Source organism: Rattus rattus, chromosome 15 (assembly GCF_011064425.1).
Source record: "Rattus rattus isolate New Zealand chromosome 15, Rrattus_CSIRO_v1, whole genome shotgun sequence".
Lineage (NCBI taxonomy): Eukaryota > Metazoa > Chordata > Mammalia > Rodentia > Muridae > Rattus > Rattus rattus.
In genome coordinates this window covers 9,956,375-10,019,214 of record NC_046168.1, presented here as the reverse complement: position 1 = coordinate 10,019,214, position 62,840 = coordinate 9,956,375, and the positions used below count along the sequence as shown (strand labels likewise).

The following is a 62,840-nucleotide window of genomic DNA, read 5'->3' as shown; positions in this document are numbered from 1 at the left end:
GGAAGTTCTCAGGAAAACTGGACAGACACCAAATGCAGTGCTGTGAGCAGAGGCGAAGCCCATATAAGCAGCCACGCTTGCCCTGGGCCTTAGCCGGAGCAATGAGAGCCAGCCCTGGCCCCACTGAGCCTAGTGCTGGAGGGGAGATGCCTGGCAGCCCTGTGGCTACACCCCAGGATGAGAGGTTCATGGAGGATGACTGTGAATGGGGGTTAAGGGAGCACCTCCCACCCAGGCGTTTGTGCTCAACATGGTCCCTGAGAAGACAAGTAACACAGTCATGGGAGCTCCTCGTGCTCTGTTGGACCTCAGCTTCCCCTCTTAGCTGCTCGTCCTGAGATCAGCTGCCCTTGCTTGGAATGGTGGGTGGTGAGCCTTTAGGAGCCCTGCCCAGCATCCTCTCCAAGTCTGGCATTAACTTTCATCTGCAGAAAAGGAGAGCTCCATTTTGCTTTCTCTCTTTCCCCTGCCATGAGCTTGTATGCCTGCCATCTTCCTGAGCTACAAATACATTTTTTTTTTTTTTTTTTGGTTCTTTTTTTCGGAGCTGGGGACCGAACCCAGGGCCTTGCGCTTCCTAGGCAAGCGCTCTACCACTGAGCTAAATCCCCAACCCTACAAATACATTTTCTAATTGAACCACTACTTAGAGTTGGTATCGTTCAGTCCATCCCTACCTCAGTCTGGAGGTGCTTCTAAGTGTAGAGTAGGCTTGGGAACGTGGTGTTACAAGGCTCCTGGTCAGATACCAAGGACAGAGAGAGAGAGAGAGAGAGAGAGAGAGAGAGAGAGAGAGAAGAGAGGGGAGGGAGGAGGAGGGAGAGCAGGAAGAAGGGAGGAGGGAGAGACAGAGATATTGAAGATCCATTAGCGCCTCCCTTGGGATATGAAAAACTCAGCAGTGCTGGCCCAGCCTAGAATTCAAATAGATTTAAGAGAATCTCTAGGCAATTCTTGCGTGTATTAAAGCTGGAGACACTGCGAAGTGTGTTGTTGCTGTTTTGATTTATTGCTTTCTTATAATTATGTATTTTGTTATATAACATGGAAACCTGCTGTTTTCTTTGAAATTAAATATTTTGTACTTTTATTTGCTTAGTTTTAAAATGTCATGGGTTCAAATTATCAATTGTCAAAATGTTCTCTCAAGGACAAAGAGAGGACTCAATGGACAAAGCGCTTGCTCTGCAGGCCTGGCAACTCGAGTTTGGTTCCTGGAACCCACCGATTGGGAGGAGAGAGAAAACCGACTCATTTCTGTATCCCTAGACCTCCACACACACGCACCAGTACCTATTCAGGCCGCGTGTGCATACAGACAAGCAAATAAATAACGGAATTTTAAAAGCATACTTCACAGCCAAGAGTAGTGGCTCTCTCATCTGTAATCCCAGCACTAGGGAGGCTGCGGCAGGAGGACCACCATGAGCTCAAAGCCATCTGTGCAACTAGCAAATGCCCTTGGCCCTAGTAACCAAGCACTTGCCCCCCAGGAGACAGTAGTGTGGGCCAGAATGGTACACGAGGAGAGGTGGCCACAGGAGCCTCGGCACCCTGCACTCTCACATCCAGTCCCACACCACACAAGACGCAGGGGCAGGGCTAAGCGGGGACCATGGAGCTGAGCAGCAGAACTCGTGTTTCTCTTCTGCCTCTGGAGTAGTTTATTACCTGGGAGTTGGGCTTCCCTGGGCCAACTTCATCACCAAAGCCCCTAGCTAGGCTAGTACATTCGGAGGCCAGAACACGCCCTAAGGCAGCAATTCCTGTAGTAGGGCACCAGTGGGAAGCATGGTGCTTGCTCTCAGCCTTGCATTAACAGTGCCTAAGCTCAGTGCAATCAGAGGGGCAGCAGGACCACACCTGCCCTAGCTGCATCGAGATTTCAGAGCAAGTTCCTGATCCGGTTCCTGCAGTCACCACCTTCCACATCTGCCAATACCTACCTGTTCCTTGCACTGCAGAACGCCCAGTAGGCTCAGGTCGGCTACTCTGATGACCGAGTTGGATTCAGAAAGCAAATAGACACTCCCCATGTCAGTGCGGTGTAATTAATGCCTGTGGGGTCCCAGTGATGGGGTGTGCGAGGGACTCTGATTCCTACACCCACCTACATTCAAAGTTCTAAACTCTGCCTTTCAAGGTGGCTCCTGGTTCTGGCCCCCTGCATTGCTGGAAGATGACAGTAAATCCTTCTCCAAAGTCAAGCTACTGCACAGCTGGTACCCAAGTGTCCTGCAACCCCAAGGGCAGCACCCGTGTTGGGAAGGTCCTGTCTCCAGAGCTAGGCTGGGTGTTGGGGCATTTCCTATTGTGGCTCCAGAACACTAAATCTAACAAGGTTTCTGTGACTCTCTGGAGTCCAGTGTTCTCCAGTGATCGCCCACTTCACGATGCAGAAACGTACCCGACACTTCTGACTCTGCGGAGGTGAGGGCTGCAAGCCTCTGTCAACCATTTTGCTTTCTGGTCTTTTGCATTGTGAGTGATTAAGGGTTAATATTACAGTTAGAAACCAAACAGTCCCAAAGGTCATTTTCAAATGCATTCACTTGTCCTACAGTACAGAACTATAATGTTAGTTCAGGACCCGAGCTGTGTTTGTCCCACTAAACACTGTGTTTACAGACACACAATAAAAACAGGGTAAGAAAACACTGACCAGAGAGCGTGCTCCAGTATGCGCCTGTTTGGCTTCAGTTCTGGTAGTGAAATGTGGGCTCACACACAACGCTAAGCTCCTACCACGCCACAGAAGTGCTGTTTCAAAGACCAGTCACAGGCTGTGGGGGTTTATTTATTTATTTATTTATTTATTTATTTATTTATTTATTGGTTTTGGTTTTTTCCCCCTTCTTTTTTTTTTTTTTTTTCTTTTCTTTTTTTCGGGGCTGGGGGTTGAACCCAGGACCTTGCGCTTCCTAGGCAAGTGCTCTACCACTGAGCCAAATCCCCAACCCCTTTTTCCCCCTTCTTTTCAGTCTTCATATTAGAATAAAAGTACGGAATTATTTGGAGGTGTTGAGGGCGTCATATGCCTGTGATCCTAGCCCTGGGAAGGCTGGGGAGGGGGGTGGGGAGGCTGGTGACTTCAAGGCCGGCCTGGACTGCACAGTAGACACTAACCATGGTTACTGCACTGCACGTCTGTGAGCAATGCTCTGTGTGGGCAGAAAGCAGAGTTGTGTTCCTCCCAATCCAGGCTAAGCATTGGTAGATGGGATCAATGGGTTTGCTTTCCTTAGGGCGCCTTCCTTTAACAAACCAATCACTAGGGGGAAAGTACAGACCCAGTGTGGAATGGGATTAATAATATCCAATTCTCACTAAACTACCAGATTTCATCTTATTTTGTGGAATTTTCTTTTTCTAACCCAGATCTTTGTAGGGGAATTTTCCCCTAATTAATTGATTGGCTAATAAAGGTGACAAGAAGCCAATCCTTGGGAGAAAAGGAGGCAGCCGCTCTTTTTCTAGCAAGGCAGAGGCAGGACGTAGACCTGGTAGCTGGCTGGTGCCTTCCGCCGCCAGATTCCCAACATAGAGCAGTGGATGAGTTTAGGATGACAGATTCTGTGCCCAGCGGTTGTGTCACCTGTTATGTTAAACTAAGACTGTCTCGGTGACTCCGGCGGGCTGCAGGGAAAGAACATTAATGGGGGGGGGGGTAACTGCAGCAGAGCGCGGGCTGGAGAGCACACAGTCTCAGAGCTCTGGGGAGGCAGAGTCAGCGTTGGTGGGAGAGGCGTTGGCGAGGAGAAACGCAGTTTCAGTCTCTGTGCCAGGCTAGGGACAGAGACCACCGATGTCGATGCATAGCCAGATTTAGTGTGGACTTTTTTGTTAAACTATACGCTATAGATCTTAGCAAAATTTAAAGTAAATATAATAAACAAACGCTGAATATGGCTAGTTACATAAGTCATCCCTATCTGTGGTTTCAGTTTTGAGAGGTCAGCCACTCCGAAACACAGCACAACATGGCAAAACATCCTGAGGCCAGAGAAGGCGCTGTAAGACAAGGCGCTGGCCACCAAGTCTGAGAGAACCGAACTGTCCTCTGACCTCCACTATGATGTGTATGCCCACATATCACTCACACACACTCATACACACACACACGCACGCACAGGAACACACGCACACAAACGAGAACACGCATGCATACTAAATGTTAATAAAACATTTTAAGATATCTTGACAGACCACAAACATAATCTTTATTTGAGTATATGTTGTAATTCTTCTCATTCTCACTTTGTCCAGTCAGTAACTTTTGTCAGAGATACACGCACAGGAAGGAACAGTCCACACAGAGTTCAGTGTTCTCTCCAGGTACGGCAGCCAGGGGAGTCTGGGAACACGTAAGTAAGGACCGGGCACTCCTATTCACATCTGAGGCCAGGCGATATTTTATTTAGGCGGTGACTGTTTTCTGAGATGTGGATGGAGGATTCTTCCCCACAACAGCAGCAATGCAGTCCAAATGACTGACAGGAAAGAATTGCCCTACAACAGCAAGCTTTAAAGTGTAGCAAGAATTCTGGAACTTTGTATGTCTTTGAAATACCACTCAGATACAAATAAACACCTTGTTTCCAGCCAGCTCATTGTCAACACTTGTAGTCATGACACTGTTTTACTTGGGAAGGACGGGCAGGCAGAAGTCAATTCATGATTTCTCCTACTAACAGCTGCTAGAAGTAATGACTTCCCCGCGCCTGCTCTGGTGAAAGTTGTGGGGTTGATAGGGCAAAATTGCTTTTGGGGTTTACTTCACTGCAGCAGTGTTGCCACCAAGATCCTCTAAGTAACTGTGAGTCCCTGCCTGCCCATCCCCTCACATAGAGTATGTTGTATATTAACACTCTGTTCCTATAGGTTACACTGTCACGTTAATTTTCACTCTGCCAACAAGAAAAACGTGCTTTTACTTATAAGGACCTAAATATTTTTAAGACCTAACAATTGGTTTTCTATAAACAACTGTTTTTATTTTCTAAAAAGATCCCCCCACCTTAAGTCAGAAGATGCCTAATGATTACTAGTATTCCCAGGAAAACGAACCCTGTGACCCGTACTATGTTAGGACCAGAGCTTCTTATTTTGTATTGTTAATATTGTATATTACTGTGATCTGAGTCATCTGTAGGAGAATCATTGCCCATTGTCCTGAAGATAACTCCTGCTGTTGGCTTTGGCAGACAGCTCCTGTAGTCAAAGGCTGAAAAGCTGGCCTGAGGTGCAAAGCACAGACTCTTAGATCCAAACCTCTGACCCAGCAAGCCACTCTGACAGGCGGTCACTTAAACGAAACATAGACTGAAGCGTCTGTAAGGGAATGCTAATAATTACAAATTATAAAGTAGGGAGACCTCTTGAGGTTGACCATAAAAACAAAGAGTGAAAAGTTTATCCCAGCCGCCGCTGCCCCTCACTTGTCCAGAACTGCTCTTAGAGCTGGATGCTGTCAGTGTACAATGTGCTGCTTACACAAACAAGACGGCACACGTAAGCCACCATGGGGCACCAGTCTGCAGTGAGCAGAAGCTGGGAGGGGGAAGCAGCAGGAGGATCAGGACTTCAGAGTTGTCCTGGGCTACACGGGACCATGTGTTTAAAACTGAGGTAAGCAATGGGAGGCAGGAAGTCTTGGGAGGTGGGCTGTCTTGGGGGATGGGCTGTCTTGGGGGATGGGCTGTCTTGGGGGATGGGCTGTCTTGGGGGATGGGCTGTCTTGGGGGATGGGCTGTCTTGGGGATGGGCTGTCTTGGGGGATGGGCTGTCTTGGGGGATGGGCTGTCTTGGGGGATGGGCTGTCTTGGGGGATGGGCTGTCTTACTAATCTGTATCACTTTCTGAAATGGTATTTGGAAGCGCACTCATCACGACAGCACTCCGGCCTTGGCAGGGGGGTCTTGCTTCACAGGTCACAGGTGGTGTCTGCAACCTTCCTTGGCCTCTTCTCACAAGCACTACGCATGTTCTAGCCAAACTATAACATTTTCCATATATATGTATATACACAGATACATTAAAACACAGAACTATATAAAATCATACACCGCGTGAAGCACAACACAAAGGTTTCCGAACTGTAAGCACAGGAAGACGCATGCAGGTGAGCCCAGCAGAGCACAGGGCCTACGGACAGAGATTTCCAATCTCGGTTTGTATTTCCTGGAATATAGTGACGTGTCTTCAGACTCATATTTAAAAAATTTAGGTACTGCCCACTCTGTTAGATTTAAATGAAAACGTTCCCTACATATACGACAATAAAAGCAAAACACCTTACAACACACTCCATTTTTAATACATCAGAAAGTTTCCAAGGCAACATTATCCAACGCCTGTGCCACTGTCCCTAGCATAACACGGAGCTCTAAGGGGGCGAGTGGGGGAGGGGCCGCCCAGCCAGGACTCAGGTGCTCTTCTTCTCGTCGCCCAGCAAGTTCACCGTAGCCTTCTTGACTGTTGAGGGAAAAGAAAACTGTATCAAGAGCTTTTATAATGGGAGCTCCATCCTCCCTCCCTGACCACCTCATAATGGGGGTGACTGAGGCGGGTGACTGGTGTGGGGATGAGAACACACCAAGGCTTGTGGTCAAGGCTAAGAGGGCTTCTAGGAAATGGACAAGGCGCCTCCTTAGTTGCAAGCAGAATTCTTGAAGGTCACCCAGCCTCGAGGCTTGTATGACATCCTCGCCAGGACCATCTGTCCTGTCTCCTTCAATCATCAAAGCAGCGACTGTCATGGTGGCCAGAGTTAGGACAGACTAACTCCACACTGCACACACCTAGACTTGCTTGCTGAGCCACTGTCCCCCAAAACAGGAAGTGTCGGTGTCGGTGGAGAGAGGGTGGGGCAGAGTGAGACACCAGATGGCAGCTGGTTCTGATGGAGCCCAGAGTCTCCCAGTGAGAGCCAAGGAACCCCTTTGTCCACAGGCGTCCTACAGCCTCCTCCAAATCACCAGGCAATGCTGACATCAAGGAGGGAACCAGTCTTTCTCAGCCAGCTGTGTGGGAGATCCCCACTGACCCTGAACCATCAGAGAACCACTGACCGTCTCTCCAGCCTTAATTTCTAAATCCTACTGGGGTCTGCTTTCTAGATCCAAAGCTAGACCTGAGCAGTTGAGACAGAGATCTGATGACCCGTGATACCTGAATACTCACGTATACCCCATATGCCAGACCCTCCCCGAACAGCACCCATGCCGCCTCCTGTTCCGTCACCCTCCCGTCCCCGTCCCCTCTTACTGAGCAGTCAAACTCCCAGCTGCACACTGGCCACCAGCGTCTCTAACACCGACCCCACTCCCCTCCTCACAGAAGGTCCCGCCCTGGCCACTCACCCTGTGCTACACTATGCCATCTCTGCTTGAGGACCTGGTTGTGGGTAGTAGCTCCCCTGCCCTTACCCTGTGACCTCTATGACCATTCCTATTCACGTTCAAACCTGCTGTTTCTCCTACCTTACGAAAGGTCCCTGTGTCCTCCCCACAGATATCACCCTGTTCTCCCATGACACTGCTCCTGTCCCTCAAATCTCTCCGATCAGGTGTTTGTTCCCAGTGCCCATAAAGTTGCTTTCTTCAAGTCACTAATCCTTCCTCCCTGCTGAGTCTGACAGCCGTGTCCTGGAGTCATCCTCTTATCTAACCTCACAGCACGTGGCATGAAGGACACTTCACTGGACACTACTCTCTGGCCTTCTTGCTACCCTGATCAACTTCTCCAGGCTGGCGTTCATCTCTCACACCCTCAGTGTAAGCCTGGGGCTCTCAACATCCTATCGAGTGGCTCTCTGACTGCTCCACGCAGGTGTCTACCTAACAGACATGTCCGACATCTGCCCAGGACCGGATGCCGTCTTTCTGCTACCCAGTCTTCCCACTTCAATGTCGAGTCTACCCTTTGACCTGTTCAGGCTATCACTGCTGGCCTTGGCTTCTTTCTCCCTCAAACTCCCAGCCTAATTCATAAGCAAATCCTACCGTCCCCACCTTAACAAGCCATCGAGACTCTCATACTTACTGTAGCTACTTTACTGTCACTGCTACAAATCACAGGGCCACCATCTCTAGCCAGATCGCAACATCCTAGCTAGACTGTATATTTCCTTCTTTCTTTACATCCCCCAACCCCTGAGCTGAGGACCAAACCCACCCAGGGCTTTGCGCTTGCTAGGCAAGTGCTCTACCACTGAGCTAAATCCCCTTAGTCCGCTCCTCATGCAGCGGCCACAGTCACCCTGCTCTGCTCAAACCGCTCCAGCAACACAGTCTGCGCCGCCCACTGGCCGACCCTGCTCCCGCCATCCTCTGTTTCTTTCATGGCTTCTACCTCCAAGTTTTTTGTCCCCACAAGCAGTTCCTGAACAATCTACCCTGAGGTCTCCTCTCTGTTGATTTTTCAAGTCTGAGTCAGGACATTTTCACGACAGCTGATCCTAATTTTCAGCCTGACGCCCCTGAGACAGAGGAGCCTCCATTGTACGGCTGCCTCCAGCAGACTGGCCTCGGGCGAGTCTTTGGGGCGTTTTCTAGATTGCTAACTGCAGGCCAACCTGCAGGGATACATAGCCATCTACCCAGCTCACTCTGAATTCTTGGCCTGTGGTGGAAGTCGCTTTTCTAAAATGATGACTGAAGGCCACACTGAATGTCACTGAGGAGGGAGCAGGGGAACCGGGGGAGGACAGGTGTCCACTGCGCCTGTGGTTTGAGCCGAGGGCATGGCATCCTCCACAGAGCACAAGCTGTCCCTGAGCCTCACCTTCTTTGCTGATGGCGTCTGCAGTCTCTTTGGCTTTGTCCTTCACGTCCTTCACCACACTGTCTACCTGGGACTCGTGCTTCAGGAAGATGGGACGGATGATACGCCGGTACAGCAGTTCAGCCCCGTTGGACGGGCTGGGCGCCATGCACCACAACAGGAAGCCGCACTGCAGGGCACAGAATGCTGGTGAGAGGGAGCAGTGGGCACGCTGGGATTCCATTCATGCCCTCCCCACCCGGGGGAGCAGTGCTCTGGCATCTCCACCTGCGTAACCAGCGTTGCTAAGGGCTAACGGGAGGCTTCGCAACGAGGAACGAAGCAGCCTGAGCCACATGAGGAGACTGTGCTTCAAAAGAAAGAGAGAAGAGAAGACGAGGGGCTGGGGCCACAGCTCCGTTCTCACAGTGCTGGCCTAACACAGTCAAAATCCTGGGCTAAGCCCCACAGAAGCTACGCATGGCAGTACCAGCCCATAACTCCATCGCTGTGTGGAGGTAAAGCGGGACATTCAGGATCACCCTCAGCTACACAGGGAAGAGAAACCAACCTGGGATACGTGAGACCATGTCTAAAATAAATAGATCGATAAATAAGACAAGTACCAATGGGACACAGGGAGAGAGGAAACCCATCATACGTGTGTGTGTGTGTGTGTGTGTGTGTGTGTGTGCGCGCGCGCGTGCGTGCGTGCGTGCTATATATGATTTGAAATATGGGGCATGCGTGTGAGTGCAGGTACACACTTGAAGGTCAAAGGCTAACTTTCAGGAATCACTTCTCTCCCTCAGCTGTACATTCTGGAAATCAAGTTCAGGGTGGGAAGCTTGCACAATTTGTACTCCACCATCTTGTCTGCCTGAAATCCTTCTCCTTAAAATAAGAACCGCTGATAAAATATTAATGAAGGCAGGGCTGGGCAGACGGGGATGTGAGTTTAGATCTAGCACCATGTAAAAGGCTGGTGGGGAGCACACGCAGGTGAGCACACACATACCCTGCACACATGGGATTAAATTAACTATAGCTGAGTACAGCCACTCAGCAGCAGGCTGAGGACCGCTTGAACATACAAGATCAAGGCCAGCATGGGAACACTGCCATGAGCCATTGAGGAGAGGCTAAGGCTGTCAGGTGACTTCCTAGATAGCCCACCATGGCTTACAATGGGTGAGCTCTGAGAGGCAAGGTCCCAAGAGACGCCATCCCAGGACTGCTTCTGCAGCTGATACGCCCTTTCCTGTCACTATTACACAGTCTAATGATGCCTGGGCATCTCTGTTGGGCAGATTTCCTACAGAACAACACAAAGATGAACCTTCGTGAATTAATGCTGTTTAGATGAATTAATGATTTAAAGACTCCCTCACTTGATTCAAATAATTTTAGGAAGAAAGTTTGAAGAGATGGCTTTAGTTGTTTTGCCAGAAAGATATAATAAAGTTAGAATCAAGAATAAAGTGGGGGGCTCCGAGGTCCGAGTCAACTTCCCGCTGGTGTTCGGCCTGCTGGGCTGGCGAGGCTATAGGGGCTCCGGTGGAGATGGCATGCGCTGCCGCGCGGTCCCCGGCCGACCAGGACAGGTTTATTTGCATCTAATAAATAATATTTAAATAGTAAGAAGACCATAGCTGAGGGGAGGCGGATCCCCGTAAGTAAGGCTGTAGAAAACTCCACGGCTACTGAGATTCAGGATGTGTGTTCAGCAGTTGGACTGAATGCGTTTCTGGAGAAAAACAAAATGTACTCCAGAGAATGGAATCGTGATGTTCAGTTAGAGGCAGGGTCCGGGTACAGCTCAAACAGGAAGATGGCAGCCTCTGTCTTGTACAGTTCCCATCACGTAAGTCGGTGATGCTGTACGTAGCAGAAATGATACCCAAGCTAAAAACGAGGACTCAGAAGTCAGGAGGTGCTGACCCAAGTCTTCAGCAGGGAGAGGGGAGTAAGAAAGGGAAAGGAAAGAAGAAGAAATGATGTGGCGTGAACGTACAGTGTGCAGTTCTGCTGGGAGGGACGTGGCACCTTTGTGTGTGAGGGAACGGCTTTTTGTTCTGTTGTTTAACTGAGCTGTGAACGTGTGTCTCCCATCTTCAACAGTTAACAATGAAGTCAGTTTACATCACAAGTTTGCATCCAGCTTTTGGATGTAAAAAGAAAAATTGTGTGTGTGGAAGAAAGAATATTTTTAACAGATAATGACTGTCCCATAAGTTACTTGAAATACTCTGTTTGTCCTCCGTATAAACATGTTTCAGATATATATGTTTAATAAGGTTTGGAATACACATTTTGTTCACCTTTAAGTTAATGAAATAAAAGATTTAAACTGAAGAAAGAAGAATAAAGTGGGGGGGCTGGAAGGATGGCTCAGTGGTTAAGGGCACTGACTGCTCTTCCTGAAACAACCACATGGTGGCTCACAACCATCTGTAATGGGGTCTGACGCCCTCTTCTGGTGTGTCTGAGGACAGCTACAGTGTACTTATATAATAAAATAACTGATATATATATATATATATAAAAGAGGCTGGACCCTCTCCCCCAGTGTAGGGGAATGTGGGGAGGGGTGAGAAGGGGGAGTTGGGGAGGGGAACACCCATATAGAAGAAGGGGGGTGGGATAGGGGGCTTATGTCTGGGAAACGGGGAAGGGAATGACATTTGAAACGTAAATAAAATATCCAATAAAAAAAAGAATAAAGTGTGCTCGCCTCAAAATAGTACGTGAAGGCTGCATATAGTGAATGAATGAGCTTTCACAGTTACACTAAAGAGAGAAACAGGCTTGGGACACGCTTGTGATCAGGGCAAAACATTCATTCTAGGTCAGATCCAGGATGAAGCCACAGGGGTGCACCATGATCAAGTGAGGCCACCTGAGACTGTTGCTTTGACCTTAATGTAAACACTGTTCTTCTGCGACTCCCCCTTTGTGTAACATTTTATCTATAAGGTAATTTTCTAAAGAAATTTGTCTCAGAAACTATAAGAAGGCCAGAGAGAAGTAAAGTGTGGCACCTGGGGCTCTGTACCAACCACCAACTGTATATATGTATACGTCTGTCTGCATGTACGCACGTGTGTAGGTATGTGTGTATGCACGTAAGTATGCAAGAACACTTGTGGAGTTGATGAGCTAGGTCCAACCAGAGTGTGAATGTGAGTGTGTGTGTGTGTGTGTGTGTGTGTGTGTGTGTGTGTGTGTGTGTACACTGCCTATGTAAAATATTTTCTTTCTTTTCCCCTCTTTCCTTCCTGGTTCACAACAAGATAATGAGTGCAAGGCTCTTGTCTGGTCCTTGAGCCTGAGAGAAGGGAGCCCTAAGAATTCTGCTTTCCTTTCTTTCTAATCCCCTGATGCTAACAGAAAGAGTCTATTACAGAAGCCAATGGCATTTGGCCTTTATTAGCAAACGGTTATAGACAGAAGAATTGACAAAGATAAATAAACTTTGTCTCACCGCCGACTCCTCGCCCCATCACTGCCTTTCCTGGGGACCCTTTCATGCCTTGCTGGACTCCAGCACAGAATTCTGAAACCTCAGAGAAAGGAGAGGGGTGTGTTTCTGGCTAGTCTCTTTTTCTGTTAACAAAGGATGTCTCATTATCAGGAATAAATTATTCACAGAGATATATATTCACATCAAAAGAAGGCACCAAGGTTAAACACTAATGGCTGACCAAAGTAATAATCAAAAGGACCTGTTTCAGAGCTTAAGCACGTCTGAGTCCTTTTCTGTTTTGAAGGGTTTTAGGAAAATCGTTTCTTTTTATTTTTTACATTTAGCTACTTTACCTGCACAAATGTTTTGCCCCCAAATATATGTATATATCGTATGTGCACGCAGTGCCCACAGAGGTCAGAAGAGGGCATTGGATTCCTCTGGATGGAGTTATGGATGGCTGTGAGCCACCGTGTGGGTGCTGGGAACTGCTCTTACATGCTGAGCCATCTCTGTAGCCCTGTGATGGTTTTTATCCGCTGTCAGGAGGACGACCATATCATCTAAAGACGCACTCGATGGAGCCCTCTGAAATGCCATCCACCTACAGAGACACCAGCTCTGAGAAATCCAGTCAGGCCGATTCTCTTTTCTGGATGAACTAGGATAAGACTGACAATGGGAGCAGCTCGAACAGCTCGGCTCTGTCTTCGGTGCGATTACTCTGTAGATCATGCCACCAGCTCTCCACGTGGTACTTCCTGGTTCCCTAGCTGTCTTGGGACAGTAAAATAATTACAGCTCTCTGCCTCCGTCCTCAGCATTCTCCAGTTCTCACGTTAAAAATAAGGTTAATTACTGTTCAACTCTCCAGGCAGTATCTAGCTACCAGCTATGGAACTCCATCTATGGAACCATTCTTCACACAGATGCAACCATGCTTTTATCAAGCTCGTCTTCAGGTGACATGAGCCCACTCCACTTCAGTCCAGGCGGAGGACACCAACCGCTCTAACGAGGCTGCGGTGGCACCAGCACAGACACAATGAATCCAAGCCCGACAACTCTGTCTGTGGCTCCAACGCTATTCACCATCCAAGAGTAGGGATAGGGGGCTGGAGAGATGGCTCAGTGGTTAGGAGCACCAACTGCTCTTCCAGAGGTCCTGAGTTCAAATCCCAGCAACCACATGGTGGCTCACAACCATCTGTAATGGGATGCTCTCTTCTGAAGTATCTGAAGAGAACCACAGTGTACTAACATATAAATAAATAAATCTTAAAAAAAAGAAAAAAGAGGGGTTGGTGATTTAGCTCAGTGGTAGAGCGCTTGCCTAGCAAGCACAAGGCCCTGGGTTCCGTCCCCAGCTCCGAAAAAAAAAAAAAGAAAAAAGAAAAAAGAAAAAAGAGTAGGGATAGAACTGACAGTCAGGGCACCACTGTGGTCAGAGTTTAAAGCTAATGCCAGAGAAAATGTGTTTCAAAGGCTGGAGATGTGCTCAATGTTACAGTGCTTGCCTAAAATGCTCCAGGGCCAGAGGCCAAGGCCCAGCAACACACACACACACACGAGAGAGAGAGAGAGAGAGAAAGAGAGAGAGAGAGAGAGAGAGAGAGAGAGAGAGAGGGGAAGAGAACAGAGACAGAGAGACAGACAGACAGAGACAGAGAGAGACAGAGACAGAGACAGATTTTTTTTCCAAGACAGATTTTTTCTGTGTAGCCCTGGCTGTCCTACAACCTCCTCTGTAGACCAGGCTGGCCTCGAACTCAGAGATTCACCTGCCTCCCCAGCCCAAGTGCTGGGATTAAAGGTATGGGCCACCACTGCAGAAAGTGATTTTATGGATCAACCTTTCCTACTGTGTTCCAATGAATTGGTCAGAAACTTAAGTCTTAGACACAACACCATTTACCTTCTGACGACATGTAAGTAGAAGGAAAACTGGAAAACAAAATAAGGGAAATATCCTCAAAATACAATATGCACTTGTATAAAATGGCCTTGTGTAAACTTGTATTAATTAAGGGGAAAAGGAAATATAGATCTTGGAAGGCCTTTGCAATATAGCCAGAGGAGAGAGGCTAAATTTAAAATCAATTGTTCAAAACATAAATAAAGTAAAATCAATTGTTCAAGCCAGGCTGTGGTGTGGAGGTGTCTCTCGTGCACACCTTTGATACCAGCACTCAGGAGGCAGCAGCAGGCAAATCTCTGAGTTTGAGGCCAGCCTGGTCTACAGAGTGAGTTCCAGGACAGCCAGGGCTATAGAGACAAAACAAAACGATCTTTCAAGCTGTGCACAGTAATTTGAGGTCACCTGAGCATAAACCCTGCCTTAAGGGAAAAGTAAACCATGATGGCCGCTCTTCCTGAGCCACAAGCAGAGCGAAGAGCAGGCGAGGGCGGCAGCTTCCCCCTTTATACTGAGGTATCCTCTTCTTTCTTCTGTTGCTGTGGTAATACAGTCTCACAGAAAGCAGCCCTGGGAAGACAGGGTTGGTTACAACTTCTGTCATCGAAGGCGGGCAGGGCACAAACTCGTGCGGGAACTTGAAGCAGGCACTGTGGGGGACACTGTTGTTGGGACACTCATTCTCATGGTGCTTAGCTTTCTTCACAGCCCAGGACCACCTGCCGGGGAATGGGAGCACCCACGGTTGGCTGTGCCCTCCTACAACAATCAGTGATCAAAATAATCCCCCAAAGACGAGCCCACAGTCCAGTCTGACTGGGGAGTCCTTCATCTGAGACCCGCTTCTCTGGCCACTCTAGTTTGGGTCAAGTCTACAGTTAAAAGCTAAGTAGGACATAAATGGCTGTGTCATTTATTCCACAGCCTGAACGAGTTTATAAATTCCTTGGAGGAAAATCGGTTCGCAGACCAAAATAATAAGATACTGGAAGAGTGCACTGTTTCTAAGGAAAAACAACATAATTAACTACAGACCATGTTGTTGTAGCAAAAACACAACTGAATGACTTAGGATTTTACAACAGATTGTTTTTGCGCTCAAAGAAGTGAGGGGGCTGTAGAAGCCTGGTGGCCAGAGCTCAACTGCAGATTCCTGGAACCCATGCTAAAGTAGAACCAACTCCTGACAGCGTCCTCCGACCTTCACAAGTGTGTGTGTGTGTGTGTGTGTGTGTGTGTGTGCACGTGTGTGTGTGTGTGCGTGTACCCATGATAAAGTAGACCAACTCCTGACAGCGTCCTCTGACCTTCACAAGTGTGTGTGTGTGCGTGTTTGTGTGTGTGTGTGTGTGTGTGTACCCATGATAAAGTAGACCAACTCCTGACAGCGTCCTCCGACCTTCACAAGTGTGTGTGTGTGTGCGTGCGTGTGTGTGCGTGTGTGTGTGTGTGTACCCATGATAAAGTAGACCAACTCCTGACAGCGTCCTCCGACCTTCACAAGTGTGTTTGTGTGCGTGTGTGTGTGTGTGCACGCACACACGCACATGTGCACACACTCTCTGTCACACATACTCACACAAGGAAAATAAAATTAAAATAAGTGCTGAACAAAATTAGGCTTGGAAATTACGAAGGATGAAATAGAAGCCCCAAGGCATGGCATTCCTGCAGGGGCTGTGGCTCTGAGCAAATGTGAGACAGTCAGACCGCAGGGAAGAGGGACGTGCAGACAGATTTTCTAAGATGAAGGCTGAGATCAAGGAGCAAAGTCTACCTCAGAATTAGAAACCAAGACTAAGGGGTTGGGGGTTAGCTCAGTGGTAGAGCGCTTGCCTAGGAAGCGCAAGGCCCTGGGTTCGGTCCCCAGCTCCGAAAAAAAAGAACCAAAAAAAAAAGAAAGCAAGACTAAGGGGCTGGCGGACTACGTCAGTGGTGGGCACTGTGCATGTGCAAAGCCCTGGTCAGACTTGCAGCCCAGGAAAAAAAAAACAAATTAAAGCACGAGACAGCGCCCTACCATCTAATCTGCACCCAAGCTTCCTCAGATTAGAAAGCATTTACATATACAACTGTATTAAAATGAACTGTCAATGGGTCATAGTAAGTTACGATTGCTAAGCGTAAAACCCCAAACTTCAGGTGTGCTACACGCGTGCCAACTACATGACAGACTGAACAGCATCTTCAAAGTCGTGATTCTGTGAGTGGGAATGACTCAGACACGAAGGCTGTAAGAATCCGGTAGGATGTGGGGAGGACAGAGAGCCAAATAATGCACAAGGGGTTGGGGATTTAGCTCAGTGGTAGAGCGCTTGCCTAGAATAATGCACAAAACAGAACCAAAACGGAAGCCACTCCTTATTTACAGGCAGAGACGTAAATGGTAGACTAAGTCGCCATGAGTGAGCGAGGGAGCTTTTCCAGTCTATGAGTGTTCAGCTTCCACACGCCTGATTGCCCGGAACGGGAGTCACAGACAGTTGTGAGCTGCCTTGTGGGCACTGGGACTCAAAGCTGCGCCCTCTTCGATGGCGGGCAGCAAGCACTTTCAACCACTGAACCACCTCTCCAGCCCTAACAATGGTTATTTTAAAGCAAAGTGCAGAACGGATGAATCTTTCAGAGTGACCTGAATCTTTAAACTATGTCATATGTACTTTGCACTAATAAAAAGGGACCGAGGATAGCCTGGAGTCCCTCACGGCTGGGCACACCACCTTCCCTAGCTCGCAAAGTCTGCAGTCGGAGAACAAGAGGCAGTGGTTCCATCACATCCACTCCCTGTGGTAGACACCTGGGCAACCATCTGAGGACAGCTTGAGAAAGAACCACATGTTCATGAAATGAGCAACTCTCTCCCTCTCATTCCCATCTGGGGAAGCCAGAAGCCCGCAGAGATCTACTTATAAATGAGTTTCTGTTTCCTGGCCTTTCCTCCAAATGCTGGCAGCGTGGGCTAGTCCTGTGCCAAAAACAAGGTTTGGCAGCGCTGAGCTCTGACTACCACACTGCCCAAGTTACCAAGATAACATTCTCAACCAACTAGATATTTTCTTTCTCCAAATTTATTATGGAAATTGTTGGGGTTTCTCCCCAAAATAACGACTCCTGTTCAGCACTGTGAATGCTGAATGTGAACTCGGGAGTTGATCACACATCACTGCATGAAGATTAGCCTGTGTCAGTCATGAGACTTCCGTTCTCTTCAATTATCAAACATGCCTTTGACACAAGTTGCCCTGGCTCTAACCAAGGCCTTAAAGGAAGGGAGAGAGGTTTCCTGCCTTCTTGGCTGCAATCTGAGACAAGAACCACTGGTATCCAACACTCAAAGCCCTTGCTCCTACTGCTCCTGGTGCAGAGGTCCTAAGACGGAGTCTGTGAGGCAGGGGGCAGAGGAGACACACAGTGGAGGAGAGGGCTGGCAGATGCCAGTGTACCTTCAGCATGTAGTAGAAGGGGAACCAGGACAGGAAAAGGTCGGAGAAGAACTCGGCGATGCTGAACACACCATATACCACCCAGTACGTCAGCCACTGGGTGTCGTCATCTTTGTTGGGGCTCTCGATGGCTTTCATTCTGAAAAGCAATGCAAAAGAAAATGTCAACTAGTGAGACCCACTACTCGTTTACAGTCTGTCCTCCCACACCAAAAACTCCAGCGATGCATGGGCTCTCAGGAGGCTGAGGCAGGAGGATCTCTGTAAATTCCAGGCCAGCCAGGGAGAGCCAGGCCTACATAAGGAGACCCTGTCAAAAACAATGTTTAAGACTTCATAGTAGCCTGGGGTAGTTTTTGTTGCTGCTGCTGGTTTTTGTCTTGTTTCTAGAGAGGAAACTGTAGCTTGGCGACGAGGCAGCTTTGATACAGTAGCAGAGCTGGGTTTATATCTCAAGCACTGTAGCGAGTCGTTTTCTTAGAGAGGCAGCTCGCCATCAGAATGGACAGCACTAGCAATGTGTCTGGTATAAAATGTGCGTTTAATGTTTACTAACTAACGTAAGTACAGTAGGAGGTTTACAATCTCATTTTTGGAAGGTACCAGAGAGATCTCGTCCTGTACTAGGAAACGCCAAGGCCCACAGATTGTTCATGGAGCATAAAGAGCGGAGAAAGGTTGTAGTCTCAACGTGTAGATCCCCAGAAGACCCTCTACCTTCCCTCCTACTTACTGGGGCAGAGGGGGAACCATCAGAAGTGAAAGTCTGAGCCAGTGTTCGAGTCTGCTGCCTCCCGCCCACCCAGAGGAGTTGGGTAAGACACAGTGTCTGGTTCCCTCTTGAGACCTGCAGATTCAGGCTCTGGAAGGCGGCAGACAGCCACATGCTCTCAGCCAGCTGCTCCGGAGCCAGGTGTGGTGACACACGCCTTCGGAAGGCGAAAGCAGGAGAATCTCAAGTTCCACGCCACACTGCTGTCTTGAAAAATAATAACTAAAAGAGGCCGGGGAAGGGGCTCAGTGGGTAAAGCACAGAAGTAAGGAGCCATCCAGATGCCCTGAGCCTATGTAAAGCCAAGCTCAGTTCTGTGTGTCTAATCCCATCCCTACCATGGCAGATGGGAGGCAGAGACAACCATCCTCAGAAGCTCACTGGCCAGCTAGCCTGTGTACACAGTGACAAACAAGAGACCCTGCCTCACCTCATCCTGGCCTCTGGCCCCCGCAGGGGTGCCAGGGTAAGCTACCCCCAACACATTAAGACTTAAATCCCACTGCAGAGCCCACGTGACAGCCATCATCTCAGACTCCAAGTCTTGACAGAACAACCCCACTCACTTCCAAGAAAGAAAACCCCAGTAGCCACTGTGGTTCCAAGGGGCTGCAGGTGAAGGACAGCTACTGATTCCTGGGAGAAGGCCAAAAGGGAAAAGGTGCACAGAATAACTCTGACAAGAACTTAACACTACAATAAGCCAACTCCACCGGCCTAGAACGCACACCTGAACATTCTTGAGTATAAAGGAACTTAAGATTTAAGCCCTTCACCAAGATTTTAAGAACTAAATCTAAATGCCCTCTGTTTGGTTTATTGGGCCAACAATTCTGGTTCTTTTCGCTCTCAGCTACACTCAGGGGCGTCCTGGAGCAACCTCAGCAGCAGCTGCCAACGACTGTGGCCCTCTGCATAGCCCTGGCTTCATCATTAGTGCAGACGCCGATCCTGTACTCTGAGCTCCTGCGGGAAATATTCACAGCTTCTCTGGACACACCAAGGTCTTTAAACCATTACTCTCTGCAGCCTACACTGCATTTTCTCACTGCTAACACAAAGCCTCACCCCTTCTGCACAGCACTGTGGCTTTCTTCTCCTCTGTTCCAGCCACGTACCGTGTTCTTGGAATGGAAGCTCTGCTTCCCTGGAGCAGACGGCAAGAAAGAAGCTGTGTAAGCGACAGACAAAGCTAAGGTGAAAAGACGGGAGCCAGGAATCCTACAATTTCACAGGGCAGAATTAGGAACCACAAATGTCAAATCAGAGGCATCTTCATCTCAAAGATGAACTATATAGTTCATACGTAAGTATATATACACGAGAACTGACCTCGAATTTGCCATACGGCTGACTCTGGCCTTCAGCTGCTCATCCTCCTGCTTCTACCACCCAAGTGCTGGGATTGTAGGACCGCACTAGCATAACTGGCTATGCTAGTGTGTGTGTGTGGTTTATGTGTGTGGTTTATGTGTATGTGTGTGCATGTGTGTGCATGTATGTGTGTGTGTATGCACATGCATGTCTGCCTGCCTGCCTGTCTATGAAAATGAAGGTCAAAGAGGCCAGAGTGGTATCAAAATGATTCTAATTCATTAAAATTATAAGACCATAGAAGCTCCACACAACACATTTTAAAAGGGGAATGGACTATTTAAGCACTTTTTAAATATTCTGTAATATTTATAATGGATAAAAACAAAGACATCCAAAACATAAAACATAGAAACATATTCTAATTTGGTGCTAAAACAAAACAAGCAAACGAAGAAAAGATGTGCCTGTGTGTGCTGCAGACGACAGGTATCCAGAAAGGTTTCAGGGAGCATAGAATCAGCCCTGAGCTCTGGGACAGCAGGTTTACTTCTTTAAAGGATTTCTGTAATAAACACGGTGCTTCTGGGGTGGCAGAGGGAGGGCGAGACAGGGTTTTTGTGTGTAACGGCCCTAGAACTCACTCTGTAGACCAGGCTGGCCTTGAACTCAGAGCCCTGCCTGCCTCTGCCTCCTGAGTGCTGGGATTAAACACCAGTGCTGGCACCAGCTGGCTTAGCGTGGTGCCTTATCATAACAAAGGCAGAAGAAGGTTTTATTTGGAAAACACTGGGCTGCAGACGACTTCCTACGAAGATAGTTCTCTCTGGGGCTTTGTTATAACCAAACGCCAAAGTGAACAGCTCACTTAACTTCTCTCTTGAGGAACCAGCTAATAGATTTCCTTATAACAGTCTTCTCTAACAACCACACGATCTGTGCTTTAGGGATCAAAAGGCCTTTGATGTATACACATAGAGAAACAGGAGAGAGGGTATAGCCTGTCGGAGGAAACAAACCCATTTGAACTTTCTACCTAAACAAAGTAAACTATCAAAAACTAATAACGCTAGGGCACACTGTCTGCCTGGCTTCACAACCACTTTACCGCCCTGCCCCACCTCATTCTAACCTTGGTGGGGGGTGGGCATTCATTCTCTCTGGGCTTCAGCTTGTTCATCTACCAAGTGACATGATACCCCTTACTGCGTCACCATGACGATTACAGTAGTTAGTATACATGATGTATTTATAAACATTGAATGGCCCAGAATAAATATGTCCACAATAGGTAATAATTATACTAATTTTTATTAAAACTCACAGGGAGGTGGGTAATTAATGAGAGAAAAAGATCAATAATCCCTAAGATCTGGTTCAGGAAATGCCATCAGTAAGGCTGAGAGGAGGGGAGAGAATTGTCTATGGATTTTAAATATATCCGAATCTTACGTGCTGCAAGAGCAAAGAGTCAGCTGAAACCCCCAAAGGCCCGTATACAGTGAAACACTCTTTGGGCCAACCCTGGAAGACAGACATACTGGGAAAACCTATTTTCTTTAGTAATGAACTGGCAACCAATCCACACCCAAGGGCACGAATGAGCCTCTTGCAGCCCACGGGCGCTCAACGGTTGGTGCTGGCTGACCCCACGCCTAGTGGGCTCACCTACTTGTTCACACCTCTGAAGCTGTGTTTGCTTGGGTTTTTGTTGTTTTGAGACAAAGCCAAGAACTGAAGATGTTAAAGGACAGCTTCAAAGACATATGAAGAAAACCAGAGCTGAGATGGTCATGAGCTACCTACCCACCAGTCTGCTGTCCCTCCCAAACTAACTGCCTCTAACAAGAGCGGAAAACATCCCTTGATCCAGACATGACTACGCTGCCAATCCTGGGGTTCAGGTGATAAAGAGGTGTCCATCCACACTCAGCTGTAACGCACTCCTCTCCAGTGGGAATGCTCTGCAGAGGGGGCAGGGCTATATGGGAACTTCTGGTTTTCCTGTCCCATCTATAACCCATCTACTGTGGATCTATAATTACTCTCCAAAGCAGGCTACTTTAAAAAGAAAGTTCTGCTTACAAACCAGGCATTTCACAGCATCTTTTTTAACTCTCATGTTACTGTACGCTGTTTAGTTTGGAATTTGGGGCATGAGTGTCGTTTACTTTTTTTGTTTAGTTTTGTTTTTGAGTCAGGGTCTCTCTATGTAGCACTGGCTGTCCTGGAACTTTCTCTGTAGACCAGGCTGGCCTCAAACTGAGAGAACCACCTGGCTCTGCCTCCAGGCTGCTGGAATTAAAGGAGCCTCAGTTACTGGGTTTTGTTTTAAAGATGGGTCTCAGATGGAACCCATGCTGGTCTCAATGTGACATTAACCAGGGCTCTCTCCAGGCAAGCCTTGTCCTCTTAGGCATTGTGATTGCGGTGTGTGCTATCACAAGGCTTTCGTTTTGGCTGTTTTGATGAGGACAGAATACGCCTTTTCCTATCTGCATACATATGTGCTAATAGCATCCAAGTTTATAAATGCTGCAAAGCTCCAACTGGCACCAGGGCGCTGAGTTTGTGGAGTGGTGGTCACTGCCACCATTTAACTATCGCAGCAGCATTACTGCATCAGAAGTGCCAGCGCAGCTCCATGCTCCTCCCTCCCTCCCTCCTTCCCTCCCTCCCTCCCTCCCTCCCTCCCTCCCTCCCTGGCAACCACTCCTTTGTCATACACCCACAACATGGTTTTGTGTACATTAACTGGCAGAAATAGGGGAAGTCAAGTCCAGGGGAAGGATCAGAGTCTCCACCCACTGTGGTAATCCCAGTGCCTTTGTTTGATAAACTCCTGGAACTCCTAATAGTGCGCTCAGGACGCATGGCTGTCCATGGTGTCATGGGAGGAAAGACACCTGACAGCCGAAGGACAAAATATCCCTGCTGACAAAATGAGAGACCCTTACAGCTAAAACCACTCTGTGCTCCCCTCCTCCAGCCTGCTGAGCAGGTGTTGCCCAGCGTGTGCAAGCCAGAGCCACACACACAGATCACAACTGAAACCAAGCCAGAAGCCCGAGGAGGAGCACCTGCCAGCAGCCATCACTCGCTCGCTCTCAACAGAACGTTTGTTCTCGGTGAGCACAAGCGTTCCAGTGTTTACGTGTCAACTGTTAGCCCATTCATTTCCTCCATGTTGAGTTCTCTTCTTCCAGACACAGTCTCTCTTGAGAGTAACACAAGAGCACTGGGAAGTATGCACAGGAGCCGGGGGTGTAGTTTAGTGGTTATCGCACTTGCCTTGTACACACAGGCCCTGGTTCAATCCCCAGTACCACGAAACAGAGTTTAAGCAATTAAAAAATTAGAATGAATATGAATTAATGCTGCTCAACTCTTATGCAGTATTTTGAGTTACAAGTATGTTTTATTCACATCATTAACAAATTAAAAGTAACAGAAAGAAACTACGGGAAGAAAGTGCATGTTCTATTTTAAGTATTTATTATAATTGTAATTATTGGAACTTTCCTCGTCAGACATTGTATCTGTTACGTTATCACAGCCAACCAATTAGACACTTTAAAATTACACTTATCCGGGTTGGGGATTTAGCTCAGTGGTAGAGCGCTTGCCTAGCAAGCGCAAGGCCCTGGGTTCGGTCCCCAGCTCCGAAAAAAAGAAAAAAAAAATTACACTTATCTAGAGAGTGCGCATGCGTGTGCATGTGTGCATCCACATGAACACGTGTGTTCAGAGGACATCTTGGGGGTCAGTTCGGTCCTCCCACACTGGTGCTGGGGATTGAATTCAGGTCGTCAGGCCTGGGGGCACATGCCTCACCCCCTAAATCATCTCCATGTCCCCTCCACTAGTCATTTCTAACAATACATGGCTCTTTCGGACTTAAGGCTCTTCCTGCCAACGTGCATCTCAACATTCTCTCCTGTCAACAGAGTAAGAACAAGTGTGTGCTACCTACAGAGTGGGTAGCACTGCCATGAAAGGTGACCATACACTGAGTCTGAAAACCCACGTGGTTTATTTAGTGCTGCCCATGTCTATGTTCTGCCTGTCAAATAGGAAACTTGAGGGGCATTTATCCACAGGCAATACTGATGGCTTAATTTTCTTTACTTTGATATAATTTTTCTTAGAGTATAGAAAAATGAATGAAGCAGATAAGACCTCTGGCTCTCCAAGTGCTGGAATTAAAGGAGTGCACCACTACACCTGGCCTGCTTCTGTGACTCTTTACACATAACAACATTGAGTTTTATAAACATAAGCTGGGCCCAGCAAGATGGCTCAGCTAGTGAAGCCAGACAGCTTGAGTCCCACCCTCAGAGACCACATGTTCATGTCTGTAAGCCCAGCCCCACCACGCCTACCATAAGACTACGGTTCCATCACCCAGCCACTCACATCCAGCACCCTGTCTGAAACGAGAGAAACTCTGCCACAAAACAAGGCCTGAGGAGAACAGGCTGGAGACGCAGCCTTGGCTAAGCCTCTTACTGCTCTTGCAGAGGACCTGCATTCCGTTCCTAGCACCCACATCAGGTGATGAGAAACTGTAACTCCAGCTCCAACACCTTACAATCCTCAGGCCTTGGCCTTCACATGCATACTCTCACGTATGTACACATCTGTCTGTGTGTGTGTGCACGCACGAAGTCTAAGAAGCAAACAGGACAGAATCGTCCTCTGATCTCCACACATGTCCCTTTGCTCTCTCCACACACTCACTGATTACAAAGATGTAAATAATTTTTAAGTTGGGCTCCTTGCCCATGAGTAACACACTCTGTAATTATCAACTCCATATTAGCAGGCCTCTGAAGTCTCGCACACAATACACTTAGAAACATACTATGGTTCCTGTGCCCCTCAGAAACAAGTCACAGAAAGTGAAGAACGCATCTTCAAAGCCCCGGGACAACCACTGTCAACAAAACCAAAGACTTTACAACTAATATCTATGTCAAGTATGGTTTAACTTTGGCCAAGCAATGCCTCATGCCTAAAATCCCAGAACAAGAGAACCGAGGCAGGAGGATAATGAGGTCCAGTGGAGTTACTGGTTAAGACTGCTCTCTCAGTCCAGGGGTTGGGATGCCTGACAACACTACAGCACATGTACAGTGTGCAGGCCTGGGTGGACACTAAAGCCACATGACAGGTAACAGGGGAATCAATAGCACTTCTAGCTCATGTTCATAAAACGCAGCAAATGTCTCCAGGGCACTGGGCAGAGGCACCTCAGCGGAGAGACACAGGGCACCGTGCACAACGCTAAAGTGCTCAGAGCTAATCTAATAAAAGAAAATGTTAACACCGGTGTTTCTTCACTACATAGGGGTACTGCGTGAATCTACAGGTCACACAAAAGGCCGTGTAGGCTGCATCTAACTGAAATGGAGACCAGGGACCAACTCCTTGGGCTCTAAAACCAGTTCCCACATGTGGTGGTTTGCCCTGGAATTATCTGTATTTTGATGCTAATTCCACTTCCCCAAGGACAGCTGCCTAGTCACTACTGTGGACTCAGGTGACTTCGCCAGAACCTTCTCCCCATTGAATTTGTAAAGTACAGGTGAGGGGCAGGTACAGGATAGAAGGAAGCCTGTCATTGGAGGAGAAGGAAGGATGGGGAGAGAAGTTTGAAGGAAGAGGAGGAGACTGGAATGGAAAGGAGGAAAGGGAGAGAGAGAAGCCATGGCAGGAGAATATGGTGGGTAACGTTAAGATTCCACACTGTACCTTTACAGGTTGTTACAAATGCTCTTAAGGGATGGATGGTACTGGGCTTTGTATGTTTAGGTGGGCAATTATATCTTATCAATTGAGTCAAAGATTATTGTGTTGTGTGTTCTTTTATGTGACGATTTGAGTGTAGCAAAGTGTGCAGCAGCTGGAGACACTGGGCCACCAAGGAGTTGGGATGTGTTTCTACCAAGATATCTAGCAGATACCTTGGGGCACCGTGGGCGAACCTAGCAGGATAAAAAGACAACCTTACTTTTTTTATTTTTATATTTTTACAACAACACCCACACACGGATCAAAGCCTTGGTCAGGCCACTTCTGCTCCCTGTCTGTAAGAGTGGGAATTACCAATGCGTTTACACAACAGGATCGTTCTGGGCATTAAATGAGCTATATTTGCAAAGGCCTTAGACAAAGATGTATGTAATGTTCTGTGAAATAAAACGCTACACGAGTGTCCAGCAGCTGTGTGAGAGTAAAGCTCTTGGGGCTGAGAGACGGCTCGGCAGTTCAGAGCTCACACTGCTCTTGCAGAGGATCAGAGTTTAACTTGTGACACCCTCAGGCGGCTCACAACCACCTGTGGCTCTGCCTCACAGATCTCTGCCCCTCTCCACCTTTCAGTGAAAGGATATGATGTCATCACACCCAGAGAAAATACGGCTCTTTATTCTGGTGCCCCGAGTTTAAACTGGGCTGGAGAACATTAAGAAAGCAAAATAACATGTCCCCAAAGTGGGTGTGAGACTCAAAACTTTTAAACACAGATACCATAGCAATGAACTCTAAACATGTTTATAGTCTGTAAGATTAGCACTGACATGTCAAAAGGTGCTGTCACACTCCTATGCAGTAACTGAGGGCTGCAGGTCAGGCCTGGCCTCTGGTCTCTGTATAACCTGGGAAATACATCATCTCTCTCCCCTCTCCCTTCCTCTCTGCCTGCAAGCCTGTGTGCATGCATGCGTGTGTGCAAGCGTGTGCATGCATGTGTGTGAGCATGCGTGCGTATCCCCTAGACTACCATTTCTCTCCTCAACACCTCCCCTCCCCCTTTTTCTTTGAGAGTGCAAGGGAGAGCCTTAGGCTGGCCACAAACTGCACAAACTGTTGTGTGCAGCTAAGCATAACCTTGAACTCCTGCTGTTCCTGGCTCCACTTTCTAAATGCTAGGACAGTAGTAGATATGTGTTCACATGCCTGACCACAGAATGTCATTCCACACTAGAAGGGCTGTGGGTTAGCTCAGTGGTGGTATGCTTTAGTAGCAGCCACAAGGCCCTGTGTTCAACCCCCTACAGAAAACAACACCTAAAACACACTCAACACTCAAGGACCTTGATTTGTATCTGACCTCTAAGGCTGAATTCTGGCAACTCCGGGAGAGTAGCAGCCTGATTTTTCTAAGCACGTAAGAAATAAAAAGGAAAACACAGAGGTCTGTGCAGAATTTTAAACCAAAAGCTTTCCGAGTAGGACAGAAAACCAGCCCTTCCTCTCTCCTCATTGCAGGGCAATAATAAACAAAGAAAACCACATCATTAGACTTTGCATTGGGATTCTACTCGTACAGAGAAGCGGGGAGAGGACTCATGGCCCTGGCTGACCCAGCACCACACCGCTACACCCCCACACTGACACCCCCACCCCTACACTACCACACTGCTACACCCCACAGTGACACCCCTACCCCTACATACCACACCACTACACTGCTACACCCCCACACTGACACCCCCCACACCTCCACACTACCACACTGCTACACCCCACACTGACACCCCACACCCCACACTCACACCCCCACACCACCACACGGCTAAGGGTCCTTGTAGGTCTCAGGCAACAAGCCTTGTGTATGAAGGTGCAGAGTTGCATTCCCTGCTGGTGCTTGTGCTCGATCCCACCTATGTAAAATGTGCAGAGCACATTCACTGAGTCGGACGTTAGCTAAGGCTTCCCAGGGGCTGAGAGGGGAGAAACGGGAATAACTGTTAATGATTTCCTTTTGGGGGTAACAAAAATGGTCAGAACTACATGTTTGCCGAGGTTTGTGAATATGCTGGACACTGAGGTAGATACACTGGGCTATGGGGGGAAAGAGGTGGGTCTGTCTTTATAACAGGTTCTGTTGCTGTCCGGCCTTTTCTTATCAGTGAGATGAAGTTAGATCTGTCAACAGTTCTGGTAACAAAAAGGCTGAAATTAGCTCCCAGACTGCCTAGATGGGGCAACCAGAATGTCTAAACACAGAGATTAGGGGGCTCAAAGAGACTATGTGCATAGAAAAAAGACCCCAGGGAAGGAGGCCCGTGGGCGCTGGCTCCCCACTCCCAATGGTTTCCGTGCCCCAGCATTCAGAGCCCTGACCTGGGGCCAAATGCACCTGAGCCTCACCCATGAATTTCTCAAGGGGTGAGTAATGGAAAAAGGCAGGAGGCCAAATAAGCTTTTCCAAATTTCATTTCCACACCCTGCAATCTGTAGGCCCGATGCTAACCTTTAAATGCAATCTGTGTGCCCCTCCTGGGGAAGAAACAGCAAGAACAAAATGAAAGGCAGGGAAAGAAGGAAATAAATTCTGGCTGATTTTTTTTTTTTTTTAAAAGCAAGATCACCATTCCCTTCCAGAAGTCTCAGCAGCCATTTACGTTTCCTCTGGGAAGTCCTATCATGTGACCCTTATTTAAACCCTCTCTCATACAATCAGAAAAAAAAAATGCAACCACCTGGAGTGAAAGGTATACCTCACTCACTGTCAGCCATGCCCTCTGCACGCCCGGACCCCTTTGGCACTGCCTCCTCCCTGTCATTCCCAGGCACTCTTCCCTGTCACAGAGCCAACTGGTGGCATCGGCTGCCAGTGCCTCAGGCCATGGCCTACACCACTTCTTCTGCCAGGCTGGGCCCAGCTCACTCCTCAGGCCTTAATAGCACTGCTGATAAATATCCAAAGAGCGTTCCTGCTCCTCTCTCCTGAGAGTCCACCACTCTGCCGCTACTCCACCTATTTCCTGCCTGCTCACGGCAGACTGCTGACACAGAAGAGAGTGTGTCTATCTTACTCCTTGCCATATCCAAAGGGCTACACCAGCCGTACAGCTAGTATATGGCTGGCACTGACATTTGCTAAGCACATGAACCTCAGATTTGAAGACTGCAATATCTGCGGGACTGAGGAGCACAGTAAGGGGAACAGAGAGCGACCGACCAAGTGAAGACAACCACTGCTTCTGGATTTCTGTACCCCACAAATCGGTTTAATGGAACCCAATACCCAATATCCTAAGCCATGGGGACCTTTAGAAGGTGACTAGGCTGTAAGGGCTCTCTCTGCCTGACATAAGCAGCTCGACCAGGTCTGTCCTCCTCTTCTGCCATGTTGTCCCCGTTTATGAAGCACATAACAGTTAGCAGATCACCAAATCAGCTGGTAGCTTGTAGTCTCAGAATTCTCAGCCTTCAGAAGTCAGAACAAGTCACTCACCAATCACCTGCTGTTATGCTAGCCCAGCCAGACTGAGACATGCAGAAACGTCATGGTGGTGCTGGTGGTGGTGGTGGTGCTGGTGGTGGTGGTGGTGGTGTTGGTGGTGGTGGTGTTGTTGATGGTGGAGGTGGTTGCTGGTGGTGGTGGAGGTGGTGGTGCTGGTGGTGTTGGTGATGGTGGTGGAGGTGGTGGTGCTGGTGGTGGTGCTGGTGGTGGTGGGTGGATATAGGTGTGAGGCGTATGCACATGAGTGTGTGGGTTTATGTGTCTGTGTGCCAGGCAGAGGCCAGACGACTTCCAGCGTCTTCCTCCATGTTACCTCCTTGAGACAAAGCCTCTTAGAGAACCAGAAGCTTGCTGTGTCAGCTAATCAGCGTGACCAGCGAACTCCTGGGATCTGCCAACCTCAACCCTGCAACGCTGGGATGCAGGCAAATGAACGAATGCCCCACTTTTTATGTGGGTGCTGGGTACTCGTTGTGCACAGCAAGCCCTCTGACCGACTGAGCCATCCCCCGACCCCTAGAAACAATGACCCGAGCGCTACTCAAAACCATCACTGTTAAGGATTTCCTTTCTTTAAAAACAGAACAACTGTACAACCTCAACGGCTACACAATGGACAGACTTGATTAAATTACTATGGGCTGTTTGAGTGTTTACTGACTGCAGTCTCTATGCTTTGTATGATGTTCAAGTCACATTTTTTTCTTGACCCTGCTACACAGGGCGGAGCACTGAAGAAGTCTCTAGACGATTCTCAGGAACAGAAGGCCATTTTCCTCCATCTTCACATGTACAGGGCACTTGTGTGGTGTGTCCTATTACCACTTGGTACCAGGGACTCTCAACACTTTCTGAGCACTAGAGCCCCTTATAAAATTATAAAAGATTGATAAGCCTTTCAAAACCCCCAAGCCCAGGCCATATCCCCGACCAATTAGATCAGGCTCTAAGGGGGAAAGACCCAGACAGCCATCAGTATGACTGTCCCTCAAATGACGCCAGTGGTCACCCAAGTCACAAAGCCCTAAGCTGACTTCAAAGGTGAAAAAGTTGGACCTACAGAAAGGCAACATCGTACAAACGGACACCAGGGGGGCTGGGTGCTCACCGAGTGTTGCTTGCTGAACCTCTGCGTAAATCATTAAGTGTCCTTTATTACGTTTTTAGTGGTTTTCCAACTCAAATGTCACTTTGTCTCAGAATCTCAAAGCCGTGAAGAAAGCACATCCACTTATTGACTACATCCTAAAACTTGGAAAATGCACCCCCTTTACTCGTTAGAAATACCGGGCTCTGCTGCTGTCTTCTAGCAACGGACAGAACATTGAACATCTTGTAAGAAGAACCAGTAAATATGCAGCTGATTATGTAAATGATGAATAACTAAACGAAGAAATAATAAGGCTGAAATCGGCACCTAAAAATCCCCTTGAAGTATGACTGAAGGTGGACCAGCCTAAGATCGCCTCTAGTCAAGAGAAAGAAGCTAGTTCCACCCGGCTTTCAGTCACGGGCACAATGAAGAGTGGCCAATGTGGGGTTGGGGATTTAGCTCAGTGGTAGAGCCCTTGCCTAGGGAAGCGCAAGGCCCTGGGTTCGGTCCCCAGCTCAAAAAAAAAAAAAAAAAAAATCAAAAAAAAAAAAAAAAAAAAGAGTGGCCAATGTTCTTTACTGCTGAGCCCAGACCCAAGAAACACTTAACCCTTTACAGCTCACATAGAATGTGCTCATGCTGACAAAGGAGTGAATTTCTCAAACACTTATATATCGAACAGCATTGGTATAGGAAAGTTACCATGTCATGCAGTGTTTTTAAAAATCCATATTCTTGGGGAGAACTCAAGGGGGGAAAGGCTTTCTGCCAAACCCTACATGGTGGAAGAAGAGAAACAATTCTGAACCACAGAATTTACCCCATTTATAAGAATTACAAGTAAAATACACAGAGTCAGGTGGAGGAGTATACTACAGGTAATTTTGTTAACACACACACAGTGACTACAGTGATTCTGAATCAGGTTGCTTATCTCCATTTAACATTAAATATCCCTAGAAGGGCGTCTTTCTTCCTTTGCCTGCACTGAAAGACAAACTGACTTTCCCAGTCTACCTTAGTGATCATAGGTACAACTACAAAACCCAGATGGTGCAGGTAACACCGGGAGAGTAAAAACCCTTGTCAACTTGAAGCCTGAGGGATCTCCAATGTCACATGCAAGCTCATTTTGTCAGCCGCTGGCCTTCGTCCAGAACAACTAACTTCTAAAAACAAATCTGCAAGACCAGCCAGGCTAACACTGCCTAGGATCCTAGCACAGAGAAGATCAAGGTGGAGAATCAGAAGTTTAGGTTATCCTTGGCTACACCAAGTTTAAGACCAGCCTGGGCTACTTGAGATTGTCTCAAAAAATGAAACAAAACACCAATAAAATCATTCTTCTCCCTTCTAGCATATGCTAAATTCCAATCCAGCCAATGATAGTCAGGTATGTAACAATAATTATCTTGTGTTTTGGCCTCCAACTGAGATGTTTTTACCCTTTATTTTTTTTAAAGATTTATTTTATTTATTATATATAAGTACACTGTAGCTGTCTTCAGACACACCAGAAGAGGGCATTGGATCTCATTACAGATGGTTGTGAGCCACCATGTGGTCCCTGGGATTTGAACTCAGGACCTCTGGAAGAACAGTCAATGCTCTTAACCACTGAGCCATTTCTCCAGCCCTTACCCTTTATTTTTATTACCATAGTTAAGAAGTTTCAGAAAACAAATGGATGAAACCAACACACACACACTCACACTCACACACACACACACGTTAATTAATTATTATAAAATAATTATCATTAGATCCTAATCTTACGATACATTTTTTAAAATTTAATTACACAAATAATTTATATAACGAAGGAGGTATGTTATGAATGTATTTTATAAGGTTGTTACCGTTTCCAAATTCGCTTTGGATATTTGCCCTTGGGGCCAGAGAGATGGCTCAGCAGTTAAGAAGGCTGGCTGCTCTTCCAAAGGAGCCAGGGTTGATTCCCAGAACCCCCGAGATGACTCACAGCCATCTAACTCCAGTTCCAGGGGGTCCAACAACTCTCTTCTGGCCTCCGGCAGCACCGGGCACACATATGGCACTCAGACAGAGGCAGAACACTCGCTCATGGTTTTTAATTAAAAAAATAGCCTTAATGTTTTGCCATTACCTTTCCCCAAGTGGCATGGAGGCCCTTAGAGCTCAGAGGACAACTGGCTGGAGCCAGCTCTCTCTCCTAGCATGTGGCTGGCTGGGGACTGAACTTGGGTTGTCAGAGTTGGGGTAAAGATCAAACCACTGAGCTACCTCATTGGCCCGACAATTAGCCTTTTTAAAATCAAAAAGTTAACCCAGGCTGAAGACTCATGTCTGTAATCCCAGTACCAGAAAAGCTAAGGCAAGGTGAGGTCAACTTTTGGTACAAAACCAGTTCCCAGCCAGTCGGGTTACAGTGTGAGAGAGGGGTCAAAAAAATAAATCAAGTCAAAGTTCTTCACCTGTCCTCATTCTAACTCTGAGTGAAGAAAGTTCTAACTAATTGGGTTTAAACTAATTGTGAACAAAAGCATATGTGGGAAATAACGAAGTCACCAGTGGGACAGTTCACCCCAATGCTGCTGAGGTCCACGTGCCAGAAAGAGAAGCCAGCTCCACATTTTGTGCTGCCTTGGTAAGGTCAACTCCACGTCAGTATAATCTAATATAAAACACCTTTGGCTGGTTGACAGGAGATCAGAGAACAAGTTAAGGATCCCAAATATGTAACCTTGGGCAATCAGTACCTTAACCTTAAGGTGCTTCGACTTCTATGTCGGGGACCAGGGCTGAACAGCCCAACAAGCTCTCAATGGGGATCTGGTTGTGGAGGGGAAAGTACGGCTGGGCTGCGGGGTGAGTCACTTACGAGATGTAGGCTGGGTATCCGAAACCTATCAGGTTGCAGAGGAGAGAGGCTCCATAACCGAACACCAGATACAAAGCCACCAGTCCGATGACACCTGAAGACAGGAGAGAAGAGGGTTGGGTGGCAGGGCAGACATTCTAAAGGGACAGTCCGCGCCCACACCCACACTTCGAGGTTGGGCCTTTCCTAGGCGTTTTCCTCCTGCCTCAAATACAGGAGAGAAGCAACCACAGGAGGTCGGGCCTGCCTATCGTTTTTTTTGGGTTGGGGACACTGGAGAGTCCTCTGCCTCTCCTCCCTGGGCAGAGCCCTCCTGAGCTGGGGTATTCTGAGCAGTCCCCTGCCTCAATTCCCTGGGATAGGGTCCGTCTGGGCTAAGCATACCAAGCAATCCCCTGCCTTAACTCCTTGGACAGGGCCCGCCTGGGCTAAGCATACGGAGCAACCCCAGTTTTAGGGAGGAGGGCCCGGCTGGGTTGGGCATACCCGGCAGTCCCCTGCCTCTCCTTCCTCCCGGCTGGCCCGCGGTGCACACACCGGGAAGCCCCGCTCGGCTAGACCCGGCTCCCGCGCGCGGGCGCGGACTGTGCACACGAGGCCCCGCTGCCGGGGGTAAAGGGAGGGGTGGTTCGGAGGTGAAAGCGAGCTTCACCCCGCTAGACACCGCGCCCAAAGATATGGGTCCTCGGACAGTCGCGGCCGGCAGCGGCGACACGTCAGCGTCCGCGCGTCCCGCAGCCTGCGGCTCCCAGGCCCCGCTCCATGCGCGAGGAGCCTCCCGCCCGTCCTCCGTCCCTGCCCCGCGCCGCTCCCGGGGACCCGCCGCTCACCGAGCGCGATGAAGCTCCGGTTCACTCCGGTCTTGGCCTCGAGCTTGGCCAGGAGATCAGTCATGCAGTTCTTCTCGTGCAGGAACCGGTCGAACCTCTCCCTCATGGCTGCGGACATGGCTGGGCCGTTCGCGCCGCCCGGGATGCTCCTCAGCTGGCTGGACGCGGAACCCAGCTGACCGGGGCGGGGCGGGGGCGGGCGGCGCCGCGGCGCGTGCACGAGGTTCCGGGCGCGCGCCCGCGCTCGCCCCGCCCTTCTGGCGCGGTCCCCGCCCTGCCCCCCCGGTGCGCTCACCGCAGCTGCCACGCCCTACCCGGCCCACAGCGCTGGGGCCTCGCTGTAAGCAGCTGGACCCGCCCGACTTTTTAAAATCCAACCCGAGCACCAAGAAAGAAAAGAGCAGGTGATCTCAATGCCTGCAAAGGAGTAAGATTGGTTTGGTGGACACATTGCTGTGCTAAACCTTCGACGGCATATTTAACCTAAAAATGGAAATGTGTGCCAGTCCTGAGTGCAGGCCCGCTTCCCTCCTGTGCCAGGACTCAGCATGGTTTTGAAAATTCCCCTGGAGAAAGCTCACGTGCCCTTCTCTAGGGCACACTGTTTTTAAGGAAGGCACTTAAGCCTCCTGGTGGGCTAGAGTTACCTTGAGATCTAAGGGAAGTGTTTCCTAGCTCTACTAAGGAAGTGGCAATCTTCACTTCCCTAAATGCACTGTTACCCAGAAGAAGAGGTGGGCCCGGAGTGTAAGCCCAGACAAGACCATTCTTTAGCTCCTCCAGCAGGCGGTGGCATCCCAAGTTCTTCCACATAAACCCAGGCTCTAGTGGTCTTTTACCCGAATTTCTTCAGAACACTCCTGAAATCGCCCTTTCTCCCACTCCTGCCAAGTTTTCCATATTGCATCAGACTCAAAGGCCTTGGCAATGTAGAACTCCATTTCTCAGCAGAGAATGTGAGGTCCCGTGTGCAACTGGTCCCTAACATTCTTTCTTACACCCTCCATTTCCATATAGTGTTATATGAGTCATTTCCATGGAAATGAGTAGATATCTCGCTCACGCCATATTTCTTATCTGCAAGTTCCTTCTCTCCACTCACCAGGGTCTTAACTCTTTCAGCTGCCCCCCCACCGGTATCCAGTTAATCACTGAAGAAACTGAACCGTAAAGTTAATAGCGTTGTTAAAACAGCATTCACGCCCAAATGTTCCTTAGCTACAATTAATTCTCAATGTTAGAGGAACCGAATGTGGGTCAAAGTCAGGCATGGTTTTGCAGACCTTGTATCCCAGCTCTTGGAAGATGAGGCAGGAGGATCAGGAGTTCAAAGACCGACTTGATTACATAGAGAGTTTGAGACCGGCCTGAGACCCTTTTGAAAAGCAAGCAAGCAGAGCTAGAGAAATGGCTCCGTGGTTAGGAGCACATACTGCTCCTGCAGAATGAACTCAGTACCCAGTACCCAGCTTCTAACCCCTGTCCTAGGGCATCAGGGCTCCTACTGCACTCTGGACACTTGTACTTATATGCACTTGCTCCATTGTTCCGGGCACACACACACACACACACACACACACACACACACAATTAAAAATAAAAAATAAATCTAAGGGGTTGGGGATTTAGCTCAGTGGTAGAGCGCTTGCCTAGGAAGCGCAAGGCCCTGGGTTCGGTCCCCAGCTCCGAAAAAAAAGAACCTAAAATAAATAAATAAATAAATAAATCTAAAATCAAAGAAATCTCATTGTTTTGAGAATAAAATTTTGAAAACAGCAATAACCAAACAAACCTAAAAGGTGAGCCGAATTGTGCTGTGTCTGTCCTTCACCCTCTGGTGACTTCCGTTTCTAAAGAATGGCATCATCCTGGGCAGGCAACTCAGTCAGTAAAAGTCTCGCTAGGCAAGCATGAGGTAAAAGGCCCCGGGTGGGGGTTGGGGATTTAGCTCAGCGGTAGAGCGCTTGCCTAGCAAGCGCAAGGCCCTGGGTTCGGTCCCCAGCTCCGACAAAAAGAAGAGAAAAAAAAAAAAGCCCCGGGTGACAGTGTCCCACCACTGGCAAGGTAGTTGCTGGAGCTTGCTGGCCGGCCAGCCTAATTGAACTGGTGAGAAAGACACAGGAAAGCAAGAGTAGACACTAACCCCATCCTCCACACACATGGCCTTGTGTGCACCTGGCTGCCATGTGTAATATGCTGGTTTGGGTGAAAATGTTCCCCACAGGCTCATGTATTTGAATACTTGGTTCTCACTTGGGGCTAAAATTGAATGGGAGGAATATTACCGAATTTTTTCCCTTAGATAATTGCAATCGGACTGGGGAAGCATGGAGCCCTTAGCTCATGCAGTCCCCACAAACCTTTTATAGATGAGAAACGATGTAAAATATAAGAACCCAGTTTTAGGTCTTTTTTTTTTTTTTTTTTTTTTTTTTTTTTTCTTTTTTTTCGGAGCTGGGGACCGAACCCCAGGGCCTTGCGCTTCCTAGGCAAGCGCTCTACCACTGAGCTAAATCCCCAACCCCCCAGTTTTAGGTCTTTAACTAACCACCCACTCTGTTTATCTAGTATGCTATGTTCTGGGACCAGACACTGTGAGTCTTGGGGACCACAGACCACACTGCTGTCCAGAAAGCCAGGGAGATGGCTTGGTCCGGCAGGAGCAGGTTGACCTTGGCGGCTCCTAGGAAGGAAGTCACCTTGACACAGGGTGACTCAGGTGCTGCTGTTACACCTCCAGGGAGGTGGACAGGGTTCCCTGGAGAACTGTGATGCGGGCTGGTTTTTGCAGGGCAAAAGAGTTTGAAGTCATTTGGTTCCGTATCAGGAGGAGGCAGAGCCTAAGTTGCTGGATCATCTTTACTGAGTACCCACTCTCTCTGGTCCCTTTATGGGTACCAGGCATCTGTGAGACAACCAGCCTCTGCAGGAGACCCTTACCCCTCAGGGACACTTACTACTGCAAGTGTCCTCCCTCTGCTGGAGGAACCTCACAGCCGCTCACATCTGAGGGACATGGGGGCAAGTAAGCCACATCGGAGCTGCTTCATGCCAGATGGATGGAGGAATGCAATGTAGGAAACTGTTTTATCCATAGGGTCACAAACACACACAAAGGACATGAAGATAAGAGGACTTGGGAAAAGAAGGGGTTTGGTAGGAGAGGGGAGGAGATAAAAGAAGATGATGGGGGAAACTCTGGTAAAAAGTGAATAGATGTGTGTATATTCATACATGTGTATATATATGTATGTAGATATATTGTAAAAGAATATATACATATATGTATAAATAATATTTATATGATACATGACACATATATATGAAATTGTAAAAGAATACATAGAAATTTTAAAAATTAATAATTTTTTTTAAAAACGCACATTACTGTTCTTCCTGCTGGCATGCCTGTGTGAGGGTGCAGATCCCCTGGAACTGGAGTTACAGATAGTTGTGAGCTGCCACGTGGGTGCTAGGAATTGAACCTGGGTCCTTTGGAAAAGCAGCCAGGGCTCTTGACCGCTGAACAATCTCTCCAGACTCCAAATAAAAATTTTAAAACAGTATTAAAAGAAATACGGGGCTGGAGAGATGGCTTAGTGGTTAAGAGCACTGACTGCTCTTCCAGAGGTTCTGAGTTCAAATCCCAGCAACCACATGATGGTTCACAGCCATCTGTAATGAGATCTGATGCCCTCTTCTGGTGTGTCTGAAGACAGCTACAGTGTACTTATACATAATAAATAAATCTTTAAAAAAAAAAAAAGAAATACGATGTAGCTGGACATGGTGGCACACTTACAAAGCCAGCATTCGGAAGGGAGAGGCAGGAGGATCCATTTTGCTTGGCTAGATACATTTGAGGCTAGCCTGGGCTACATGAGACTATCTCAAAAAGACAAGACAGGACTAGCAAGATGGCCCAGGTGGTATAGAGCTTGCCACCAGGCCTGACAACCAGCGCTGACTTTCTGGAACCCTCATAATGGTGGGAAGAGAGAACTACATTCCTAAACTTGCCCTCTGACCCCCACATGAGTGGGATGGTCTGTATGCCCCTCTCCTTCATACACATCCCATTAATAATACGTGAAACTTTTATTTAAAAAATGTAAAAATCTCTGTGCTTCATTGAATATGTTTGTGTAAAATTGCTTTCCTCATTTATCTGATTCTAAACATTTTCTACTGAAAATATAGGCAAGGCTTCTTATTACGGTTTTCCACTTATCAAGTAGGGAATTAGATTTTAGAGCATTAGTGCTCACGATTGACAACAGACCGACACGAGTATCCCCTAGTCCAGCTAAAGTAATTTTATTCTAAACGGGCTGCCGTATGCCATGACTGTTGCTTACAAACCCGTAGACCTTTTTCAGTTGGCATGACAGTGCTCTCACTTCATGCTTTGGTTTCTTAGTCATACCTGCACAGGGACATCCAGGAAAAACAAGCCACTGGAAGGTTGTTTCTCTGTGACCCTGACTTGTCAGGCCAGTTCTTGACAAACCCTGAACTTAGATTTCACCCTTGACTGCAACTCCTCACTGGCCCTGGGCTACGAGTCCCACCCCAAAGAACAGTCGGATTTGCCTAGTAGTGGACAAGGTGGCTGCAATTTTGACTGCCTCCCGCCATCCCTCCAGGGCATGGGACGTATGTTCACGTGTACCTGCAGTCCAGTGTACACTGCAGAGGCTAGAGGAGAGCCATGGAGTCTGACTCTCTCACTGTCCGTCACCTCTCAGTCCTTTGGGGCAGGGTCTTATGCTTAACCAGGAACTAGGCTGGTGGCAGCAAGTCTGGGGAGACCCTATCTCTGTCTCCCACAGCAAGAGGGATATGAGCACTCTTGGGGCTACGCTCCTCCCTCCCTCCGTCCCTTCCTTCCTTCCTTCCTTCCTTTCTTTCTTTCTTTAATGTTGGAGCTGAGAATTTGAACTGAGGATCTCACACCTGCAGAGCAAGTAGCCTCACCCACTCAAACACCTGCCCCTCAACCTCTTTTCCTTGATGAGGAGAACAGGAGTTCCTTTGTGAACGTCTCTCCATGCCTAGGCATCAAGAAGATGTAGTTCACATGAACAAAGAAACCAAGCAGTATTTTGTTTTCTGTTGCTGCTCTACCAAGCCATCACAAATGTGGGGGCTTAACACCACGTAAGAACATTATCTCAGAGTTTCTGTCAGACGTCCGACCCAAGTCTTACTAGGCTAAAATCAAGCTCCGATTTCCAGGGCTTGGTTCCCTCCTGGAGACTCAGGGAGATACCATTTCTCTGCTTCTTTGAGGGATTGACAGAATTCGGTTCTGGGGGTTCTAAGACTGAAATCTCCATTTCCTTCCTCTTTTTCGGGGCTAGCAGCAGTGGAATGAATTCCTCTCATACACAAGTCTCTCTTCCCTTTTCTCCTGCCTCAGCGCTGTGGCCCATCTACTTTCTCCTTACATGTTTTAAATAGATTTATTTTCCTTTTATGTGTATGAGCGTTCTACCTGCATGCATGTATGCGCACCACACGTGAACAGAAGAGGTCTGATCCCCTGGAACCAGAGATAACAGACGGTTGGGAGCCACCATGCAGATGCCGGGAACAGAACCTAGGTCCTCAGCAAGAACAGCAAGTGTTGCCAACTGTGGCATAATCTCTCCAGCACAGCCCCTCCTCTTTTTAAGTTGGTTTATCTCTGTGTATTTGTGGCACTAACAGAAAGCTGGCGGGATGTGTAAGGAACTAGTCCTGGGTTCCGACTATTAGGACACGGATTCTTTACTCTCCTGTCTTCACGATGGCCTTCCATTAGGCCTCACACACAGCCTCCGGGTTTCCGTAAAGAGTGAACGTGTTGAGATCTGACCACTAGTGGAGCAGCCCAGGGCATGCACCGGCTTGTGCTGGAGATTCTGGGACTGACAGCCTGACTCCATTACTTACTAGCTGGGAGTTCTTGGGAAGGTTCATGACCTACGAGAACCCAGCTCTTCTTGGCATACAAAACGAGGATAATGTTAGCACCTTCTTCATGGATTGCTGGAGTAAATGAGACACTCCGTGTGGAAAGCGCTTCTAAACCCCTGCTGGTGTTAATGACACTCTGCTAGGCTTGCAGACAGAAACCTAGCATAACTGTCTCCAGAGAGGCCTCACCCAGCAGTGCATTGAGCACCCAAGGTCAGACATCAGGAAGTCTTGTAAGAGTCGGACATAGAAATGAGTGAGTCAGAGGGGTCAAGGACACCACAAGAAGACCCACAGAGTCAACTAACCTAGGACTGTGGGGGCTCACAGAGACTGGGCCACCAACTAGGGAGCATGCAGAAGCTGGTCCCCCAAACCCTATTTGGACTGCCTGGCTGGATGTGGGAGAGGATGTGCCTAGACCTGCTAGGACTGGATGCCTCAGGGTGTGTGGGGGGGTACTCAAGGAGGGGGTTCCCCTTCTCTGAGAAGGGGAGGAGGCAATGAGAGGAGGGAATTGTAAGGGTAGGACTGGGAAGAGAGGAGGGAGGAAGGCTGGGATTGGGATGTAAAGTGAATTTAAAAAGCACTTCTAGAAGACCTGGCCTTCAGAAGCTCTGCAGAAGTGAGAGCTATGTCCAAAAGACTCACACATAAGTGCAGTAGATGTTACAAGAACTAATGTCTAAGACACTAGTGTCTTGTCCAGTGTTGGTTTTTGACACAGGGTTCCATGAATTCCAGGCTGGCCTCGAACTCACTATGTAGTCAAGGATGATCTTGAACTCCCGATCCTCCTGCTTGAACCTTCCAAATGCTGGGATCCCAGGCATGTAACATTGAACTCCATTTATAATCCAAGGCTTCATACACACAACTGAGCTACATTCCTAGCCTTTTCATCTGGTTATTTGGTTTTATCTGTTGACTTGGTATCTATATGTACATCCGATTTCTGTGCATTCACTAAACACCATGACCAAAAGCAACCTGAGGAGGAAGCAGTTTATTTCCTCCCACAAGTGACAGTCTGTCACCAAGGCAGGCCAAGGCAGGAACTCAAGCTGACGAGCAAGATTAGCCATCACGCTCTGAACATCAAAATGTTCTAGAAAGAAAGAAAATAGAACTGTTGATCTCCCATTTAGCCCTTGGGCTAACTCGTGCGGAGGGATTTCCAGGCTTACCAGTGTGGGCAAAGAACAAACCCAACACCATTTGTTGTTGAAGTCAGGCTGTTCTCTGGCACTCAGCAAGCTGACTGGTGCGGCTCCTTATCACTGAGCTGTCCCCACACTTCCTGCTTCTTTGCTCTCCGACTTTCAGCCATTTGGGGAGGTGTTTTGGCTCAAAGTCCGTCAGCTCTTGGACATAAATCATCACACGACCTTCCCAGTCGACTTAAGGACTTCTTCTGAATGCAGAAATAACATTGCTCCAAGATGAGATCTGCTGTGTGGTTCCACGGGAATGAGTAAACCACAGAGCCTTGCCCTGTCTGCCAGGACCGCCTCTCTGAAACTGCTGCTGACAGACTTGCAGTTAGCTGGAACTGGAAGGATTTTGAATTAGTTTTGTTCAAACTTTTTTCTCCACATTTTTTTTCTAGCAACTCTTCAATCTATATAGAACAAGTGAATGAGAAAAAAAAAAGTGTGCTAAGCCAGACATAGTGGTTAAACGTGTAAGTCTAAGCACTTGGGAAAAGGATGCAGGTTTGTCCTGTCAAGGACAACGCGGACAATGAAAAGCCAGCTTGTCCTTTTACAACAACAAAACCTGCGGAAAGTAAGACTTCATCAGTCTAAACTCAGTTGTAAATTCATTCGTCAGATAAAACCATGCTGCAGTTGATGGCGTTTAAGACACTCTAGTGGCCAGATCCTTTAGCTCTCTGTCTCCTTGCTCATGCCCACTCCCTCATCCCCTCTCCCTGTGACAGAACCAAGACACAGTGCTGTGTGGCAGCCTCTAATTCTTGGTCCCACACAGTAACTTCCCTCTTCCGAGCTCCTCACCAAGTCGGCTCTCCCAGACTAAACCACACGTTGCAGGATTCCCCCTGAAACGATGTAGGAGTCAGATATTTGGCTCGGTGTGGGGGTTTCTCTGAAAGCTCTCTCCTGGGTCTCCCTGCTCCGTATCACCCTGCCATGACGGCTATCTCTCTTACTCTTTAAAATATGCAGTTCACTGCCATTGTGTGTGCATTGGTGTTTTGCCTGCATGTGTGTCTGGGTCAAGATGTCAAATCGCCTGGAACTGACAGTTGTGAGATGCCCACATGGATGCTGGGAATTGGACCTGGGTCCTTTGGAAGAGCAGCCGGTGCTCTTAACCGCTGAGGCATTTCTCCAGCCCTCTCTCTCTTACTCTTATTTAGCTATACCTCTTAATAAAAAGCTTCTTTTCAGCTGTTAATGGGAAGCATCCCGTCCATGCTGTTTCTGATAAAATATTCTGTCTTTTTTTTAATGCTTTCCCACTTCAAGGCCAGATCCTGGTTCTCATGGTCACAAGAGCCTCTCTGTTGCACAAGAGCGTCTCTGTTGCCACTTCTCTTATTTTAACACATGTACGCTGTCCTGTCTCTAAACCCCAGCCGCTGCTGGATTCATATTGAAGTCCTTTATAAAATATTATGAAAATTACAAGGGATCCTCCAGCTTGATGATCATTCTTACACATATAGTTTGGAATTAAAAGCATCAGGAGTTATGATGGCAACTTCTAATTGCATACAATAGTAAGTGGATTGATATTATATACAATATATTAAGTTTATATCACAGATATGCATATGATCCAAGACACTGGCACATGAAATGGAGCCATGTGGTGTGAGAGGAAGCTGTCCATTTCTCTCTCTCTCTCTCTCTCTCTCTCTCTCTCTCTCTCTCTCTCTCTCTCTGTGTGTGCGTGTGTGTGTGTGTGTGTGTGTGTATGAGATTGGGTTATTTATAATTCATGTCTTTGACATATAGGAAGACTTTTACATCTAAGTTATTTGATACCAAGTTCAGAGCTCTTATTTTATATTAAGAAATGTCAGAGCTAGGCGTGGTGGTGGACGTCCATAATAGCAACACTGGGGAGGCAGAGGCTGGAGGATCTCTATGAGTTTGAGGCTAGCCTGGTCTACAGAGCTAGTTCCAGGACAGCCAGGGCTACACAAAGAAACCTTGTCTTGAAAAAAACTAAAAACAAACAAAACAACAACAAAAACAACAACAAAACAAGAAAGAAATGCCATGAATCTTAGATGTAAATATATTCAATAAAGACACCAAAGACTTTTGTTTCTTTGTTTGTTTGATTGATTGATTGATTGATTGGTTAATTTTTTTTTCAGGCAGGCTTTAGCTCTGTGTAACTCTGTAGCCCTGGCTGTCCTGAAACTTCTGATGTAGGTCAAACTGACCTTGAACTCCCAGGGATCCACTGGCTTCTCCCTCCTGAGTGTACCAGTACCCCTAGCTCAAAAGAATTGTGTTAAGCAGAGGAAACTCAGTAATCTTGATCAAATAAAATGGAAAACAATATTGACTGAGTCTCAAGGTAACTCTCTGTTTTTTGGGATAGACTCAATCTCTAACCTGATCTAGAACTCACTTATGTAGCCCAGGCTGGTCTTGATCCTGTGGAAATCTCCCTGCCCCACCTTCCTAAGTACTGGGATCATGGGTCTGTCCTAGAGTAACATTTTTCTAAAATAAAATATTTAGAGTTACCTCAAATCAATTTTTCAATTTGTTCTAATTCAGATGAAAATTTTTAAAATCACGTTGGACTGAAGACCAGCAACAGTTTATGTAACAAGATTTCATTGGCCTTAGATTGCATCTACCCTTGGGGGAATGGAGGTAAACAGCCATCTTCGGATTTGACTAGTAAAACTGTTGTGTGCCAGGAAATGTTCGTGACCCCCCAAAAGACCACCAAGGAGCAGAATCCGATGCAATACCACTAGGGTCTTTATTCAGCCAGAGTTTGGGCCACACCCTTGTCTCTAACACAGTAGAATAGGCGAGCACAACCCCAAGCCCAATTTCAAGCAAGTAGGGGCAAGAACATTGTTTCTAGCCTGGCACACATTTGATTGGTGGGCCATTATGGCCTTTAACATAATTGGCTGGTGCTGGGACTCAAACCATAAACTTCTGTTTTCCTCCTGAGTGGTGGTTGTTAGGATGTGAAGTGTCAGGAGCAGGCTTGTAAACAGGAGGTGCAGATTTATTGGGGAGTAACCTGGAAACTGGTGCTGGGTACCGGCCTGTTAGTTAACTTGAGTTGAAACTTAGGTCAGGTTTCTAAGATGGATCGGAACCCAAAACATTTGTTTCTCAAAGTTATCGATAATCATTTGGTGTAGACAATCGGGGTTATGGCCTCTAGAAGACAACCTGACATGGGTGGGGATTTTTTTAGGACAACTTAACTGCTAGACCAAAGAACTAGGCAAGGCCAGGTCTCTCACAGGCAAAATTGACCAGGCTGAGAGGGAGGCAGCTGAAAGCAGTGAGTGTTGCTTGCTTGCACTTCTCCAACGGCAATTGACTAAGAACCTACCATCTGCCAGGCAGTAAAGAGACACAGGAATCAGACGACGTAAGACCCAAGCTCTACGGCTCTCACAGTAAATAATAACCACAACCGTGTTTGGTGTCCATTCTTGAAAGGTTCAAAGAAACTTTAGTCGCTTAGAATTTAAATTTTTCTCTGCTCTAAGAAAAAATAAACTGTTGTTAATAAAATCCCTCCATGTGTTTCATAGAGGGGAAATGTGGGTGCACGTGTGCAAATGTGTGCACGTGGAGGCCAGAGGTCAAACTTGAGTGGCAGTCCTCAGAGTCTTATTTATTTGTTTGCTTGGCTTTTTTGAAGACAAAGTCTCTCATTGGTTTGGAGCTTATGGTGGTTTCAATAAGAATGCCGACCCCCACTCCCACCCCCACCCCGACCCCCAGGCTCATAGATTTGAGTGTTTAGTCATCAGGGAGTGGCATTATTTGAAAGAATTAGAAGGATTAAGGGATGAGGCCTTGTTGAAGGAAGTGAAGTCAATTGGGGTGAGCTTTGAGGTTTCAAAAGTCCATGCCAAAGCCCAGAGAGTCTCTCTCTGTCTCTGTCTTTGTCTCTGTCTTTGTCTCTCTCTCTCTGTCTGTCTCTCTGTCTGTCTCTCTGTCTGTCTCTCTCTCTCTGTCTCTCTGTCTCTCTGTGAGTCTCTCTCTCTGTGAGTCTCTCTCTCTGTCTCTCTGTCTCTCTCTCTCTCTGTGTCTCTCTCTCTCTCTCTGTGTCTCTCTCTCTCTCTCTCTCTCTCTCTCTCTCTCTCTCTCTCTCTCTCTCTCTCTCCAGCAGGATGTAGTTCTCAGTTGTGTCTCCAGCACCAGCAGCATGTGTGCTGCCATTTTCCCCCCCCATGATGTTTGGACTAAGCCCTCAGTCGAATGCTTTCTTTCATAAGAGTTGCTGTAGTCATGGTCTTTCTTCACAGCAATAGGACATTAAGATAAAACTCACCACCTTGACCAGCCTGGCTAGCTAGCCAGTGAGCCCCCAGGAGCAGTCCGTCTCCACCCCCTGGCACTGAACTGCAAGCCCACACAACCATGACCAGTTGTTTCACATGGGTTCTGGGAATCAAACTCAGGTCCACAAATCTTGACCAACCAAGCCATCTCCCAGGCCCCCCAGTTTGACCCTTTTTATGGTCAGATACCATTTGAATGGCTCTATCAGCAGGAAATGCTGTCCTACTCTTTCCCTTTCTCTTTTCCCCAAGTCCCATAGGAGTTGAGAAAGCAGAGACCTTTGGTTGAGTTATTGTTTTTCTGCATCTAATGAATTCATAAATACATTCCTCACTCTCCCTGGACTTCCCTGAGGGCCCACTTGTGAATTAGTCAGACCCCTGAGGACTAGGAGACAGAGGTCAGCAGGGACCTGACCCAGCACCTGACAACAATGGACTCTTTTATCTTACAGGGAAACACTTAGAACTGTATAAATAGACACTCGATTGTTCTATTTTAGTGCAAAATGTGTTAGCAGCTGTTATGGCTCGGGCCTAACATCTGTTAGCAATAAGCATGCTCTCCCATGAGTAACTGAGGAAAGGAACTTAGAGCAGGGCTTAGTGGTCACCCCAAAATAACTCTGGTGTGCAGCTTGGGGCAGATCAGGTCCCAGGCGAATCCACGAACTCATCTGTTTTACACACATCTAAGGAGGGCTGTGTTATGCCAAGAGTGCAGATTTCTGCCTGAAAATTTTCAACTTCTCTTTCCTGACTTCTCACCCCCGACATGCTCACACAGCCAGCACACCAGTTAGTAGCCCTGCCCTTTGCTCTCTTAAGAAAGAACATTGAGATTTTATGTGTATGGGTGTTCTGTCTGCAGGCATCTGTGCACTGCACGCCTGCATGGTCCGTGAAAGCCAAGAGAACGTAGGCTCCCCTAGAACTGGAGTTACAGATGGTTCTGAGCCACCGTGTCGTGCTACGAATTGAACCTGTGTCCTCTGCGTGAGCAGCCAGCGCTCTTGACCACTGAGACATCTCTCCAACCCCACCACCTTTTGCTCCGTTGATTTCTTTTACTAAAAAACGTTTTAATTAGCTGTACACTGGGAAGAAAATGATGGTCAAGTCATATTAATGCATAGCTTAAACATTGTACTTTTCTTTTTTGGACAGGGTCTTGCTCTTCGTATTCTGTCTAAGCTCCACCCCCATACCTATCTGACAATAGCCAGGTATGCTCCGCCCCACAGTTGCCTGGCAACAGCGAGCCGTGCCTGACACAATATAAGGGATTGCTGGCCCCTCCTCTTCCTCTTGCTCTCTCTTGCCCTTACTTTCTCTGCTCTGGTGCCTTCTTTGTTCCTGTCCCTTCTCTCTCCATCTACACACACACACACACACACACACACACACACACACACACACACACACACACACACACACACACACACACACCCCCATGGCCCGCCTTTCTTCTACTCTTCTTCTCTCATTAAACCTCTCCACGTGGAACCATGTCGGCTTGTTGTGTTCTGTCTGGGAAGTGAGGCGAGATTTTAAACCCCAACATTGGTCCCAACATAGGTCCCAACATTTGCTATGTAGCCCTGGCCAGTCTGGAGCTTGCTTTGTTGATCAGGTTGGGCCTGAACCCATGTCGGCTTGTTGTGTTCTGTCTGGGAAGTGAGGCGAGATTTTAAACCCCAACATTGGTCCCAACATAGGTCCCAACATTTGCTATGTAGCCCTGGCCAGTCTGGAGCTTGCTTTGTTGATCAGGTTGGGCCTGAACCCATAGCGATGCACCTCCCTCTGCCTCCCAAGTGCCCGTATGGAAGGCACGCACCTGTACTCCAAGTCCCAGCAGTCCGCTCTTGCCGTGACGTCTTCCGTTTTAGAGAGGGGACGCCCTCAATCCAAAGCAACAAAAGCGCCCTAGGTACCAGTGAAGCAACAGGAGAGGCACGTCCCTTGAGGTGCATCTGACCCTGCACCAGCAAGAATAAGCCAGGCCTGAGCTTGTGTCCTGAATACAACGTTTGCTTTTATAGATGGACTTAGCAAACCAGCCCAATTACAGGTTGTTTGTTTGTTTGTTTTTTGTATTTTTATCTTAGTATAATTAGACCAAAACCTTTCAAGCCTTTTTTATTTTTTAGTCTGTAATTAAGAAACGTTTTCACGGTTTTCCACCTTTACTCTTATGCACAGTCATTGAGTTCTTACTGAGTGCTTGCGAGTAAGCACATTTTAAAATTGACATAAAAAATGTACAAGGTTGATTACGGGTACACACAGGATTTCTAGCTGCAATGGAGCTGGTGGTGTGGTTTCTTCATTTAGTTATTTTTAATAAATCCAGCAATCGCAGGAGACACGGACAATTCCAGAGGAGGAAGACATAAACCACAACCTCTTGTTTTCTCCCATCTTTAAATTGATTTCCTTTTACATCCAGAGCACGGGGCTATAAATAAACGTTCCAAGGTGAACAGAGCGAGAAGACGTTCACCGCGTCCTCCAGCGGCTGCTGCTGCTCTGAGGTGCTGCACACCAGGGCCGCTGGCACGCAGACCGCGGCCTGGTTGAGGAGACAGCATTTGCCCAGGGACCTCTGCACACTTTTCTTCTCCAAGAGTGTAAGTAAATACTCTTCTATTCTAGCCTTCATTTTCTTTGTAAATCAGCTTGCAAAATGGTTCAGTGGATAAAAGCACCTGCCGCCAAGACCAAAGACCCGAGTTCAACCCCCAGGACCCACATGGTGGAAGGCAAAAACACACTCCGGTAAAGTTTTCCGTACTTCATGCCTGGGCCTTGCATTCACACACACACACACACACACACACACACACACACACACACACACACACACACACACATTTTCTGCAATATAACAGAAAAATCTGCTTTCAGAAAAATATAGTCTTCACCCATACAGTGTCCCTTCTGCCAAGTGCATACAGAAGAAGGCTTGAGGCACAGAAGCAGGGTGTGGGACGGTCTCCAGGAGTTGACTCTGTGTGTGTGGAGAGGAACACACACTTGTCTATAAGGAGCTATGTGGAACCGCAGTGAGAGATGTCATTTCACCCAATTCTAGCCACATGGAAATGGTTTTCTTTCTGCCTGTGGGCCTCTCTCTCCTCCACACCCAGCCTAGCTCTTGTGACCCCTTTTTATAAATTTTTCTTTCTCTTTTTTAAATTTTCTCTTAAGAGGTTAAAGTATTAGGAATAGTTATGGGGTTTTTGAGGAGAGGGCAGAGGTTGGAGAGATAGCGTAGTTATTAAACGCACTGGCTGTTCTTCAGAGGACATGGGTTCAATTCACGTAGCAGCTCACAATCATCTGTGACTATAGCTCCCGGGCCTTCGAAGGCACCAGGCACAGATGTGATGCTCAGACACCCATGTGTGTTAAAAAATACATTAAGAAGAGAGAACTAGGGGTTGGGGATTTAGCTCAGTGGTAGAGCGCTTGCCTAGCAAGCACAAGGCCCTGGGTTTGGTCCTCAGCTCCGAAGAAGAAGAAGGAGGAGGAGGAGGAGGAGGAGGAGGAGGAGGAGGAGGAGGAGGAGGAGGAGGAGGAAGAGGAGGAGGAGGAGGAGGAAGAAGAAGAAGAAAGAACTATAATAAAGAAGTTGAAGTAAGGGGACTGGAAAGATGGCTCAGTGGATAAAAGCACCAACTGCTTTTCCAGAGGTCCTGAGTTCAAATCCCAGCAACCACATGATGGCTCCCAGCCAGCTGTAATTTCTCAGTTCCAGAGGATCTGACCCTTTCTTCAGACCTCTCTGGGTACCAGATCTGCATGTGATGCACATACATACATACAGGAAAACCATTCATGAACATAAAAGCAAGTGAATATTTAAAAACAGAAGTTGAAGTAAAAATAATTTATTAAAAAGAAATCGTTACAAATTGCTATCAAATAATTACATTTTTTTTTCTTTTCTTTTTTTCGGAGCTGGAGACCGAACCCAGGGCCTTGCGCTTGCTAGGCAAGCGCTCTACCACTGAGCTAAATCCCCAACCCCAAATAATTACATTTTGTGGATTTTATGTGGAGTGTTGCTTAACTAGGGGTCAACTATGTTTTATTTTTCTTCATAGCATTTGTCACTAAGTGCTGTAGTGTGTGCTTGTTCTCAGAATTGTGTGCACCAAGCAGAAAAGCTGGTCCCCATGCATCTAAACTGAGAGGTGACATCTTTGGGAGAATGTTAGGATGAGGGCTCTGTCCTCAAGGAGAGTTGATCCATTGGTGGATTATTGGATTGCTGTGGGCACAACCCTGCTATAGGAGTAAGTGCTCTGGTGTGCTTACTCTGCTTCTCTTGCTACTGACTGTGGTGACAAGACCCGCCCCAGAAGCCAGCACCGTGCTTGTATTCTAACTCTCTAGACCTGTAAGCCCAGTAAACTCACTTGTGGAGTCAGTTATGAGCCAAGTCTCATGTAGCCCAGGCGGGTCCCGAACTTGTTATGTAACTGAGACTGACCTCAAACTACGAATCCTCTTGTTTCCATCTCCAACGTGCTGGGCTTGCAGGCTGGGCCTCTGTGCCTAGCTTCTCTTTGTAAATGAGCCCGTCTGTGGTACTCCATTATAGCAACAGAAAAGCGAGATGGGATGTAAATTCTCTGAGGACTTGACCCTGGTTTCATTCTCCACTGCACATCAGATGGGTGCCTTCTTCAAACTGCGCCGCAGATCCTCCGCTTAACCACGCCCCATTCCAATTCCTTTTCCTTAACACTAACCGTATCTTGACGCTTGCTGTTAACAATCACTTGCTTCTTTGGAGTTCCGTTGCCCACTCACTACTCATCCCTAAACCCTGAAGCTTAATTTCTCTTTTTGATAAATTATATATCAAGCTAACAAGATGGCGGAGTAGGCAAAGGTTCTTGCTTCCAAAGCCTAACAACCTGAATTCAGTCCTCAGGGTGTGTGTGATAGAAGGAGAGGACTGACTCCCACAAGCTGTGCTCCGACCGCCACAAAAGTGTCTGCACCCACATACACAACGACAACAACAACAACAACAACTTTTTTTTTTTTTTTAAAGATTTATTTATTTATTATATATAAGTACACTGTAGCTGTCTTCAGATACACCAGAAGAGGGCATCAGATCTCTTTACAGATGGTTGTGAGCCACCATTTGGTTGCTGGGAATTGAACTCATGACCTCTGGAAGAGCAGTCGGGTGCTCTTAACCGCTGAGCCATCTCTCCAGCCCAACAACAACTTTTTAAAAGAAGGGAAGGAAGAGAAATAAATACAATGTATGGCCTCATGTTGACCCAATGGGGAGGAAAGAATATACTGTTGAAAACCCTAGGCCTTCAGATACAGGAATGGAGGACTCTGAGCTGGACCTGACTGAACGCCTTCGTCCTGAAAACTAGCTTTCATAGTACCAGAAGATGCCGTGCGAGTTTCCAGAGAAGAGAAGCAACCAATATTTCTACCCAGCTATGGTGCCCATGAACCATGACAGTAGTCAGCAAGGCACAGTAACCCTAAGAATGTGGTAATAAGCACACAAACCTTGGTGGTGACCAACAGCTCTCCAATTGACTTTACACTCAACAAGAGGGGGACGTGCCTGGTACTGGAAAGCTGGAGGAGTCCCAGGTCTTGGAGGAGACGCTGATGTGTCCTAAAGAAGAGAGCAATGAACTGACAATAACAAAAGAATAGTACGGCCAGAGCCCATTATACCTAGATCACTGCGTTAAGTGGATAGAATTCACTTACTGGAAGGTAACGACCATCTGTTTCATGAGCACCCATGTCATAAGCAAACAATTGAACCATGGCTCCAGAGGCACGTGCAAAACCATTCATAAAGTTGAAAACAAAAGAGTCAAATGTATGAGAGAGAGAGAGAGAGAGAGAGAGAGAGAGAACACATATGTATATGCAGGTATGTATGTGTAAAGATTGTATGGGACTGTAAACAGCATTTAGTGGATTTTTGTAGCAGATAAGTGAATCATGAGAAACAAGCCTGGGGAGATGATTCAACAGTTAAGAGCACTTGTTGCTCTTGCAGAGGACATGAGTCCACTTCCCAGCACCCACATGGTTGTTTACAACCATCCATAATTCCAGTTCCAGGGGATCAGATCCCCTCTTCTTATACTAGGCATACACATGGTATACATTCATAAAGTGAGAAGCATTGTTTGGGATAAAGGCAAACTTTAAAAAAGATTTTATTTACTATTATCCTATGTGTGTGATGTGCGTACACACACACACATGTGCCATGGCACACATATGGAAGTCACGGGATAACTCCGTGGAGTTGTCTCCTTCCTGCTTGACCTGAGTTCCACGGACTGAACTGGACTCACAAGGCCCCTGCAGCAAGCACCCTTACCTGGTGGCCATCTTGCTGACCCCAAAGGGGATGCAATGACAGTGATAAAAAGGACAATCGCTAGGGAAGACAGTAATTGGGATTCATAGTTTTGACGGGAACAATGTCATGCACGTGGACTGCCAGCTGTCAGGAAGCTGGGCAGAAGGGTTTTGAATTTGGGGCCGGTAAAAGTTACATATGGAGATCCTATCTCAACAAGAACAGAACGTTTGGGCGGCAGGTTCTGTGTGCACACAGGTGCTGGTTCAGTCTTCAGTATTACAATACAACAAAACAAGGCAATAGTAATGATAACAGTTTCAAGATGGAGGACGAGGATCTCCTTCAGCTAGTGCATCAGCTGGCCAAACAAACTTGATGGTAGTCAGATATAAACCATATATAAACCAGTGGTTCTCAACCTGTGTGTCGAGACCCCACGGGGCTGAAGAACCCTTTCACAGGGGCCCCCTAAGAAAAAACACAGATATCTGCATCGTGGCGCAAACAGTAGCAAGATTATAGTCATGAAGCAGCCACAAAGGTAACTTTATGGTATTAAAGGGTCACAGCATTAGGAAGGTTGAGAGCCATTGAATTATAAACGAACAGAGGAGCTGGTGGAACACAGCTTATTGATCTCTGTGCGTCATAGAGTGGGCAGTGCAGGTTGTGGATAACTGAAGTCTTTATGCTGACAAAATTAGCCTCAACCAACAAGGGCACGCGAGAAATGAGAGCCCCAGTGCACTGGGTCATGATAGCCATTTTGGTTATGTTTTGGCTTGAATTTTTTGTTTGGTTTTGTTCTGTTTTGTTTTGTTTTTCAAGACAGGGTTTCTCTATGTAGCCCTGGCTATCCTGAAACCAAACTCTGTAGACCAGGCTGGCCTCAAACTCACAGAGATCCAACAACCTCTGCCTCCCAAGGGCTGGGATTGAAAGTGTGTGCCACCACCACCTGGCTATGGTAGCCATTTTGAAGAGCTAGTTGGCATTACCAAATTCGAAACGTATGCTCAGAAATTGTCTTTGTGGATAGGCCCCACGGAGAAGCTCCTGTGTGTGTGAGTAGAGACGACATCCCTTGCAGTGCTATTGAACCTTGGAAAACCTTTAAGTTATTTAAATGTGCATCAACTAGAAAATGAATTTGCTATTAAATTTTAGGTATCAAATAAATGTTCTGGAGTATGGTATAAGTAAAATAATTTACAAATATTATGAATCCATTGTGAAGATATTATAAAATGATGAAAAGATAGCATTTAAAATTTTCAAACAATCACAGTGGTAATATTTGTTAACTATTGGTATACACAAATGAGGCAAAAATATGAAAAAGTGTATATGAATGGTAAACGACATTTATAGTGTGATAGACCAGAAAGAAAGATAGGCTACCATAGTGAAATTTTTGGTTTCTTTAAAAATTCAAAACTGTTGTGGAAATGGTTTTGTTTTAGTCCCAGGTGTGGGATACGGGCTGCTTCAGATTGTCCACAGCAGCTGACTGTGATTTGTCTCCTGCTCTGGTAGGGGCATGATTCTGCCACCTGAAGGTAGTCTACAAACATGGAATTCTGGGAATTCTTGAGAGGGTATAAAAATGCCAGAGCCCCAAAAGGCTGTGGTGGTGGCTGGTGGCTGGTGGCTGATATCCTGACAATGAAGATTGGGCTTGTCCCAAGGATCTCAATGCCTCTAACTAGCAGGAGGAAGTCTAATGCCCCCTTTCCCTTCTAACCTTTCTCTCCTACCTAGTGCGGGGGTTGGGGGTAGAAGGGATCGGGATGGAGAAGGGTAGTAGGAAAAAGAAATAAAGTAGTCGAAAGTCAGGTTACAGGCTACTAACAGTTCAAAAAATAAATATGGCCAGGCAAGATGGGATACACCCTTAATCCCAGCAGAGGTAGGAAGACCTCTGTGAGTTTGACGCCAACCTGGTCTACATAGAATTCCGGGCCAGGCAGAACTATATATACAGTGTGTGTGTGTGTGTGTGTGTGTGTGTGTGTGTGTGTGTGTGTGTGTGTGCGTGTGCGTGTGTGTGTACATGTACGTTTATGGCGTGACTATCATATTCTATAAACATACTTATATGATAGGAACATATTTACTAAGCATCCAACTTTAAGAAAACAGCTTGTTATCCCCAGACAGGCACACACAGATATCCGCCACTGGTTTTCAGAATCAGCACCGTTATCAACAGGCAGTAATCCATATCCCTGGGGAAATCTGACACTTGGAGGCCACATGTTAGTTTTAGCTGAATTGGCCTTCGTTCAGTAATGTATAACCACCGAGTGGCTTAAGTAGCATTATTCCACTTGCACCTTTATCGAAGGTCGTGTCTGCCAGGCATCTGTACGACATTCAAAATGTTTATGAAAGGCCCCATCTGTTGTCAAAAGGCCTTACCAACGCTAACTCTGAAGACAAGACCCACAGAGTAAAATCTAGAGTGTGGAAACTCGCCACATATTTATAGGGCTTTAGAAAAGGAGTTTAATGATTACAGTGGACTCTAACAACTATGAAATCCACAAAATCTGGGCTTTTATTAAACTGTCTAGAAACTTGTTGGGAAATAATCGACCTTTTAAAATTAAATTATAATTACATCATTTCCCTCTTCCCTCTAGCATGTCCCACTCCACCCCCAATGCCTTTCAAATGTCTGTCCTCTTATTCTTTAATTATGTTTATTACATGATATAAACAGGTAAATATGTAAATGCAAATTGCTGTGTCAGCTCAGTGTTCTTGTATGCATAATTTTTTTAAGAGCTGTTCGTGTGGGACTGGGTAAGCATTTAGGCTGGGAAAGACTGATTCTCCGTCTTTCTGTCGTTTTTTAATCAACTGTAGCTCTTCATGTAAGGGTAGGCCCCTGTTGATTTCCCCCAACTCGTGTTGTCATTGTTCCAGTGTTGCTTAAGCGGCCATGTTGCTGAGATTTCCTGTCACATTTGGAAGGCTACATCTTGCAGCAGACTTCCTGGTCTTCTTGCTCTTACCGTCTTTCCAGCTACTCTTCCTCAGTGTTCCCTGAGCCTCAGATGTGCTACACTGCAGATGCATCAGCTGTGGCTGGAAACTCCACATTCAGTTGTCCCCTGCATCGTGAGTGGCTGTGACTTTCTATCATGGTCTTCATTTGCTTCAAAGAAAAAAGAAACATTTTGTTTTGTTTTGAAACAGGGTCTCTCTATGCAGCCCTGGCTGTCCCAGAGCTCATTTGACCAAGGTGACCTTGAGCCCACAGAGATCCTTCTACCTCTGCTTCCCCGGCGCTAGGATTAAAGGTGTACGCCGCCATGCCCGGCTAGGGGCTTCTTTGATGAGGGTCGAAAGCTACACTTATCTGTGGGTATAAGAGTAAGTATTTAGAATGCACCTGGAAATGATTACACTGGTGATAATTAGGAAAGTGAGTGTCTGGGATGACGAACTCCCTGCTGTTCAGCCTTGAGTCCATCCAATTAGGCGGCTGTTGGTGACCCCCAAGATACAAGCTTAAGTACTGCACTAATGCAGGACTGAGGGTCATGGTGACTCGCAGGCCCCACAGCTGGGCGGGACTACTGAATGTCTCCTCGTTTGGAAGGTCGTTCAGCACCTTCTGGTATTATATAAAAGCTATTCCTCGGGGAGGAAGAATATTGGGTCAATTCCACTAAGTCCTAGGTCCAGAGTGCAAGGCCGTTTTCTGCATTGGAGACTCCTGTCAGCTTCTGGGAGGCAGCCAAAGACAACAGTAATAGTCTACGTTTTGGGAGTTTCTCTGACTCTCCTGTTCAACAACTCATGCACTGGCTTTTGTTAGTCTGTGGCTCTTGTGGGAAGCACAAAGCTGGGATTTTAAGAAGAAGGGGAGTTTGTTCTGAGAGATGGAATTTGAAAGTAAGACTGTCCTCGGGCTGAGTTCTTGTTCTGTATCTGAGGAAGACGCTCTCAGATTAACTATGGTCACTGGACTTGAAAACAGTGAACTCTTGTTCTGTATCTGAGGAAGATAATCTTACATTAACCACGGTCACTAGATTTGAAAACAGTTTGACTTGCATGCGTTAGAGAGAGGGAACCTCAAGTGAGGAAAGGTTTCCATCAGCTTGGCAAGTCTGTGGGGGCCGTTTTCTTGATTAATGGTTGACGCAGCCCATGGAGCAGTGCCATCCCGCACAGGTGGTGTGAGGAAGCAGACTGATCAAGCACGGAGGACAAGGCAGTAAGCAGCACTCCTCCGTGGTCTGTGTGTCAGTTCCTGCCTCCGGCTCCTGCCTTGGCTTCCCTTCATGATAGGCTGTAAGCAAGAAGACCTGAGTTTAATGTCCAGAACCCATGTAAAAAAAAAAAAAGCCAGAGGCACACTTGTGATCCTAGTGTGGAAGATGGCAAGAGAGTTGCTGAGGAATCTGAGGAATGCCGGCCTTGGAATACTTGGTGAAATGCAGGCAAGTGAGAGACACTGCCTCAGGGTGGGGGTGGGGGGCTTTCAGTTGGCCTTGGTGTACATAATTACTCTATTATGTCTGACTTTCCTATTTCATTCTCCTTTTGCTCTGGTGAATTCCGTGAAGCTAGGTGTTCCTCGGTGTAACGATTCTTAAACAATTAGAAACTGAGGCATAGGGGCACAGCATAACACAGTCCTAATGGCCCAGGTGCATGCTGTGTGTTCTCATCTTGGAAACAATGTAATGACTGCACAATGGTAGTTCCAGATTAATGTTCGACTTGCAAAGAAAGTTTGAAGAAAGTATTAGAAAATGAAATAGAGCCAACATCGGGACCCCAGGAAAGGTAAAAATTACTGAGGTTATGAAATAAGTTTTGCATGACATTTGAGAGTGATTCCTGGATAAACAAGTGTAGAACGCATAAAATTATATACCAGTAAAACTAAGTCAAAACACTGGGATTCTTGCAGGAGTTGCTGCATTCAGTGGGCAGAGGCAGAAAGAAGTAGGAAAGTCAGATATAATAGAATAATTATGCACACCAAGGCTAACTGAAAAGCAGTCATGCACAAGGGAAATCTATACAGCCGTGTCCAAGGCTAAGGTTAGGAGAAATGGGAACAACTGTATTTTACAAAGAGCTGCTGCAGGTTACTGAGATGTCTCCATCCGGGCCTACGTTGGGCAGTCCCTGATTTCAGATGGTGGGTCCCCTGGAGGGATGTGTCTGCTGCTTCTCAGGGTCCCAGAGGCCACCCTTTTTTATAAGGAGCTGCTGCATGCTTCTGAGATGTCTCCATCTAGGCCTGCTGCTGGCAGTCCCTGTCACGGTATGCTGTCCCCAGCAGGCAGTAACCAACAGTGCTCTAATGGATGTGAAGCCTGCTCCACAGGAAGGAAATCATACCCGGTACTGGAAATCTAGCCAACTACTTTGGGCTAGTGAGGTCACGGATCTACAATTGTCACTTTACTAAACTGACAGAATTTCTAGCTACATTCTAAGTAGTCATCCTTATGCCTACAGAGAAGTGTGGTTCTTATCCCTCAGCAAGGAAACTTCTCTTTGCAACAGAGACCATCACAGAAAACCGCAACTGATCAAAACGCAGAGAAAACGTGATTGCATGGTTTCCAGCCACAACTGATAGATCTGCAGCACAGGCCTTGCACCTGAGGCTCAGGGAGGAGGGAGAGGGGAGATTGTAAAAGCCGGAAGAATAGTAAGTCAGCTGTGAGAGTTTGTGCTCTAGAAATGTCAGGGAAACCACATCCGTGAAATCTCAGCCATGGGGCACTTTCACGAGACCTGAGCAAGGACGACTCTGATAAACATGACAACAAGGAAGGGAGATATCTGACAGGATCCCATCCCTGTGCAGAAAGCTACAGGCAACTAAGAAATGCTGAGAGAAATGCAGGAGAAATAGTCCTCCCCAGAGAAGAGCAGCCTACCTTTGTTATTGAATACCAAGTGATCAGCTCTGAATATATACATACAAGAAATGCATGGACCGAGAAGGCTATATTTATATATTTAGGGATGTGCATATATGTGTATGCAACATGAATTTGAGAGAGCAAGGAAGAGGACATGGGAAGGGTTTAGGGAAGGAAAGCGAATGGGGGAAATGATGTAATTATATTCAACTTCAAAAACATGTTAATTTTAAACAGAACATGAAAGGGCTAGAGAGATGGCCCAGTGGTTAAAAGTACTGACTGCTCTTGCAGAGGACCTAGCACCCACACGGTGGCTCACAACCATCTGAAACTCGGTTTCAGGATCAATGGCCTTTTCTGTTATTTTTTAATATATTTTTGTTAGTCCTTTGATAATTTTATTTGTGTATATAATGCACCCTGGCCACATTCATCCCCACTTCCCTCTTCCCGAGACCCCAACTCCTCCTAGGTCAACCACCACCTTCCCCTTCCTTTCCAATGTCACATCCTCTGGTGCCATTTTTTTTTTTATAACCCACTGAGTTCCATTTGAGCTGTTCATATATTCGTGGGTGTGGGGCAGCCACTAGAGTGTGGTTAACCTACAAAGAGAAATGCCCTTAAAATAAACTGACCTTCCCTGCCTTGCAGCCATCTCTCAATAGCTCCTCCCCTTGGGGTAACTGTTCCTGAGCTCCTCCTCGTGTGACTGGTCCTGTGCAGGCAGCCAGAGCCTCTGTGAGCTCATGAGTGCATGGGTCCTTGTCCAGAAGGCATTGTGTCATCCCAACCTCCGACCCCCTCTGCCTCTTACGGACTTTCCACCCCCTCTTCTGTGATGTTCCCTAAACCTTTTGGGAAAGCGGGTGTGATATGAATGACCCATTTATGGCTGAGAACGGAGCGCTCCATAGATAAGCATTCTTTGTACTTTAACCAGTCATGAATTCCCGCATTAATCAGCATCTACCGCACAGAGAGGCTTCTCTGATGAGGGTTACGAGCTACACCAGGCTACACCAATCTGTAGGCATAGAGGTACCTGGAGAGGGGACAGTTTGGTATTATTCCCATGCAGCAAAATACCGTAGTAGATTTATCCCTGCTGTCTGTGCACTCCCCAGCCACGAGTTCATGGGCAGATCTATAGCACCAGGGATACATTGTCACCAGTAGAAGGCAGTTAGCCCACTCCATAGCGTGCACGCCACTAATGTACCTGTGGGCATATCTTGCCGGGCCAGTCCTTAATTGTACCTTGCAGGATCCCCAGTTGGGGAAGACTGTTGGTAACGTTTTCCCCCTAGCAGCCTACACGGAACCTTCTAGCACCATGCAAACTAGCCATCTGGGTCCTGTCAGTACCTGTCAGCTTCCATGTTCTGTGGTGAAAGGGTGTGGTGTCTTCCTTCAGCCATAGGGTCTTACCAACAAGCTCTTGTGGACGACTAAGAACAGTGGCAATATTCTGTGTCGTTCTGGGAATCTCTGCGAAGGAAGATGTTGCACCCTGGTGCAACCCATGGCTTGTGAGTGGAGCATTAGCCCCTATGTAGGGTAACTCCACATAAGCATACATTAGACCACACACACGTACATGAAGTTTATAACAGTAGGCTTCCGTAAGGCTTTTCCAAACATACTTAGTGTGAGTTATCTCTTCCAGTTTTTACCATTTCTGGGAGCAGGGGGATGGGGCTAGAAGGGGAAGGGAAGAGAGGGGGCACAGGAAGCCTGGAGACACAACCAGGAAGAGAGAAATGAGCAACGGCTCAGAAACTCACCACGAGCACAGCACCTGTACGGAGTGGGCTGGCGCTTTGCATAGGGAACTCTGAATCTGTGAGAGCCCGCATATGGTTTTTCGTAGCTTCGGGGGTTGTTTTCTAATTATAGGGTTCTGGCTGAGTAGATAGCTTCTCTAAGGCAGAGATGCATGCCACGCTCTCCAAGCTCAAGCACTGCCAGCCCTCTTCTGCAGAAAATGTCGGGAACCCGTTTTAATGTAAGTGCTGAGACAGAGCCAGACTTAGAGCTCTTTTCAGACCTGGCCGCCTGCCTCTTGGCCATTATTGGTTTCTCTCTCCAATGCGAATATATATGAAGTTAGATCCAGAAGCCAGACAGAAACTCTACCATTCGTAGAATTTTGGAAGCATCACCTTATGGCTTGCGTACCCCCAAGGCGTGGCTATGAGGTTTGTGAGCAAACATTTGAAGTTGTGACTTTCGCAGGGTAATAATCGTGGCTTGTACTTTGCCTGCATCATTTGTTCTGGGTAAGTCTTTCATTGATTTGTATTAATTTTCATATGCAAAGTCAGGAAAACTAACTTCTAGAAAGTCACTCACTTCTGAAAACAATGAGACTATTTTAAGCACTGCTTAAGAAGGTGTTTCGTTTCTGTTTTAAAAAGAAGTTTTTGATTAGACTGCTGAGTGGAAGATTAAGTTTAATATATTTACTTTCTTTGTGTATATCCATACTTTTAAATGAAAAAGAGAAAGCCATTAGGGCCTTGGCAACAATAATGAGAATAAGAATTTGAACCCTAGCCAACAGTGATCCTTTTACCATGCAAACAAAGAGAACCAAAACCGTGTAACCTGTTCCCATCCACAGGACACCCTGCCTGCAAGCCTGTTCCCTGTTTCCACAGACCTCCCCAGTTGGATTACAATAGTTGCCCAGGTCTTTTTCTTCATTTCCAACTCGATCTTTCATTACTGTCGCTGGCCTGGAAACTGTAGTCTCCTCACCCAACGCTGTCCCTTCTAGTACTATACCTGTTCCCTAACTTCTGAATCCGCTCGGCACCATGTGGACCTGGAGTCTGCATCTGGCCTGCAGTTTGACCTCTGCTCTCTGTGCGAGTTCCGATCTGGACTCTCTCATTACAAGACCATCGCTTAGTTGTGCTAACACAAGTCAGAAAACTGCAGCCTCCAGTTCTCTTGAAGAGTATTGAGTTGGAACGGTGTGGCTTGGGAGATTTGAATGTATAAGGTCGGTACATAGAGGTTTTGCCAAGCGGATAGATGGTCAAGTTGGCTGCCCCGTGTGTCTCCAGTCTGTGGGGCATAGGGCAGCTCCACATCCTACATCTTGGGATTCTTCCAGGCCTTCCCTCTGCACTTTACTGACTCACTGTTTTCTTATTGACTCGTGGTTAGCCAGCCGAGCTTTCTGCATGGATCTATGAGACAGATCTCTGCAGACACCCTATCTCATCTATAATGTGTTCGTTTTATTACTGTCATTGGGAGTATTTCCAAACTCTCCAAGTTTTGAATGTCACCCTTGACTAGAACAGTGCCAAGACTGGTCTAAGTTCTGGCTTCTATCTGAGGTTGTACTCTTCGTACTGTGCCTCTACTCCTGCCAATCACGTCTTCACTTTTAAAAATATTTCACAGCTCTGCTTTTTTATCAGTATGACAAAAATGACAAAACACCAACGCAAGTTCCATACCAATAGGACTTTCTTGGCTCATTGACTTTGAAAGCTAAAGGGGGCAGCCTAATGCTGGCCTGGGCCGAGCTCTGGTGAGGGCCCTTTTCAAGCAGCACTCATGATGGATGGCAAAATTTGGAGAGAGGAGGCCAGCAAGATAGCTCAGTGGGTAAGGGTGCTTGCAGCCCAAACCGACACCCTGAGTATCACTGCCAGAACCCACATAGTGGAGGGAGAGAACAACTCCCATGGGCTGTCCTCTGACCACATGTATGCCATGGCGTGCATGCCAAAACACACGCACATGCACACACGTGCACAAATAATAAACGTAAAGCGTGAGTTGGACCGAGGGAGGCAGCAAGTGACATGTCACCACACTGGCAGCAACACCACCGTGTGGGGCAGGCTTGGAGTTTACAGCAATTTTTCAAGGATTATCAAGGAGTTATGAGAAACACTTTAATCCTTTTGAGGGCATGTCCCCAGCTAGCCAAGGGTCTCACTAGGCCCTGCATCCTAAAGTTTCCAACCCATCTCCCACCACCTGAGGACCTAGTTTTCAATCCCTAGACCCAGAAAGGCAAACCACATCCAAACAGCAGCGACGCTGTTCATTTGTTTGCTTGTTTGTTTTAAACAGGGCGTCTCTGTGTAGCCCTAGTTGTCCAGAAACGCTCTCTGTAGACCAGTCTGGCCTGGAGCTCACAGAGATCCGACTGCCTCTGCCTCCCAAGGACTGGGCTTCAGCCTCAAATTATTTTTTTATTTAAAATTTATTTATTTATTTTGTATGTAAGTACACTGTCGCTGTCTTCAGACACAGCAGAAGAGGGCATCAGATCTCATTACAGATGGTTGTGAGCCCCATGTGGTTGCTGGGATTTGAACTCAGGACCTCCGGAAGAGCAGTCGGTGCTCTTAACCACTGAGCCGTCTCTCCAGCCCCAGCCTCAAATTTTTAAGTAGCACACTCCCCGGACTCCGAGGTTCAGCAAGATCTCACTAATCACTGAAGAAGAATGCCAGAGCTGACAGGGGAAACTCAAAACTGAAACAACCAAAAAGTCAAGGATTGTACACAGGTCAGGCCTCAGCTAAATTCCAGGATCAAACTACATGATCAAAAATTGGCGGGGGTGATAGTCCACTCAGTGAAATGCTTGTCTCGGGAACATCAGGGCTCCGATTAACCCCCAGAGTCCATGTAAGAGCGGCAGCAAACACAGTGTACACTTTTAATCCGTGAGCTGGGAGGCTAAGGCAGAAGATCCCTGAGGTTTGCTGCCCAGTCAGTCTAGCCTCATGGGTGAGCTCCAGCCAGATGAGAGAGCTTGCCTCAATGGTGGATACCATTCCGGATGATGACACCCAAGATCATCCTCTGACCTTCTCGTGCACACACATGTGCATGTGCACACACACATATTCACTCACACACTCACACTCATACACACACACACAACGAAACTGGTTTCTCCTATTTCTTTCTCTGGCTTCACTCTGTTTGGCTCCGTGACCTCTGAAGGCTGTTTTGAATGTCACAGAGAAGGTACCAGAATTTCCCCAGGGCCCATGTTTCTAACTCCCAAACAAGCCTAGCAAAGAGTAAAAATGTTTCTTTCTCTGTAAATCCAAAAAAATAACCCAACCTTAAGCCTTTGGCAGCATCACTTCGACGTCTACCTGACCTTGGGGCTTGGAATTAGGATCAAAGGGCTGGATATGACTCAAACCTGCAACAATCCAGGACCAGGCGTGGCAGAGGGGCTGTGGAAGGAGAAAGTGCTTCCTGTGAACCCGGGAAAGTTAAGACGGAGAGAATATTTTTTTATTTTTCGAGTCAGGACTCACGATGCAGTTTAGACTGGCCTTGGGCCTGCGGTTCTGTTCC

General features: G+C 47.2%; 1 protein-coding gene and 1 pseudogene across 1 annotated transcript; one reads left to right on the top strand and one right to left on the bottom strand.

Moving 5' to 3' along the window:
* Positions 1–4,197: 4,197 nt before the first annotated feature.
* Positions 4,198–33,920, bottom strand: Reep5 (receptor accessory protein 5). Its single transcript, XM_032885599.1, has 5 exons — positions 33,713–33,920; positions 32,883–32,976; positions 17,588–17,726; positions 8,785–8,953; positions 4,198–6,474 (listed from the first exon to the last, which is right to left on the bottom strand). The coding sequence occupies exons 1-5, from the start codon at positions 33,828–33,830 to the stop codon at positions 6,425–6,427; spliced, it is 570 nt and encodes a 189-aa protein (XP_032741490.1). The 5' UTR covers positions 33,831–33,920; the 3' UTR covers positions 4,198–6,424.
* On the top strand, positions 10,259–11,130 carry LOC116884483 (annotated as a pseudogene).
* Positions 33,921–62,840: the final 28,920 nt, after the last annotated feature.

Excerpts from the sequence above, each read along its gene's own strand:
- Reep5 (XM_032885599.1), bottom strand. The coding sequence starts at position 33,830 with ATGTCCGCAGCCATGAGGGAGAGGTTCGACCGGTTCCTGCACGAGAAG. Across the intron at positions 17,727-32,882 it reads GGATACCCAGCCTACATCTC|AATGAAAGCCATCGAGAGCC; the intron begins GTAAGTGACTCA and ends ATTGCTTTTCAG. Across the intron at positions 8,954-17,587 it reads CCTTCTACTACATGCTGAAG|TGCGGCTTCCTGTTGTGGTG; the intron begins GTACACTGGCAT and ends TGTGCCCTGCAG.